Source organism: Peromyscus maniculatus, chromosome X, assembly GCF_049852395.1.
Source record: "Peromyscus maniculatus bairdii isolate BWxNUB_F1_BW_parent chromosome X, HU_Pman_BW_mat_3.1, whole genome shotgun sequence".
Taxonomy (NCBI): domain Eukaryota; kingdom Metazoa; phylum Chordata; class Mammalia; order Rodentia; family Cricetidae; genus Peromyscus; species Peromyscus maniculatus.
The window spans coordinates 31,148,753-31,220,841 of NC_134875.1; positions in this window are offsets into that span (position 1 = coordinate 31,148,753).

Here is a 72,089-nt window from a genome sequence, read left to right on the forward strand (position 1 = left end):
ATGTATTGCTTTATGATCTGAAGAACTTTACTGATATAGAAATGTAGGATATAGATAGGATAGGATAAAAGGGTAGATTATTGAATATAACTTTAAAGAGCAGCAACTTGTTTATTATGTTTTACATGGCTATGTATTTTGGTTTCTTGATACAAATTTAAGCTTAATTTTGTTATACTGTATGTATATTTCTACTCTTGTTTAAGGTATTATGTTTGTGCAGCTCATTTGAAATTGTGATGTATAATTAAGAAACACAGATTAATAATTAGTCCTCCATGATAATTAATCTTATAACCATGTTAGTTAAGTTTTCTAGGTATATATAGATATATTTCAATTAGGTATATTTCAATCTTCAAACACTTCAAAGACCTACAGAATATGGCATTTAAAATGTTTTAAGAACTTTGACTTTTCTGGACATTGAAACATATCTGTTCCTGGCAGCACCAATCTACTTCAGAGAAGATGATGGGCATCAAAGAAACTCTATATGGAGTTTGCTTTCCTAATAGCAAAAGTTAAGCATTTGGGAAAGATATATTTTTTGTCTGGACAGCTTGACAAAATGTTGTGTCAATTAGATATGCAGGACCCATGGAAAAATTACCACTAAATTTTGCCAAAGTTGAGCAAGATGGTCGTTCAGATTCCTGCTTCTCAGGAGAGACTGCCAGACATTCTACAACACACAGAGAGAAGCGACAGAAAAAATCTAGACCTATAGGCTGAAGATGAATGCCCCAACATTGCAGAGGAACTTTGGGTGACTGTTCAGGCAGCCAGTTGTCTCCGTCATTCTAGATTTTTGGAAATTGCTTACGATGCTCTTTCTATTTCCTCATCCTTCTGAAGTCTTTGATGTAGCTGAAGACTATTTAGTTATAATTATAATTTTCCTTGGTTATGATAAAAGATAAATTAGATATGAAAATTTAGACTCACAAATATAGGATAGATGATAAAATATTTTCTTTAATTTTGTCAAATATAAATAGACTAGATATTGTAACTGTAATTCTTGCTTAATAACTGTTATATATAATTTTACTATATTAAAGCTAAAACCTTCCTTTTTGATTAGATAGAAAAGAGGAAGTGCTGGGAGATATCTTTCTATATGCTGTGAAAATCTATTGTTCCCACTAGTTAATAAATAAGCTGCTTTGGCCTATGCCAAGACAGCTTAGAGTCAGGCAAGAAATCCATGGAGAGAGACAGGAAAGAGAAAGGCAGAGTTGAGAGAGATGCCAGCGGCTGCCAGGAGAAGCAAGATGTGAAAGTTCTGAAGATGAGAACCTCAGGTCTCTGAGGGAGTTGAAGATTAGATAGTTATACTTTTCCTTGTTAACAAATTCAGAAAAGAAACTCACTAAGAAGTGTAAATTGTATAAATTTGAAATACATAAAAAGATAATTTTTGGTAATACAAATTAGGATAGAAGGTAAATTAGGTACAATCCTTTGGATTCACAAAGAGAGGACAGATAATGAATTTTTTTCTGAATTTGTCAACTGCAAATGGACTAGACATTATTGATATATTTATTGCCTGTGTATATTATATATAATTATTGTACTTATTGTATATAGTTTTCTATATTAGTTATAATTTTTAATTTTAGACAAAAAGGAGGAAATGTGATATTTTATTTGTGTACCCTAATAAAGCCACTCATTATATTAAGTATAGCGGTCAGGCAGTGGTAGTACATGCCCTTAATCCTAGCATTTGGGAGGCAGAGATTCATCCAGATCTCTGTGAGTTCAAGGCCACACTGGGAACAGAGCCATGTGTGGTGTTACACACCTTTAATCCCAGCATTAGTTAGCCATAGAGGTTTGGAGGTCTGTACAGACAGACAGGAAATGATAGAGCTGGGCAGAAAGAGGAAGTGATGTAGCAGGGCAGAGAGAGAAAGTAAAATGGCAGGGCACAGAAAGCATATAGTCATAAGTATACAAGAAGTAGCTCTCTCTGGACGCTGAGGAGTTGGTAAGGTGAGGTTGGCTGTGGCCTGTTCTAGTCCTCTGATTTCTCAGTTTTCTGGCTCCAGGTTTTTTTATTCATAAGACAGTTTAGCAATTTGTCTTACAGGAGGATAGAACAAAACAGTGACTTCTAGACTTGATAGCACTGTTAAACTTGTAAACTCACAGCAGTTGTGGTTGTCTGCACAAAACCTGTATGTGATCAAGACAATAATCACTCCAACATTGAAGAAGTGAGAGGATCACAGCCCCTCACAGCTCACTGAAGAGTTAGTGACAATTAATGGTTTGTTGGGGAAAGTAATTTTTCCGTAGGTTGTGGCCTCTGGTTGTGGCCATCATGCTCCAGTAGATGCACCCATATCCATGAGTAACACAGATTGGATTCAGTGAGTTAGGGTTATTAATTTAAAAAAAATGAGTGGGACTGGTGAGATGGCTCAGTGGTTAAGAGCACTGATTGCTCTTCTAGACAACCCAGGTTTGATTCCCAAAAGCTACATAGTGGCGCACAAACAATGAGTAACTCCAATTCCACAGAATAGATGTCATCTTCTTATCTCCTTTGGCACTGTATACATGGTGTTCATAGACGTATATGCAAGCAAAGCACTCATACACAAAATTTTAAAATTTAAAATAAAAAATCTTTTACAAATTTTAAAAGGAGGACGCTGGGTTGGGAGGGACAATGGGAGATGCTTTGGTGTGGAGTTAGCAGAAGTAGGAGTGAATTTATTTTAAAAACATTGTTATGTTCTCTAATAATTAATAATAATATTATTAGATGAATCACAGAAAAGGGATTAACCTGGATGATCTCAGCAGACCATTAGCTAGATATGGCACGGTTAATTTTGAAGAGTGAAGAATAGACCATGTGCTCGGGAAAGTAAGTAGTCTCTAGAAGAAATTGTAAATGGAAAGGAAATTGATTGCCCCCAGAACTTTCAGGAAGGAATGTAAATATTACAGTAATTTTAAGTTTAGCACAGAATTACAGGATGACAATGAAGTGTTATGAAAGGATCTTATGTAGAAGATTTATTCCCCCAATGCAGAGTTCAAGGCTAAAGCTTTTGAGAAATAATTGGAAGTTAAGACCTCAAATCTTAATGAATTTAATAAGTGGTTGATACACTAGGGGAATGCCTTTTCACTTTTGAACAGCCTAGCTTGACCTGTAACTTAAAAATCATGGCAATCCTCATGCTTCAGCCTCCCAAGTACTGGTACTGTAGGAGCCACTATGGCCAGCTTTAGGTAGTTAGATTTGAACAGTATAATTTTTCCTGCTTGCCTGTCTCTTTGATTCCTGTCCACCATAAGGAGAGTACTTTTGTTCAATCTTATGCTTTTTCCGTGATATTCTTCTTCACCTGGGGCCCAAAGTGCCTAATCATTCTAGCCATAAGCCAAAATAGATATTTTCTTATTTTGTATACTGAGGCATTTTGTTAGCTCAGCAAAAAGCTACCTAACACATTTGTTTAAGATCTGTGTTTGACTTCTCTTCTACAAGTCTGTTTAAGTTTTTGTTGCTGTTGTTGTTCAAGCCATTGCCAAAATCTATTATAGCATCTGATATAGCAGCAATAGAAAACTAATTATGTTAATCTATTTCTAAATTGTTTATTTCTCTATTGTCTGATTTTTCACTCAAGGACTAAAGTGACACAGAAGCATACAAATGATAAAACAGAGAAATATTAACTAAATATAGATATACTAGGAGAAAAACAAATCAAGAATAGGAATAGATAATCAAATATAATGGTGAGAGTGATTCAAGCATGCATCCTGTTAGTGTATATGCTACAGTGTGTGTTTAGCTTTCAAGGCCCCAATAAGAAAAGGAAATCTCATCACTTATATAATCCATCTGATCATTACGTTCAATGTCTCACAATGCTTTACTTTCTTGGAAGAAATTAAATTTCACTTGAGACTCCCACAACTTGAGAATCGCTCAAAAAAAGTTTATATTATGGAATGATAACATCCACAGGAAAAATCCAAAGTGTACACTAAATTATATGATTTGTGCTATATTTCAATGAATGTAGCTTTGTTTATGACTCTCAAAATCAATATACCTGTGACCTAAGTTATAGACTTTCATAAGTACTTTTGAACCATAGGAAACCCACAGATCTTACGTTTGGCATTTTCAAAGCTGACAGTGTTAACTGCAGAATAAAATTTGTTCTTTTAGTAGATTTATGATCTTCCCATAAATAGCTAGATTCTTTTAGTCTCCACAGAATAAATTATTTTCTTCCTGTGTACTATTAGAGGTAGAAAATTCTTCATAGTGCTGTAAAGGAGATTCTAGGTAAGGGAAAATACAGGTGTGATTAAGATCAAAGAAATGTTATCTGCCCATTGCTCATAGACTCCTCCTCTATCTCTTCAATTAGACTCCTGAAGCTGGGACCGGTGCTTGGCTGTGGACCTCTGCATCTGCTCCCGTCAGTTACTGGACGAAGGCTCTGTGAGGACAGTTAGGGTATTCACCGATCTGATTTCTGGGGAACAAGGGGCATCAAGGTCATGATGGGGAAACCTACAGAGACAACCAAACCAAACTGGTGGGAACTCATGAACTTTAGACCAACAGCTGTGGAGCCTCCGTGGAACTGAACTAGGCCCTCTGCACACAGGAGACAGTTGTGTAGCTTGATCTGCTTAAGCGGACCCCTGGCAGTAGGATCAGGATCCATCCCTGGTGCATGAGCTGGCTATTTGGATCCCACTACCCATGGTGGGACACCTTGCATAGCCCTGATGCAGGGGGAAGGGCTTGGACCTGCCCCAACTGAATGTACCAGGCTCTGCTGACTTCCCATGGGAGGCCTTACTTTGTCTGAGGAAAAAATGGGAGGTGAGTTGGGGGAGGGGGAGGCTAAGGGGCAGGAGGAGGAAAGAGAGAGGGATCTGTGGTTGGTATGTAAAATGAATAAAAAAAATCCTTAAAGAAAATAAGAAAAAGAAATGTTGTCTGTTTACCATTTACTGGAAAAACTGTTTTTTAGGTCTGAAGAATCATACTGTGTTCTCAGTCAGGTACATAATTATATTTTAAAGTCTTCTCTTAAAAGAGTGACAGCAGATTTGATTCAACCAGAATTCAGAAAGATCTTTGATTCTGTCTCACATTTATCTCCCTTCTGAACATGCAAATCCTTACAAAAATAAGATATTAAAACACAGCAGAATAGAAATGCATGATAGTGCAACTGAAAATGATTTAAGTGTTTTCCTTTAATTTATATTACTGGATGTCATTCCTTTGTTTTGATTGTACTGTTTGATGGAAGAAAATGCATCAACTTTATTGAACACTTAAATTGTAGTGGTAGATTGTCTGTTTCAATACTGTAAACCATTGATATATTTAAATGCTGGAAACTGATAAATGAAAGTTATAAGTAAGTTATTATCTTTTAGAATGTGAAGTTAAAATTTCATACTTACGGAGTTTCTTTTCTCTCTAATTAAACAATATGTTCTATTGTTTAATATTCTGGATGAGAAATTGCTAGGCTTTACAATGAGCTTTTAAAAGAAAAATCAGTTACCAAAGAGCCAAAGGAATGAAGTCACACAGAAGTGACAAAAACTTGCCAGATAAAAATTGAAAGATTGCTAAAATAAAGCTGAACAACAGTAATAAAGCAATGTTCATCTTCAATCTTTTTTCAAGTCATATTTGTATTAATAGATAGTGACATGTTTTACTATATATATATATATCTTCAATTTCTAAGCACATTACATGCCAAGCAATATAGAGAAGTAGAGTTTCATATTGGTTAACCAAGTAAATCCATAGACAAGAAGGGTACTTTGAAAAATTTGAAGATGTCCCATCCACAGCGATGATTTTAGGGGAAAAATTGAAAGAAAAAGCACCATGCAGATTTTTGTAGCCCTGTAGCCTAAGTCTATGCCCTCCACCTTCTAAGGATGCCCTGGGTTGTTTCCACCAGATACAGCAGAATTATTCTACTTCTTTTTGTTTCTAGTCAGTGTTTTTATTCCTGCCTTAGTAGAATCACATTCTTTTGGTTTGTTTAATATATAAGGAAATCTATATGAGACCTGAAGATTGAAAGAATGCATGGTTTGTTTTAAAAGTATGATTCTTAAATTTCCTGAAATGCTCTATAAACATAGGTGACTCTACATTTCTTAGTTATTCTTCACAATTTTTTTATGAATGGATATTTTGTACAACAATAATATCCACCTCAGCTACACCCATAAAAGTTTTCCCAGGACACACAGCATATCTCTATCCCAACTTCATTATCTATCTATCTATCTATCTATCTATCTATCTATCTATCTATCTATCTATCTATCTATCTATCTATCTATCTATCATCTATCCATCTATATCTAATGGTTTAAATTAGTCATGACCATACATGCAAAGCATGTGTGGGGTCATTTACTGCAGAATATGCAACCTACCAGTGGCCATCTACCCCAAGAAAACTGATTCCCTCTCCCCCAGGAGCCCTTCCCTCATCTATACTGGATATTTGAACTGGCTTGATCATGTGCAAGGCTTAAGCCAGTGATCACAGCTACAATGAGTTCATGTGTGCAAAAGTAATGCCATGCCCAGGGTACAGCATTTCAATGCACTCCTCCCCATTCTCTGACTCCTACATTCTTTCTACCCTGCTTTCCCTGTGTTCACTGAGCCTTAGCTAGGAGATGGGGAGCAGGTTGATAAATATGTTACTTATAATGCTAATTACTCAGAGTCAGTTATTCTCAGAATTTTGAACAGTTACAAGTCTCTGTATTAACCACTACCAAATGCTTTAAGAAGTTTCTCTAACCAAGGTTGAGAGTAGTAAAAAATTATACATATAAACATAAATATTTAGAAAGCAGTATGACAACACAGCCATTTAGAATATCAACATTAAGTTCCTTCCCTAGCACCTAGGACCTCTGTAGCAATGGGTTTTAAACATGCTTACAGAAATGTGCATCCATTTATTTCTGTGGAACAAGCTGTAATCTAATCAAGATTGAAGTGATATTATTTTTACCCCCATAAAGAGTAGTGTCAGTATTGCCCCAGTGGGCACACCTCACTTATCAGGTCTATACTGTAGCATGTAGTTCCAGTGCTGAATCAAACAATTGGCCTTTTCTACCATCACATTCTGCATAACACCTTCTAGCACTATGAAAGCTGGCCAACAGGGAGAAAGTTTCTTGGTAAGTTCAAGATAGATTTCTCTATGTCCTGCAAGCAAAGTGTGTGATGCTTTCAGAAACAGCTACCATCTTCTTAAAATGAGCAACCCAGGGCAATGTCATTGTCAATGATTTGCTTCAGGTGCCTCAAATGCCTCCCTGACTGATAACAGGTAAGGAGGTTAAACCATTTCCAGCACTGAATTTTTCATTTAATACGTCATGTTTTCTGAGAGCAGCATCATTCATCCATGTGAGGTACCTTTGTTCAAACACCCTTCTTGAAAATGTATTTTAATTACCTTATAAACTAGTGCGTTTTTGTAGGGATTTTATATATCCATAGTTGTGATTAACCTGCTCCCCTCCTCTTTCTCCCATTCCCGGTCACTGTCTCTCCTAAAACCTTTTACAACCCAATATTCTTCCAGATTCTTTCATATTACAAGGGATCCACTACTCATATTATTTTGTCATTACTTGAGTAGTAAGATCAAAGGTTTCCACATGGCTTTTCAAACACATGTCAGAGTTCTCTCTTTTCACTTCTATATTCTTCATACCTCCCCTTCCTTAATGCACATCCTCAATGGTCCATTTCTGATTTTGATTAGCTTCTACATGTTACTCCAGATTAAATACACAAAACATTAAATTTTGAACCCACATACAAATGAGGGTATTTGGAATTTATATTTGGGGGCCTGGGTGACTTCACTGGGTATAATTTTTTAAGTTCCAGACATTCACCCAAAATTTTCATCGTGTTTCAACCCCATTCAAAGTACCAGGACTTTTCTTCAGAGTTAGCAAAAGCAATCTCAAATTTGGTTTTTATTTAAATTTTTTATTCATTTTACATACCAACCACAGATATTCCTCTCATCCCTCCTCCAGCTCCCCCTCCATATCTAACCCTGCTTCCTCCCCCGACCAACCCCTCATTTCCTCCTCCCAAAGGGTAAGTTCTCCCATGGGGGGACAGCAAAGCCTGGTATATTCAGTTGAGGCAGGACCCAGGCCCTCACCCCTGCCTCCCACTACCAGGTGCCCCTCAAACAGACCCAACTACACAATTGTCTCCCATATGCAGAGGGTCTAGTCTGGTCCCATGCAGGTTCCACAGCTGTTGGTCTAAAGTTCATGAGTTCCTTTGAGCTTGATTCTGTTGTCTCTGTAGATTTCCTAATCACAATCTTGACCCCTCTTGCTCATATAATCCCTCTTCACTTTCTTTGACTGAACTCCTGGAGCTTGGCCTGGTGCATGGTTGTGGATCTCTGCATCTGATTCCATCAGTTACTGGATGAAGGATCTATGATGATAGTTATGGTCTTCACCAATCTGATTACCAGGATAGGCCAGTTCAGGCACCCTCACCACTACTGTTGGTAGTCTAATCTGGGATCATCCTTGTGGATTCCTGGGAATTTTCCTAGCACCAGCTTTCTCCCTTACCCCATAATGTCTTTCTCTATCAAGATATCTCTTTCATTGCTCTCCTACTCTATCACTCCTCCAGCTGGACCATCCCGTTCCTTCATATTGGGTTCAAATGACCAAGGACAGCCTAAGCAACACTGAACAAAAAGAATGCTGAAGGAGATAACACCATAGAAAATTTTCAAAAGACACTATCATGATTTAGTAAAAATAACATAGTATGAGTTCAAAACAGACAAAGAGATTAGTGAAATAGAATAGAGGACCTAGATATAACTGTATAACTACATCTACCTAATCTTTGACAAGTATGCCAAGAGTATACATTGGAGAGAAGACAGCATCTTTCACAAATAGATCTTGGAGTTTCACAAACAGAAGCATGGAGTTCAGCATGCAGAAAAAAAAAACTGTGAAACTAGATCATTGTCTCTCACATAAGATCTAATAATCTCACACTGCTAGAGGAAAATCTAATGAGTACACTTCAATTTATACTTATGAATAAGTACTTTCTGAGTAAGATTCCAATAACACAGAAAATAGGACCAATAATCCACAAACAGGATCTCATAAAGCTAAAAGGCTTCTGTACACAAAGGAAACTGTCAATTGTATGAAGAGACAACTCAAAAAATTAAATATCTAGAAAACAGACCAATTTACAAAAATTGGGCTATGGAACTTAACAGAAAATTCTCAAAACAAAAAAATATATATAAATACGTAGTAAACACTTTAAAAAGTTCAATATTCTTAGCTATCAGGGAAATTCAAGTTGAAACAACTTTGAGATTTAACCTTATCTTTGTCAAAATGACAAGAGTCAAGAAAACAGCCAACAACACAAGCTGACAAGGATGTGGAGAAAAGGAAACCCTCATTCCCTGTTGATGGAATTGCAAGCTGGTTGAGGCACTCTAGAAATCAGTGTAGAAAATTCTGGAAAACCTAAAAATGATTCTGCCATATGACCCAGGAAACCTACTCCTTGATATGTGACCAAAGGATTCACTCTACATCCTACTCCACAGGTACTTGCTCAGCCATGTCTGTTACTACTCTTCTAATATTAACTAGGTAATGGGAACAACCTAAATGTCCGTCAGCTGAAGAACAGATAATGAAAATGTGACATATAGACAATGCAATATTACTCAACTGTCAAGAAATGTGGATACATTTCTAGAATTAAGAGACATACTTCTTTTTTATATTCCTGAAAGAATATGTTACTCTACAATCTTTAGTATTATTAAATACCATATATCCATGAATTTCATTTGGCTTTGACATAGAATGATTATGATTGTGGTACTGCCATCATTATATATATATGCATCTATCCTTGAAAAGTTTACAATTCTCTTGAGACCAAAATACATATAAAAATTATTTATTGAATATTAAGTTTCCACTAGATGAAATGCCTGTTCTACCTACTTGAAATACATAGTAAACAAAACAAGTATCTCTGCCTCCAAAGCTCATCTTACCAAAATGTCAAATGTGAGAACTGGAAAACCGTTTAAAGTTATATATGGTAAGAAGTAAACTGACTATAGGCTAGAAAGAAAAAGATTTTCATTTTTACCTTTATTTAAAATGTCAGTCTACACGTGGTGGCACACTCCTTTAATCACAACACTCTTGAGGCAGAGCAGGTAGAAGGCCGCCTGGTCTACAGAGTTCGTTCTGGGATTACCAGGGCTATATAGAGAGACCATGTCTCAAAAACAATGACAACAACAAACCATCATCATCACCAACAACAATAAACAAATAAATAATAATAATACTGGGGAGATGAATATGTGGGTAATACATGTTGTGCAATCCTTAGGGCCAGAGTTTGGATCCCCAGCACCCACATGAAAAGCTGGGCATAGCTTCATGTGCCTATAATCGCAACATTAGGAAGGGAAAATGAGTGGATGAAAGCATGATGGCCAAGCTTACATTTCAATGACAGACTTTGTCTCAAGAAAATAAGGAAGATGAGAATGGAGGAAGATGCCTAATGCCCTCCTTTGTCTTCTACTTATACATATAGAATATAATACAACACATACACACACACACACACACATTCACATACACACCTGCATACACACACACTCAGCACTTGACAGGCAGGCAAGAAAACCTTGAATTCTGTTCAACCTAAGCTACATAGCAAGAGATTGCATCAAAAACATTATATTAACTTTGATTTTAGTATGGACCCAGTGTCTTCCAAGTTCTTTCTTGGAATCCTTCTCAGCCTTTGCTTTTAGCACATCTCTATTCTTTTGATACATCACCTAACCTGCAGAAATACTCTCTAAAAAGTAAATCACAGCTTGAATAAGAATCACAGCATGCAACAGAAACCAAAGAATGGAACACCCACCCAACAAAAACAAAACAGTTATCTATGCCAAGAGACATAGCAAACATCCCAACTCCAGATGCCTGAATCCCATCACAAACCCCAAACTTGAACATCCAAGACAAGATGCCTCCTCCAGAAGTCAGAAACCCTGTTATAATAGATCTTGAAAAAATGAAGTTAGATGAAGCACAAGAAAAGGATTTCAAAACAGCAATTGTGAATATGCTTAAGGATTTTAATGCAGATATGAATAAATGCCTTAATGAAGACAAACAGTTGAATGAAATACTGCAAACAATCTAAGATGTGAAAGTAGAATTTAACAACAAAATAAAATCATTAAAGAAAATCCAAAGTGAAACAAAACTGAAAATAGAAAAACCAGGATGTAATGCAAAAACCCCAGAAGTAAACCTCTACAGTCAATTAAAAGACATGGAAGAAAAAAACATAGATCCTAAAAACTAGGTAGAAGAAATGGATAGCTCATTTTTTTCAAAGTTAAGTCTAATTTTTTTTAATCCAGGCAAAAAAAAATAGCCCAGAAAATATGGAACACTAAGAAAATATCAAACCTATGAAGAATAGAGTCAAAGGAAAGAGAAGAAACCCTTCGTATGCACAGATAATAATTTTAACAATATCATACAACAAAATTCCCCCAATCTAAAGAAAAAGATTTGTATCAAAGTACAAGAAGCGTACAGAACACCAAATAGAAAGGACTACAAAAGAAAGTCTCCATGTCACATACTATTCAAAATATCAAATGTACAGAACAAAAACATTAAAAAAAAACTGCAATGGAAAATGACCAAGTCACATATAAAAGCAGATCTTTAGAATAACACCTGTGTTTTCAATGAAGTCTCTAAAAGCCAGAATGGCCTAAGTGTATGTTCTACAAGAATCACAGATGCCAGCCCAGGTTACTATATATAGTAGAAACATCAATGACAATCGACAGAAAAAGAAAACTATTCCATGATAAAGCCAAATTTAAGCAATTTCTGTCTACCAATCCAACTCAGAAGAACACACTAGAAGCACAATTTCAGTCTGAAGAGTAGTTTAACACCCCTAAGTGGACACAAGGAATAAATAATCTCAGAAAAACACGTCCAAAGAGAGGAAAACCCACAGCATGACAGCAAAATAACAGCAATTAATAAACACTTGACATTAATAACTATTGAGGTTAATGGTCTCAATTTCCCCAGTAAAAAGATACAGTCTAACAGATTAGATGATGAGACAGGATCCACCTTTCTGCTGAATCTGAGAAACACACTTTACCATCGAGGACAGACATCACGCTAGGGTAAAAGAATAGATAAATGTATTCCAAGCAAATGGACCAAAGAAGCAAGCAGGTATAGCCATTTTTAATACCTGACAAAATAGACTTCAAACCAAAACTAATCAGAACAGATATGGAAAGGACACTATATACTCATCCAAGAAAAAAAAAGGACATCGCAATTCTAAATATTTATGCATCAAAGGCCATCCAAATTCATAAAAGAAACTGTTACAGCTAAAATTGCATATTGACCCTCACACAGTGATAATGGTGTAGTCAGTTGCCACAAAACAGACTTCACATTTTTAGTTTTCTGTGGGCTGTTTGTTTCATTTTGATATTTTCTGTAGTATTGTTTGTTTTGATTTTTCATTGCTTTGTTTTTGGAGAGAGAGTGTGAGGGGGAACATGAAGTTGAGTAGATAGGGAGATGGGATGGATCTTAGAGAATTTGTAAGAAGGGAAAAACAAGATCAAAATATACTGTTAAAAAAACTGAAATAAAGATTAGTCAATTCATTATTAATCTATAACTGCCTATATAGAAATATGCTTTTAACTTTCAAATAATGTTATAAAATGGTATTTGAAACTTGCCTGACCTTGAAAACAGGATTCTTTTTTTTTTAATTTTGTTTTTTTTCCTTTTATTTAATGTGTATGGGTGTTTTGCCTGAAGGTATATCTGTGAACCTATTACATCTTTTGTGTTGCAGAGGCCAGAAGAGAGTGTTGGGTCTCCTGGAACTGGAGCTACAGACAATTGTGAGCTGCCAAGTAGGTGCCAGGAATGGAACCCAGTCCACTGACTCATCTATCCAAATTCAAGGCATCGATTAGTCTTTTTTTACAAAAAAAAAAATTATCAAATAGAGGTCTTCCTCACTGTAGAAACAACTTGCTCTATTTCAACACGAAAACCTATAGGTTAAATTGATTGTTGACTTTTCTTACTCATCTTTTAAAATATTAGTAGTATAAATATGTCACATGTATGATGCCTACCCTTTCTGCTTTGATTTTATGAATTACTGGCAATGTGTTTCATATAATTAGAACACAACACACCATAATTTTACTTTCCAAATAAGAAAATAATAAAAATCCATTTTCAATAAAAGAAGCAAGAAATGAAATATGAAAATACATAGCAATTTATATTTAGGATATATATATATATATATATATATATATATATATATATATTCACATTTATTTGAGTTGTCAATAATACCAAGAAAAAAATCAACATCAAAACCTAAGAAATTTGGATGATGATATATATTAAGCAAAGTATATGTGATTTTAGTCAAACATGTTAAAGTATTTTAGAAAGGACAAAATTTGATAAATTTGATAAATTGAAATTTTATGATGATGTCTAATTATAATTATGTATAAATACATATTCTTTCTGACAGATAGTTAATATTTAAGTCTGGATTTTTTACTGCAACTTATGCAAAGTTTAAAACAAACTGCCAGTTTATATCTTTACCAGCCCATTGATAATCATAAAGAAAGTCTTTTGTCCCTTTGCTCAAGCAATACCAGTATGCAAACATAGGTACTTACCAGATTGTGGTGAGTTCAGAGCACAGTATCCTCTGTTTTAAGAGAGAAATAACAGTATGAATAATTAGCATGAGTGACATCATCACATTAAAAAGGCAGTACATATTGTCTTTGGATCATACTCACACCTTTGGGATTGGCAGAACTTTTCCAGTTTTATTCTTCCTGCCACCCCTCTTGTATATAGAAGATGTAACCATTTATCTCTTTATTCTTAATTCTTGATATCATGTAAGGTGTTAATCTTTTCTCAAGGGTCAGAATAGTTTCTGGTAAATCATAAAACTGATGTTCTGGGAAGAATTGCTGTAATTGCTGTTCTAACAGATTTCTTTGTGCCTTTGTATCTATGGAGTAAAGAAAGAGAAATTTCCCTTTACTAATTGTCTTTCTTTCTCCTTTGAGTGCCAATTTCATTTTGTGGAACTATTTAAAAACTATTCTTTAGAAAATGATTTCTGCCATTCTTTATAATATCTAATTCTAGTGGGATTCATTATACAGGATTTCTACTGCTGCCTTTTTTATTTGACACACAAATGTTTTCTTTTCCAATTTTTACATATTTGCAGTGTTTCTACTCTACTGCAGAATACATCTACTTATCTTTTAATTCTCAGTTCTTTATAAACTCACTTTAAATCCAATAAATAAAAACTAATTTTAAACATGCTCCATACTCAGAGAAATGCTATTACTGGGGAGTAGCTATTAGAACCCACCTAACATGACCTTGAGGCACCTCAGCCATCCTACACCAGAAGAGCTAGAGGTAAAAGCACTCCCCCCAACTCAGCACTTGAGATGAGATCACCATCATAATCAATTATGTCTTTGGCTCCTCTCCAACTGCTTAGGCTCATGGATTGCGGGCTTATAGTACTCCTTTCCACTGCCATAACAATATACCACAGACTGGATGGCTTCAGCATCTTACCTTTTTTTTTTTTTTTACATTTCTATAAACTGGAAGTTGAAGTTGAAGGTGCAAATTCTGCTTTGTGATGACAGATTTCTAACACACCAATGATTTTCCTTACATAGTGTCGTTACATAGCTATCCCTCAGCAAACAGAGAGAAAGAGAGAGAGAAAGAGAGAGAGAGAGAGAGAGAGAGAGAGAGATTGAGAGAAGAACAATAACAGTGGAAAGCTCTTATCAAAAAGACGCCAGTCAGCCAGTCAGGAGGAGTTGAGGGATGTGAAAAGCATGACCAGAATATTTTGTTATTAATATTTTCTATAAAAATAAATAGGAAAAAATGAAAACAACATCAATAATATCAGATTATAAGCTTACCCTTATGACCTCTTTTAACCTTTATAACATTGTTCATTGTAAGATTTATTTCTTTTTATTTATGTATATATGTAATATAGTGTGTGTGTGTGTGTGTGTGTGTGTGTGTGTGTGTGTGTGTGTGTGTGTGTGTGTGTGTGTTAGTATGGGATATGGATGTCCGCAGAGTCCAGAAAAGGGTACCAGATTTGGTGCTGGAGTTCCAGGGCTTGTTAGCTGCCACATATGCTGGACATTTGAACTCTGGTCCTTGCTGTAAGAGCAGCAAGTACTTTTAACTGCTGAGTCATCTCCCAAGCCACTTTAAAACTCCCTTAAAGCCCATATCTCCAAATTCATTCATTTTAGGGGTTAGAACTTCAACATATGAATTTGGGGAAAACTTCATTCAGTCCATAGTAAATAAGTACATTCTAATCCCCACTTCTCTCTACAACCTAATTTATTTATTATGGCTAATGATGGCTATTCATAATTGTCAACTTGATGAGATTTATAAACACCATGGTAACTGTGGTGGTCTAAATGAAAATGGCTCCCATGGGTTCAAAGGAAGTGGCACTATTAAGAAATATTGCCTTGTTGGAGGAAGTGTGTCACTTAAGGTGGGCTTTGAGGTTTCAAGAGCTTAAGCAAGGCCCTGTCTCTGTCTCTGTCTCTGTCTCTGTCTCTGTCTCTGTCTCTGTCTCTCTCTCTCTCTCTCTCTCTCTCTCTCTCTCTTCCTGTTTTCTGCCTATGCAGACATAGAACTCTCAGCTCTTTCTCCAGCACCATATCTGCATGGGGGCCACTGACAGGAAACTGCCATGACAAGGAACTAAACCTCTGAACCATTAATCCTCAATGAAATGTTTTCCTTTATAAGAGATACCATGGTCACAATCTCTTCACAGGGATAGGAACCCTAACTAAGACAGGAACAAGCTTGTAGACATACCTGTTAGAAATTTCATACTGAGTTGAGGTAGAAAGATCAATCCCAAAAATGAGTGTTACCATTCACAGTGACATGGGACCCTGAAGTGACAAAACAAAGAGGTGACAAGTTATTGTTACTTTTACATGTGAACTGCTCCCATAGGACCATATTTTGAGCACTTAATCTTGGCTACTAGTGCTTTATGGGGGAAGTAACGGAAACTTTGAGATGCATGACCTAACTAGAGGAAATTGAAAGTTATGCCCAGACTTTGGTCCCTTTATCTCTCTCTCTATTTCATGTCTGCCATTAAGTGACCAGTTACTACCACATGGGCACACTACCACAATGTATTGAGTTCACTACAGGCATAGAAAGATGAATTCAAGTAACCATGGACTGAACCTTCCCAAACCATGAGCTGACTAAATCCTCCCTCTGTTGAAATAATTCTATGAGTTATTATATACCACCACAATGAAAACAATGGCTAAACTTTTATCATTGAAAGTGGGTTAACATGAATTACTCACAAAATCATCACCAGATTTATAAAAATTAATTTTCATGACTCTCACTGTTTTAATACATTATTGTTCTAAAGCCATAGCTTAGATTACTTTTAAGGGAACCACATATGTCAGATGATACATCTTCATGCATTAAACTTTTGTGTAACAAAATAAGCATCTCCCTGGTTTTATGATATACTTTCTTCCATGCTAATATTTGAATTGCTTTAACTATAAAATTTTATGAAAATTCTAGATAAATGGCTTAGAATTTTTTTAAATTTTTTAATTCATTTTACATGCCAACCATAGATCCCCCATCATCCCTCCTCCCATCCCCTCCTCCAACAGGGTAAGTTCTCCAATGAGGCAACAGCTAAGCCTGATACATTCAGTTGAGGCTGGACCAAGCCCCTCCTTGCTGTATCAGGGGTGAGCAAGGTATCCCACCATAAGTAATGGGATCCAGAAAGCCAGCTCATGCACCAGGATTAGATCTTGATCCCACTGCCAGGGGCCCCTCAAACAGACCCAGCTACACAATTGTCTCCCATATGCAGAGGGTCTAGTCCGGTCCCATGCAGGTTCCACAGCTGTCGTTCTAAAGTTCGTGAGTTCCTTTGAGCTTGGTTCAGTTGTCTCTGGCTTAGACTTTTCGAGGGAGAGTGTGTATGTAGACTATGTAAAAAAGAGAATCTAGGGCCGGGCGGTGGTGGCACACGCCTTTAATCCCAGCACTCGGGAGGCAGAGCCAGGCGGATCTCTGTGAGTTCGAGGCCAGCCTGGGCTACCAAGTGAGCTCCAGGAAAGGCGCAAAGCTACGCAGAGAAACCCTGTCTCGAAAAACCAAAAAAAAAAAAAAAAAAGAGAGAATCTATTAGAAGTAGGGATGAAAGAACCCTCTAAAGAATGTTGTATACCAGTGAATCCCACAGAGAAATGAAATTGATATCTCTGGGGCAGAACAGCTCACATACCCATAGGCAAAATTCTGTGGATCTATCTGAGCAGATCTGTTTGATGAGAGTGATGTTGCCTGAGATTTGTCTTTACTTTCAATTGTGCCTAATTTAGATTTCCTTTGTGTTTTCAGTGGAAATTCTCCAGAAAGAATAGCAATGATTTAAAAATATATACTGGTCACATTCTGCTTTCCATATTTTGTGGCAATTTACTGTAATTAATAGAAGAACTCAAGTTCACAAGCATCCTACATTTATATTCAAAACAAACTAAAACCCTTTAGTTTTGTTAGTTTATAACTAATGCACACCTCTTGAAACCCAGAATTTTTTGTCTGTCACAAAATCCGAAGTGAAGTGTTATTGCTGGGTGCTGCAGTCAAATGGTTGTCTAGTACTGAAGGATGAAAAGCAATTAATTGCTTTCCAGATATTGTTTCTCATTCTTGACAATTTATTCTGAGACAGAGTCTCAAACATTCCAGACTAGCCCTAGAAACACTATGTAACAGATGATAACTTTAAACTTCTCATCTTTTTGTCTCCTCCCTCCTGGTTTTGGGCTGAGAACTATATGACATTTATACCCAGTTCATGTTGTACAGAAAATGGAACTCAAGGCCTTGTGCATACTAAGTGAGCTCTTAACCAACCAATCAAGCTAAATCTCCAGCCCCTGAATCCTTTATTTTATACCTCATTTTTGCATCAAATATATAATTTATATATGAGATATATATTATATGTCCATATGTAAAGACTATTATACCAAATGTTTAATATATAAGGTTTTTTCACTCTTTAATATTTTCAATATTTATTATAAAAATAATGTATATTATAATATTTGTAAAAATTGACAAAGTAGAAGAAATCATCCCTTCTTAATTCTAAAATTTTAAGATGATTGCTGTTAATATTTCAGGAATTACCTTTTCAAATATTTTGATAAAGTTTATGTAGTTGAAATTATATTTATATAACTTTTTATAATTTTATTTATATACTATAATCACTACTTGTGCTTTTTTAAATGTTTCAAAACAATATTAAATGTCTAAATAACATCTTATAAACATTATATAAGTTTTTAGTATAGCTTTAGAATTAACTTGGTGTTGGGTCTGTTTAATGTTGATGTGTGATATATAAAATTTTAAGAGAAATAAATAAATTTCAAAAACGAACACTGTTTTTAATTATTACTATAGATAACACTGTAATAATCATCTTACTTTGAAAAAATAGATTCTGTTGATTTTCATGTGTAGGAGTGTTTTCTCACATGTATGTAAGAACACCATATGTGTGCCTGGTTTTCTCGAGGTCAAAAAAGGATTTGTGAACCTCCTGAAATTGGAAATACAAATAGTTGTTGCTGTGGGATGGTCTGTATGTCAAATTGCTCTGATTGGTCAATAAATAAAACACTGGTTGGCCAGTGGCCAGGCAGGAAGTAGGTGGGACAAGGAGAGAGGAGAATTCTGGGAAGTGGAAGGCTGAGGCAGTGAGACACTGCCAGCCACCACCATGACCAGCAGCATGTGAAGACGCCTGTAAGCCACCAGCCACGTGGCAAGGTATAGATTTATGGAAATGGGTTAATTTAAGCTATAAGAACAGTTAGCAAGAAGCCTGCCATGGCCATACAGTTTGTATGCAATATAAGTCTCTGTGTTTACTTGGTTGGGTCTGAGCGGCTGTGGGACTGGCGGGTGACAAAGATTTGTCCTGACTGTGGGCAAGGCAGGAAAACTAAAGCTACAAGTTGTGAGCTATTATGTGGGTACTGGAAACCAAACCTGGGTACTCTGGAAAAGCAACAAGTACTCTGAACCAGTGAGTCATCTTTCCAGCCCCTGGACATCTTTATTTTTAAATTACTGAGCAAATTCCTCATCACTTTCATATACTAGGTTTATGTATGTATAATTTTAGGAGTAATAAATTATTTCCAAAAACAAGAAAACATCCTATGGCACTGGGCAGTGATCTACCATTGAGGTATATCCACAGCTTGCAAACAACAAATTTGTTGGTAAGGCTATTAAATCATCTTGGGTTTGAGAATTTGATACATATTTTCACTTTCAAAACTGGTAATTGTATTTGTCCCTAATATGAGTATAAGATAAAATGTTATTTTTTTAAATGCACTCAAATTGTGGAAATGTCTCCAGAAAGAGAAATTGCAAAAACGATGCACTTTTGAACACTTACAATTTTATATGGTCATGAAATCACATGACTTTTGATGGACACAAATCCAGAAAATGCTCTAAAAAATTGAATCTGCACTTGTATAGCTTTGTCAGATAAACTTGTGCCACAGACTTTTCCAAATTTCTTCCAACTGAAATCATGTCACAACATAAATAAAACTATTCTGTCTCAAAATTTCCAGTGCTTCCACTTCAAAATCATGTGAGCAAAAGGGATTCCTTAAAATAACCTAAGTTTCTCTCTGTACAAAAGTGAAATTTTATTTATACTTCTTTAGTAATCCGAGAAGTTTATCTAAATTTTGAAAAGTATATAGAGTTGTCATTCTTTATTCTCCTATTCCAAAAAATAAGGTGGGAAAATAACTTTAGTTATATGCCATACAAGCTTCCAACTGAGAGAAACTCCTACACATCCTAATGACTATGAACCACAACAAAGACCAGCATGGCATAATAGCTCTAAGGGTAGAGTACTGACACACATACCTTAGCAGCACTCTAATTGGATTGAAGATGATTCAACAAGAGGGAAAACATGACTGGGCCTGGAAACCAAGCCAAATACTCTGGTCTAGTAAAGTCATGGATCTTAGAGGAGAATCTACACATTACTAAACTAGTACAACTCCTAACAATGATCTAAACATGCACCCTTATATCCACAGATAAGTGGAGTCTACTCCTTATAGAAGAAATTTCATTTTGCAGCAGATGGAGACTGTTACAGAAAACTATAACCAAACAAAAGGAGGAGTTGTGGACCCCAGTCTCAATTGATGCATCTACAAAACACCCCTACACCTACAGCTCAGGGAAGGAACATTGCAGAAAAGGGGAAGGAAAGATTCAAGAGCCATAGGATGAAAGAAGTTTGCTCTGAGAATGTGTCTCCTATGAATATTGGAAACTATGCCCATAAAGTCACTAACGTGACTGTCTAAACATGACCTGAGCAAACTGGATGGAAAAAAGCCCATGAGGCCTCAGCCTTACACATAGAACTATGGGAAACTAATAAATGCTGGGAGTGGGAGAAATAGTCTTCTCCATGGAAGAGCAAGGCAACTGGTTATCCAATATCAAGTAGGCAACTCTGAAAACATACATAAAAGTAACATTACACAGACTGATCAGGTTATATTTTGGGATATATGTGAATGTACATATGTATACATATATATATATATACACATATGTATATATATATGGTACATCTTAAGTATTTCAGTGCATTACCTTTATTTCTATTACTTTCCAACTTATCCTTGAGTAGAAAAGTATAGAATATAACATTTTAAGCTATCTCTCATTTGAACCTGTTATATACTATATGAAAACTCATAGCATTGTGATATTACTCAATATTAATATTTTATTTTGCCCCACAGTTAATAAAAGAATTGGGATAAAATAGTTTATATTTATATTATTTTATATTTTATTTTGCAAAATTATCAAAATAAAGAGAAATACTGAGTATATATAATGTACATAAAGGTGTCCAAGCTTATATGTATCTACATTTATATTATACCACATTATATTTGATCATATTACTTAATATGTTTTCTATATTCAAAGTAGTAGGAAAATTTTTGAAGCATTGTATATATTGATATTTATGTATATGTAGACATGATATAAGTTTAATAATAATAATTAATAAATATTATATATTTTAATATAACCTATTAGCATGACTATAACAGGTAATATATCATGAGTTTTCATAATGGCAATGAGGACCTAGACTCATTACCAGAATCATAGTTACATTCACAGGATGACTCTATGAACCTATAAAGTCTGAGAATGAGTAATCATTATAAATGATTCCATCTAAAGGAAAGTAATTTTCAAAATGTACAGATCGGTTCCTCCAACTTCCATTAACAGGAACCCTGTCTCATTAAATGTGCCACAGTGTTCATATTAAGTCATGTGCAGTAGTGAAAGGAAATCAATGGATACTTAGACATTACCATGTTTTCTTTCTTTTGAAGTTTTGTAGCTTAACCTCATTCTTATTGTAAATAAAAGGCATTACCCATGGGAAAATGATAGATTTTTATAATATGACAATAAGGGTCACAAATGAAGGTAGAAACAGCCATGTCTTGTAGATGAAAACAATAGTTTTAATTTTAATGACAAAACATCTAATATATCTATCTCAAATCTGTAGAATATTTTCCTCTACATAATTAGATTTATGTCATACTTAGAGTAGATTCCTGCAACTGTCTCAATCATCTTAACACAGACTTACACATATGTCAAAGAAAGACATATGATATGAAGAATGTCATAAGTATTGTGGGCAGAGAAGATATAGACCATATCTGTTCAAACTTTTATTGAGAAAGAGATATGTGGCTCAACCTACATGTTAGGGAGACGAAAAGTATAATGTAACAGTCATAAATAAAAGGGAATTGCGGTTAATTAGAAACAGTATCTACTAAACCATCCTAAACTTAGGATGAAGCAATGCCTTAAAGTATTCAAAGAAAAGAGAAGAAAATTAAATTCACTAAGGGGTCAATTACTATATTTGTCAAGAGCTCTTGCTTACATTCTGAAAGTTATCTTTTGCTCAGCTGATTCTAGTAAGAAGAAGACAATGATTTAACATGAGTATTTTGTTCAGCCTTCAGCTCTTCCATTTGGTAATTTGGACTAGTGACTTAATCTCTTGGATATTTGAATGCCTCTTCCTTAGAAGAAAAAAAAATAATGCCAACTTCTATGGTAATATAAAAGAGTAAATTAAATGACCTAAAATTAAAAATACACTTATAAGATAATACCAACATTCATTTTTGGTCCTTAAATGTAGTCTAGACTGGTCTTCAACATGTAATTTTCTGCTTCAACTTGTTGAGATTTTGGCAATACCACAACGTCCAGTTCCACTAGTTTTTTAATAAATAATAGTTCCCTTATTGGTCTCTTCTTTGCTTTTCACACTTCCTTTTACCTTTCTAAGTACTGACACATTCCAGAGAAATTAAACAACAAACAAACAAACAAAAAAAATGTTTTGGAGATTGAGAGATTGAATTCATCCATGAGGGAGATTAATACTGAATTTGCAGATTAGTTCAGTCACTTGCAAGCATGTAATATTTGGAAAATTAATTAAATTGCCCTGAGCTTCAGTGTTCACATTTGCATAATGAGGGTCAAATCATGCCTACCCCATAGGATTTTTAGGAGAATTTGGTTGAATTGCATGTGTTTAATATAATTACCACATTTTTCAAAAAATGCTAACAATTACTGTTTTCAACAATTCATCTTGCTCATATTTTCAATAATACATCATGCTCATACTTTTATGTTAGAAGTTTGATCTGCTTAATATAAGCTTTGGAGAATATTTTAATAACTACTGAAAATATGGACCAGCATAATCTAGGAACACAATAGAAACAGAGACTCTTATGATGTTGTTTCAAATCTACATAAGTCAGAATCTCTATTTTAAAAAATGTATTTATTTATTTTTATCATACATATGTATATGGTGCTGAGTCCATTTAGTGTTGTTTGTATTCATATATTTGGGGGGGTTGTAAAACTTGATATTGAATAACCCAAGTAGTGGATTCATCCATGAGGGAGTCATCTTCCATAACTCTAGGGGTGAGGCCTTGTGAGATTTCCCCCATTGATGCTTGTATGTCAACTGCTCCAATCTTGTTTAGACAATCATATAGTTCAGCATTCACTTATGCAGCTTTCCTGTCATATCAAGAAGATAGAGACTCAAAGCAGACTTCTATGGTGATATTTTATTTGTGCTGAAATGTGATTTTATTTATATGTTAATAAATAAAGGTGCCTGGGAATCAGAGCTAATAGAAAGCCATTTAGCAGAATTTTGGCAGTGGTAGCACATGCCCTTAATCCTATCACATGGCAGGCAGAGTCTCTGTGTTCAAGGACACAGATAGCATGGTGACACGCCTTTAATCCCAGTAACAACTATAGAGACCTGGATGTCTGTATAGACAGGCAATGACGAGAAAGTCATGTGGTTGTGTATAGAGCCAATAAGAAGGCAGAACAGAAAGGCAATAAAAACACAGGACACAGGAAGAAGGTCTGTCTCTCAGGGGAAGGGCAGATAAGGTGGTCTTAGCTCTTGGCAACTGATCTGATCTCTGGACTTTTAACTCTTTATTTGGCTCTGTGTTTCTTATTTAAAAAGATCATTTAGAATTGAATCTACAGACTTCCTGGTCTTCCGATTCTTAAATAGTTCTTCCCCTGCTGTGGTGTTTCCTGAGTCTTATGTGTGTTGGATCTTTGTCATAGATGTATCTACTGGAGTTGGGCACCCCATGGTCAATTTTATTCTCCATTTTGACCACTTACAGTTTTCTGTAATGCTCTCTCTAGGTTGCAAAAAGAAGCTTCTTTTGTGACAGTTGGGAGCTTGTCTCAGTTATGGTTTCTATTGCTATGATAAAACACTATGACCATAATCATTTGGGAGAGGAAAGGATTTATTTTGCTTATAATTCCACATTATAGTGTGTGATCAAAGGACTCCATGGCAGGAAGTCAGAGGTGGGAGGCTTGGAGCAGGAACTGCTCCAGAAGCCATCAGACAATGTTGATTACAAGTTTGTCCCTCATGGCTTGATGGTTTTCTTTTCCCCAATATTACTTACCCAGCACTAGTACCACCTACAATGATTTTGATTCTCACACATTAATCACTAATTAAGAAAAGACCCCACAGTTTTGCCCACCGGTCAATCTTACAAATGCATTTCACAATTCTGGGTTTCTTGTCTTTAGTAACTCTAGCTTGTATTAAGTTGACCAAAAACAAACAAACACAACAACAACAACAAAAACATTAAAAACAAACAAAGTTATACCTGTCTGTGTATATAAGTCTATTTAGAATACAATTAGGAATTATGAAGGTTTAGAAAAGTTGCAATAATCGTTTCTCCACTCTTGTCATGCCAGCTAGGCATGATAGCACCCAAGGAGAAGGCCTGAGTACAATTAAGGAGCTATTGGTTACTACCAAGATATGAGAGCCTCCATTATAGTAGGACTTGATTCAAATTAGACACCTGTATATATGTAAGTACCATGATTGCACCTTTGGCAAAATATTTGTGTGCTGGTCATTAGTGTTTTGTGTATATTTTACAGCTGATAAGATTATTGATTAATTTTCTCCCTTGGAAACTTACATAGCACATTTCAGTGCCAAGAAAATTAGTCTTCAGGTAAGGGGCTTCCAGGTGACATTCAACTTGATTTCACCAAGTCCTGTGCTCAAAATGCCTGGTGTCTTCAGCAATAGGGATTTGCTTTAAACTACCAGGATGAAAACAAGGGCAAAAACAATAGCTTATATGGGTGGTACGGCTTAAAGAAAGCATTGGAGGAATCACACTTGTTAAACACAAGGGCCCACTTTTCTAAAAGGGTGGGAAAATGATGCCAGGTCACCAGGAAAGCTGGAGTGAAAGTGGTCAAATAACTTGGTGATGCTTTGCTATTCTATTAGGAGTCAGAATTGTTTAGGCCCTAATCCTTGGCTTTGTCTCTCAGTGAATAGAACTCATCCTTGTGAAAGAGGCCCCACAACTTTGTGTCCTCCATCAATAGAATCCATTCTTCTGCTCATTACAAATTCTTCCTCTCTAGGCCCCAGGCTAAGCTCTGTTTCCCAGTCAATAGAACCCTTTCTTATGATAAAGGCCTTAGGTACTTTGCTACAGTGATATATTTTGCCAGGAAATTTCAATAAAGCCTTCCCTGGAGCTTTGTTATAAGAATTGTCACTTGGAGATTTTTTTGTCCCCAAAGTTGTACTATGTTTATATGTGTAATAAAATTAAACATGGGATCATCCTTTCTAGAAGTTTTCATCCAGTCTGACTGGCCAAGTCCAGCTATATCCAGTTTTCACTCTCACATATTTGCAGTTTGTTTCCCTGCTGACTGTGATAACTGTAGGAATGCCCCCCACCCCCAACAAGATTAAAGAGCCACAGGAAATTATATTATTTTATGTTTACCTAAATTTAAATTAACCTATGATGGTTGAAGTGATACACCCCAAGAGCTATACACAATTTAACAAAACCCCAGTTTTTCTCATGTACCTCATTAAAACCATCCTTTTGAGACTATTTTTAAAAGTTCATAGATAATTCCCTATAACTATTAAAGCTTTTAAAATCTAAGAAGTTATAGCACATGGAGTGGTTGAGTGTTTTCACTTGATATGCTTACATTATCAAATGCTAAAAATTTAGATAACAATAAAATAGAACAATAATGTGAAAAGATATGGAGTCAATAAATCAGCATTGTGGTGGTATTGTGTTCCCCAAAATATTGTGTATCCTAATAAACTTATCTGGGGTCAAAGAACAGAACAGCCACTAGATACAGAGGCTAGAAAATGGTGGCACTCACACTTTTAATCCTAGCATTCCAGAGGCACAAATCCCTCTGGATCTCTGTGAGTTCAAGACCACATTGGAAACAGTCAGGCATGGTGATACAGGCCTTTAATCCCAAGTGAGCCTTTAATCCCAGGGAGTGATGTCAGAAAGCAGAAAAATATATAAGGCTTGAAGACAAGAAACTAGAAGCTTTTGGCTGGTTAAGCTTGGAAGCTTTTTTTTTTTTTCTTTTTTGAGTTGGAAAATTATTTTGTGTTTTTTTTTTAATTTTATAATTTAATTTAATTTTCATATATCAGCCACGGATTCCCTTATTCTTCTCCCTCCCTCCCTTCCCCCCTTTCCCCTCCCCCCAAGCCATCCTGCATTCCCATCTCCTCCAGGGCAAAGACTCCCCTGAGTATTGAGTTCAACCTGGTAGATTCAGTCCAGGCAGGTCCAGTCCCCTCCTCCCAGGCTGAGCCAAGTGTCCCTGTATAAGCCCCAGGTTCCAAACAGCCAGCTCATGCACTGAGGACAGGTCCCGGTCCCAGTGCCTGGATGCCTCCCAAGCAGATCAAGCTAATCAACTGTCTCACCTATTCAGAGGGCCAGATCCAGTTGGGGGCCCCTCAGCCTTTGGTTAATAGTTCATGTGTTTCCATTCTTTTGGCTATTTGTCCCTGTGGTTTTTCCAATCTTGGTCTCAACAATTCTCATTCATACAAACCCTCCTCTTTCTGGCCAATTGGACTCCTGGAGCTCTACCTGGGGCCTGGCCATGGAGCTCTGCATCTGTTTCCCTGGAAGCTTTTAGCAGCAATTCAGCTAAGATCCATTTGGATAAGGACTCAGAAGCTTTCAGTCTGAAGAAACAGCATCAGCTGAGGAATTGGCAAGGTGAGGTAGCTGTGGCTTGTTCTGCTTCTGTGATCTTCCAGAATTCACCCCAATAACTGGCCCCGGATTTGGTTTTTATTAATAAGTACCTTTAAGATTCCAGCAACACAGCATTTAAATTCTAATTTACCTCTGATAAGCTAGTGAAATATATATATATATATATATATATATATATATATATATATATAAACTTTCATTTCAATCCTTTTCCTCATGCACTGAACAAAATTTTCAAGGTCAATCCAATGAATTTTAGATGGGAAATACAAGTCAAAATGACTAGAGTGATGTTTTGGAAAACATCCTGTCCAGTTTGAGACCTACCCATGATGGCTCTTATTCACCAAGTTCTATGAGAATCAAAACAAGAGGTACTGCCATTTGAAAATCTTTACATGTGGGAGGAATGGTAACCTGGAGAATGGCCATCAGTAAGTTATCTTAAGAATCAAGCATAGAGTGGGCACAGATAATGACAACTGTTCTGGTGGACGGACCCAAATTCCTTGAAATGGCAGGCTACACAACTGCTATACTCAATACTACTCTGAAATAAATCTCATGTAAATGATCAAATTTTCTCATATTACTCCTTCAGAAAATGATTAAATTCAGAAGAATCTGTTATGAATTATGCACAAGTGGGGAACCCCCAGCTGGCTAAGCCAGGGTCTCCCTCACATGAGCGAAAATTTGCTGGCATGCTGGGCAGATGCAGTGGCAGGCTTCTGTATTCTTGATTTGGCTTGCTATTCCCCCAAGCTCCTGGAACATCACTGCTGCAACCTGCCTTCTTAGCTCCCTCAAGGAATGGATTTCCCGCTGTGTATGACCCCAACTCCTAACTTCCCCCTCCCCACTTCGCCCCTCATCAGTATGAAGCACTCTTAAGGATTCAGCATCCTCATCTCCCCCTCCACCACTATCAATAACTCACCTTTTTATAATAGTTAAAAGGGAGGAATGTTAGTATTCTGACCTGCCACTTGGAGACTCACCCAATGACCTGATGTAAAATCCCCTTTAAAAGAGAAAGCTCCTCCTCCCGCTTCTCTCTTTTTCTCTCTATTCCCATAAGGTGTTCTCTCTCTCTCTCTCTCTCTCTCTCTCTCTCTCTCTCTCTCTCTCTCTCTCTCTCTCTCTCTCTCTCTCTTTCCCTCCCTCCCTCCCTCCCTCCCTCCCTCCTTTTCCCTCCCTCCCTCTCCCTCTCTCTCTCTTTCTCCCTCCCTCCCTCCTTTTCCCTCCCTCCCTCTCCCTCTCTCCCTCTCTCTCTCTCTTCACCTCTTTCTATCTCTCTCCCCTCTCTCTTTCCCCAACCAAATAAAAGTTTTCACTGAGCGCTGTCTGCATGGCATCTCTGTCTCTCACCCTCTGCAGGGCACCTTGGCTCCACCTGCCAGAGCCTCTCATGTGCTGTATTATAACACTAACTGATCTCAAAGTGGCACATCATGCTACAATTCATTTAAATCCAACAAACTTGATGATTTTTAAAGGCAACAAAAGCCTCTGGTAACTAATCCACACACACACACACACCAAAAAAAAAAAATCCTAGTAAGTGCAATATATGTATTTCTCTTTGTGAAGAAATGGAGTTTTTACACTATAATATGAAGACTCCAGAGCAGAAGCATAATTTTCAGAACACCGTGAAAAAGAAAGCTATGTAGCCCCTTTTATTAAGGTTAAAATAAGAGCATATGATAGGACATTTCGTGAAAAAGGGGTACAAATGACAATCAAGTATGTGAAAACTTTAGAAGAGAGGTTACTAGAAGAAAGTATAAGGTGATGACAAATTCTGCAAGTAGGTATAAAGGGTATCAAAATGCAAACATAAGAAAGAATGCAATTCTAATATTTGATAGTACAAGTGGGGTAACTATGGTCTTCAACAGTTAATCACACTTTTCTAACAATTGGAGAAAGCATATGAAAGTTTTCCACACACAGGAAAAATATTTGAGTAAATAAAAATGTTATTTATCTTGATTTGTTCATTACACTTTATATTCATGCATTGTATTATCAGACTCTACCCCATCAATAAGTTTGCCTGTTAATTCAAATTAGAATTAAAATGTAGACTAAACTATCACATTTTGAAAGGGTGATAGTATAAGTACTTTCCCGGTATGAACTAGGATCTAGGTTCAATTTCCAGTATGAGAAAGAAAGGAGAGAGAGAGAGAGAGAGAGAGAGAGAGAGAGAGAGAGAGAGAGAGAGAGAGAGAGAGAGAGAGAGAGAGAGAGAAAGAGAGAGAGAGAAGCTATATGTAGATACACATATTCGCAGACACACACACACACACACAGAGGGGTGTAGCAGGAATCTCAAAAGTTCTTATTAATAACATCAAACCTGAGGCCAGTTATCGGGGTCAATGCTGGTAGATCAGAGAGACAGAACAAGCCACAGCTATTGGCTTGCCAATAGCTCAGCTGGTTCTGTCTCCTCAGACTGGAGGCCTCTGAGTCCTCATCCGGAATGAATCTCAGCTGAATTACTGCTCAAAAGCCTGAATGCTTAACCAGCCAAAATCTTAACCAACCAAAAGCTTCTAGTTTCTGGTCCTCACGCCTTATATATCTTTCTGCTTTCTACCACCACTCCCTGGGATTAAAGGCTGGCTTTCTGGGATTAAAGGCATGTGTCACCATGCTTGGCTATTTCCAATGTGGCCTTGAACTCACAGAGATCCAGAGGGATTTCTATCTCTGGAATGCTAGGATTAAAGGTGTGAGTGCCACCATTTTCTAGCCTTTGTATTTAGTGGCTGTCTGTTCTCTGACCCCAGATAAATTTATTAGAGTACACAATATTTTGGGGAACACAATACCACCACAGAGGGGTAGTTGCTTCAAGATAATAAAATCAAGGCATTAAAAAGAAGTATGTATCTCTTATGTGCACTGAATCCTATCTGAATGCTTTCACATGTCATGTAATGCTAAAGAAACACTAAACTGGAAACCTGAATGCGTAGATAATATGGCAACATACTAGATCTAAATTCAACCACCTGCCACCTATTTCTCTGTGTCTTAATTTCACAACTGAAAGAAAGAACACTGGCATTCTAAGATTGACCGGCAAATCTCTTAGTTTCTCTGGAACTATGGTGTTTAAATTTTCAAGTCAATGTCGTATTTTGCAGGACATTGATTCCATGAAACAAATTAATTCCGATTCTTGTTTCATAGTCTCACTTGCCTTTTTTCATGGTTACTATTCATCATAGAAGCAAGGAATGCAAAGCTAGTAAAACTAATAAAATTTTGAAGTATTTTGTAGAATATCTAAATTCAGAGAATCCAGATTTTCAGTTACACATGAGAACAGTCAGAGGTCTCAGGTCTCCACTTAGGGAAGGTGCACAGTTAGATGGAGAAACAGCACAAACACCGTGGTCTGATGATAACAGGTATACAGTTTGGGACTCTCCACAAAATATGACATATTTGTTCTCATTAACAGAAATAGCTTATTTCCCATTATATCCAATCCACCATCTATTACAACATGGGTCACTTCAAAGATACAAAGCGATGTGAATGTATCTCTTCTTCCTCATTGTTAAAGACCTCCACTCAACAAACTAATCAAAGAAGGAAGTTTGGAAAAGCACCATTGAGGCATAAGCTTAGCATGTATGGCCAAGATTTACTCAAAATTACTACCAGGGAGGCAGGAAAGAAGTAAATTAATCTGTACCCCCTGCAAGAGATAAAAAAAAATGAGCAAAAGGATTGATTACAAAAAGACTATTTGAACAAAAGCAGCACTTGAACAAGATGAAACAGAATACCCCAGGCAGAATAGAAATGCTGATGTTCCCCAAAGAAGGAAACTCCCAAGAAATGCAGAATGAAGATAAAGGCATAAAAAATCAAAGTGAACATTAAGAATATTAAATTCTACTAAATGAACAAAGTGTTTGATTCATAAACACGCACAATAAGAAAGCTCTCTATCAAGCAGAGTATTTTCCCTGAAAACACTGGCAATGAGTGCAGTCAAAGAAGCACACATGCCCACTCAGAACTCAATATTTTCCTGTTATGTTATTATTTGGCTATATGTCATGGGACTACATTGCATGCACACACACAATACTGGGATATAGTGGGATGTATTTGAATATTTGTATACAAATATATAATGTATTTTGCATTGGATACCACATACTCATGTCAATATATACATATCTGACTTTATGTCTCCTAAACTTCATTACCAATAAAAACCCCTACAAATAAATAAAAGCACTACATGCCAAAATTAATCAGATTAAAACTGTATACAATTCAAAGAATTTTTTTTTATTCAAGACAGGGTTTCTCTGTGTAGCTTTGTGAATTTCCTGGAACGCACTTTGTATCCTAGGCTGGCCTTGAACTCTGCCTCCCAAGTGCTGGGATTAAAGGTGTACACCACCACCGCCTGGCAAAAGAACTTCTTTCTATAAAGTTAAAATAGACATTCAGACTAGAAGCTGTGGAGTTTTTATAATTTTCCATGACTATAAAATCAGGCAAACACAAAGGGGATAAAAATATATTACATTGTCTTTCTGACATTGCTTTAATTCACTTGCTATGATTATCTCCATTTGTATTGATTTTATTGAAATGCCATAACTTTTTTCATTGAGGTAGAATATATATATAAAATTTTCTTCATTAATTTCTCTATTCCTCTGTTGTTGGACACCTAGAGTTTTTTATATGACTCAGCTACTACAAATAGTGATGTAATAAGCAGTGATATGCAAGTATCTTTGCCATATTTTGACATGGAGTTTTTGAAGGAAACATTCCAAAGTGGTAGAGCTAGACCTTGTGGAAGGTCCCTTGTGAATGTTTTAAAGAAACTCCACATTGATTTTCATAGTGACAGGGTAAATTTATATGCAATAAGTGATATATAAAGGCTACCTTTTCTATATATTCCCAAGCTTTTTGTTGTTGGTTTTGTAATGATGTCCAATCTGACCAGTGTGAGATGGAATGTCAATGTGATTTTAATTTGTGTTTCTTGCATGACTGGTAAAGTTGAACATTTTTTTTCACATTTTTTATTAATCACTTGTATTTCATTTTTTGAAACTGTCCATTTTATTAGCCCATTTAGTCATTGGATTGTTTTATTTTTTCAGTTTATGAGTTATCAATGCATCTATGTATGTATTCTCTACAGGATGTTTGATAAAATCTCCAAACAACCTGGGAATAGAAAGAACATATGTTCATATATTAAAAGGTATATTAAACAAACATTTCACCACCATTATATTATTAAATGGGAAATATGCAAAGCATTTTCACTAAAATCAGGAATAAGGGTGTTCACTAACTCCATTATTATTTGGTAAAGTACTTGGAGTTTTCACAAAAGCAATATAAGACAAGAGAAGGAAATAAAATGAATTTAAATACTGAATGAGAAATTAAAAGCATGCTTATTTTCTGATGATGTGGTCATATATACCATGTTACATTATGTAAAGCCTAACAGAAAATGCTTCGATTTGATGGATTTGATAAGTGTTTTGAGCAAAGTAGTAGAATACAAAATTAACATATAAACATTAGTAATTTTTTGTGTAAAAATAACAAAAATGTTGAAAAAGAAATTAGATAAACAATGCCACTCACAATTACCTAAAAAAAAAAGTACTTGGATTAAACCTAACAGTATGAAAGATCTTTAAAATAAAAATGTTAAGACACTGAAGAAGTATTGAAAAAGATATTTGAAGATGCAAAGAACTCCTATTCTCAAGAACTGGAGAATTAATATTGTGAAAATACCCATTTTCACCTGAGGAAAGATACATATTCGATGTAATTTCAATCAAAATCTTTGTATCATTATTATAAAATTGAATATATATATATATATATATATATATATATATATATATATATATATATATATTATTACTCAGATTCTCTAAGGGGACAAAACTGATTGAATATATATATGTATATAATTGGTTAGGAGAAGGAGATGTCAGCAGCAGGCAGATTGCAGAATATACTATCATGTATAAAATTTCCACAAGGAAAAATTCAATAAAACTTATTGTTTAAGATGTAAAATATGCACAAGACAAGCACATACACCAGTAAAATAGAGTAGCCAGATACAAACCTACACTAGTACAACCACCTGATAGCCAACCAAGATGCCAAAATTTGTGTTACAGAAAATAGCCTGTAGCTAGAGTTTTTCTGCCTTGCCCACAGTCAGGACAAATCTTTGTCACCCGCCAGTCCCACAGCCGCTCAGACCCGACCAAGTAAACACAGAGACTTATATTGCTTACAAACTGTATGGCCGTGGCAGGCTTCTTGCTAACTGTTCTTACAGCTTAAATTAATCCATTTCCATAAATCTATACCTTGCCACGTGGCTGGTGGCTTACCGGTGTCTTCACATGCTGCTGGTCATGGCAGCAGCTGGCAGTGTCTCTCTGCCTCAGCCTTCCATTTCCCAGAATTCTCCTCTCTCCTTGTCCCACCTACTTCCTGCCTAGCCACTGGCCAATCAGTGTTTTATTTATTGACCAATCAGTGCATTTGACATACAGACCATCTCACAGCAAGAGCCTCTTCTGCAAATGGTTTTGAGAGAACTGGATATTAGCACATAAAAGAACAAAATAAAAATTTGTATCTTTCACCCTGTATAAAATCAAATTAATGATCAAATACATTTATGTAAGACATGAAACTGAATTTGTTAAAGAACTAGTATGGGGAATCACTTCAAAGTATTAACATAAGAAAAGGATTCCTGAATAGGACTCCAGTGCCTCAAGAAATAATGCTACCAATTGGTAATTGTGATTTCACAAAATTTAAAAAGGTTATATACAACAATGTAAACATTTATTTGAATGATGAGACAAAAATGATTATTTATTATTCTCAGAAATAACATTTCTCCCGAAGCTGCTATAAAGATATATCTCCAAATTGTGAAGTATGTGTCATATGAGATTCATATATATTAATGAAAATATTCTTTGAAGACAAATACTCAAATATAATCATGACCATCTCTGGGACACTATGAATGGTTGTACTTTTCTAATTTTTGATTATCTTCATTTTTCAGCTTTTCTGCAGTGGATAGATTATTTAATACTTTTAATCATTTGTTCAAAATTCACATAAATCATATTTTTTAAGAATCATGCTTATGCTTTAAAAATAGATCTAACTTAAGGTAGACTTCTGTAATGTTGGCCTATACCCAAAGGACTCTAAATCTTACTACAGAGAGATTTGCTTACTCATGTTCATTGATACTCTATTTCCAACAGTCAGAAAACAGAAACAACCTAAGTGTTTATCAACAGATGAATAAATAATAAAAACATGGTACATTTCCACAATAGAATGTTATTCAGCTGCTGAAAAATGAAAATAAAAAATTTCAGGTAAATGAATGGAGCTAGCAACAATCACCCTAAGTCAGGTAACCCAGACCCCTTCCCCCAAAAAAGGCAAATATGTCGTGGTATTTGCTCTGCCCATGACCTTGAGCTGGTGCTTCCTGCCATTGTGACCTCTTATAAGTAGTTGCAGAAGCGTCACATGCCCCTTCTCCCTGCTCCTGCCTTCCAGGTAGATTAGCTCCTGGTCAGATCAGAGGATGACTTCTACTGTCTACTCTGTTCTGTATTCGTGAGTGTATTTCCTCAATTTATACCTTAATAAATTCTGTTACCCATTCAATAGACCCGTGGATTGATCATAATACAAACATTGCCTGTTTTGTTTTATATGTGGATTTTAGCTTTTAAGTTTTAGATATGTGTATTTTGATATACATAAACATAGAGGCTAAGTAGTTAGCAAGTGAACATACGAAAGGGACCCTCCAAGGAAGGGGAAATAGAAGATTGCATTGCAAAGAAAACATAAAGGGGACACTAGAATAGTAGGATTAAATGGGAAGGGGGTGGGGAGAACAGGGTAAAAGAGGGAATATGAGGAGGGACAACTAACACTAAGGCCTTTTGAAAGGAACATAAAAACCTAAGATATGTACATATTTGAAAAGATTTTAAATGGAGTTACCACATAAAGGGTGATACAATGTCCCATTTAGATATCTTTGCAACCAAGTAAAACTTCCAGTGCCATGAATGGGTTACATCTTGTTGAGTCATTAATCAGAAGGGTTCCAAGACACACACCCAATCATCATAGGCTATTACCAAGGCTATTTACTACTTTCCACAGCTGAAAACAAGGACATATTCCTGAAGAGAATATTGACTGATATCATCAAATATGGAGACATCAAATTGGTACTCAACCAGAGGCTTCACCCTTACTGACAAGCATTCATAGTGCTGAAGGTACTGGAAGAGAAAAGTAATCATCAATTATGCACAAGTACAAACTCTACAACCTGCAACAACATCCTGCCTACAAGATATACTGGTGTAATAGTGGCACAAATCTTTGGGAATAGTCAATTACTTTCTAATTCAATGAGATGGAACCCATACCTGACACTGCTAACATGGCCTATGGGCCCTAGGATAAACCTGTTTCTGTTATTCTCCTAAAAGTTTATAAAAAAATGACTCTTAATGACATATCACTATTCACATAGATCAGTATGATTCAAACTTCATCCAAGAAGATTCTTCTTACAGTAGGTAAGAATTAACACAGAGACTCCAAACTTGACAATGTACTGAGAGTGAAAGACTTTGGAGCACTCAGCCTCAAATTATATGTCTTTGTCCAACCCTTCTCCATAATGTTCAAGGAAATACACAGAAAAAGAGGTAGGAAGATTTTAAGAGCCAGAAGGTAATGACTCAAAGGAAAGAGTGTCTTTAAGACACAACAGTGGTGATGCACATATGAACTGACAGAAAATATAACATCATGTACAAGAATTACGAAAATTTAAGCAAACTCCCAGTACAGAGAACCAAAGTGGGCACAAGTTCCCACCCCTAACCAAAAAGTTATTTGCAGTTTATGCCTGCTTGAAAAGCTAAAATCAATTTTCTCCCGTGGAGTGGCAACCACACTCCAGGGCAGGCCTGAGGACAGGCGTAGTTAGACAACACTAGATACATGTTATGGTCTTTGTGAATTTGTTTTATTTTGGTATGGGAGGGTGCTTGTTTGGTGTGGTTTAGTTTTGTTATTTAGACCTTTGATGTTTTACATTTTTCTGGAGGGACGGGACAGATGGGAAGAGAGACAGGCAGAAATAGACAGACAGAGAGGCAGACAGACAGACAGACAGAGAACATGAAGTTGTATGGGTATGGAGATGGGGAGGAACTGGAAGCAGTTAGGTCTTGGAAAGAATATGACCTTTTTTTATTTTTTGAGATATTTTTATGTGTTCCGATTTTGGTTCTCCATATCCCAGATCCTCCCCAATTCCAAACCCACACAAGTCAACATTCTTTCTTGCTCCCTCTCATTAAAAAAAACAAGCAGACATCTTTAAAAAATAGAAAGAAGATTAAAATACAAACAATCAAAAAAAAGAGCAAAAGTAAAAGAACAAGAAACACTTAAAGACAGACAGACAGACAGACAGACAGACACACACACACAGAAATACTATAAAGACATAAAATCAGAAACCACAGTATACAAGCAAAAGACCTGTAGGGTTAAAAAAATGCCCAGACACAGCATTATGGAACCAAAAATAAAAGTTTGTATATCCAGTGAGACTATGTTGGAGAAAACTAAATTTTCATTTGCAAATGGTTATCAATTAGAGACAGTTATGGGTGAGGGATGGGGGTTTGTGCCCACTTGTCCTTTCAGAAGCCTATCTGGTGCAGACCCATGCAGGCCCTGTGTATGCTGACACAGTCTCTGTGAGTTCATATGTGCACCAGTCCTGCTATGTTCAGGACTTATTTCCTTCATGTTCTTCACCCCCTATGGCTCTTATAATCAATCTTTCCACCATCTTTCTGAGCCTAGAGGGCAGGGGATTAATAGAGAAATCCTATTTAGGACCAAGCATTCTAAGGTCTCTCACACTCTGCACATTGTCCAGTTTGGGTCTGTTGTGGGATATTTGTACACTGTATAAACACGTACTGCTGTGATTGGTGTAATGAAAAGCTGAACGGACAATAGCTAGGCAGGAGGGTATATGTGGGATTTCCAGGCAGAGAGAGAACTCTGCAAAGAAAAGTAGAGTTGCCAGCCAGACATGGAGGAAGCAGGATGAACAGTATGGAGATGAGGTAATGAGTCTCGTGGAAGAACATAGATTAAAAATTATGGATTAATTTAAATTATAAGAACTAGTTAGGAGCAAGCCTAAGCTAAGGGCAAGCTTTTATATTTAATAATAAATCTCCATGATGACATAATAATATTTTCAGGCTTGCAGTCCCAATGGGTAAGTACTGCTACGTATGTTGACCAATGTGGGGCTCAAATATCCAAACATAGGGCCTGGGAAAGCTATGAGAAGTTCTGGACAAGGAGCCAGATGTGGCGTACAAGTCCCACAGGAAATGAAAAGGAATAAATTCCTTCAAAACTAATACAGATCAGATTTGATGAGGGGAGATGTCCTGAAAATCTTAGCCACAAACAAGAAGAAAAACTAAAAGACAGATGATGTAAATGCTGATCCCTTTACTTGGGAACAGCTCTGAGAGTGGATGAGACTAGATGATAAATCTTGTTGGCTACAGAGTCCTCATGACAATTTGGTTATACAATCCAAACAGACTTATAAAGTTGACAGATGCCATTTATCTGCTCAAACATAAAATTATCTTTAACTGACTTGTGCACACTGCATGTTCCATACTTCTGTTAGCACACACACACACACACACACACACACACACACACACACACACACACTACTGTTAAAAGTTTGTGTGTTTTCAGAATGAAGAAAAAGGACCAAATGCCAAAGAAGACAAGGAGCCCAGGTGATCCAGCCTCTCAGAATGTCTGTTTCAGTTTCCTTAAAATTCTGCAACAGAACAACTTCAAAGGTGCTAGCTGAGATGGCCCAGTCTCACAGACTACTCCAGTCAAGACTTCAGATAAGCTCTACACTTTCCCATCACAAGAGACTAAACAAAAAATAACACAGCTAGCTCTCCCAGACTTGACTATTATCTCAAGGTCCCCTAAAAAATGTCATTTCCCCAAGACAACATGAAGCAGTCTAGAGAACACAATTCCCAAAAGGAAGATGAGTGGATTTTGGTCATTCAGTGAGTTATGAATATTTTCATCTTTTATGGGGGTTGTTTGCAAGTTGTAACTGGTCATGATCAGGGAAAAAACTAAGCAAAGGAGATTGGATTCAGCAATCTTGTTCAGAAAAGAAAAAAGGGGGGATATAGAAAGAATAAGCAAAGGTATAACATTGAACCTACTTTTAGACTAAAAAGCAACTACTAGTCTCAAATATTTTATATTGGTATGGATTTTTGTATATTGACACAAAAAATTAAGGTTATTTTTATTATGCATCCTGTATATATGTTTCTTCTCTTGTTTAAAGTATTATACCTATGTAGTTCATTATAAAATGTAGTATAAAATTTTAGTCCTTAAAAGCTTACAAACTGTTTAGGATAATGAAGAAATGTAGGTTTGTAGTCATCTATAACAATCAAACTTGTAGTCATGTTAGGTGTGTTTTCAAGGTGAATAGATATACTTTAGGTAGATATATGGTCTTCAAACACTTCAGCGAGCTACAGAATATGGTATTTAAGATGTTTTTAGTAACATAAGACTTTTCATGACAGCAAGCCACATCTGCTCCAGGCAATACCAATTTAATTGGTTTCAAAGAATCTCCATATGGAGTTTGCTTTCAATCTGGCAAAACTAGCCATCTAGGCAAGAAACTGCCCTTGCCTTGACTGCTGACAGTATGTTGTCCAAATTGGACTAGCAGGACATAAAAGAAAGCAACTGTTGAACTTTACCAAAACTAGGTAGAACAGTCCTTCAAAATTTTCTGCTTCACAAAATGTCTGTCAGATATTCTAGTCCTATAGGCCAAGATAGATGCCCCAGTGTTGCAGAGGAACCTTGGGGTGACTGTCAGACAGACAGATGTCTTTGTCATTTCCTTAGTTGTGGAAGTTGCTTGCTCTGCACTTTATGTTTACTCAGGTAATATATTCTTCTCAGGTCACTGATGAATGCTAAAAAATAGATAGTTATACCATTTTTTGTTTGAAAATTCAAAAAAGAAACTTACAAAAGAGATATAAAGTTTGTAAGGTTGTGAGACATAAAAGCTTAAGTTGTTTATCTAAGACAATGTTTTAGACATAAAAGATATTTTTAAGATAGTAATACAAGTTACAATAAAAAGTTGTTTAGGTATTTTAGATTCATCAAGATAGAATATATAATAGAGTATTTTCTCTGAATATGCCAAATACAAATGGACTGGATATTGTAAGTGTAATTCTTACCTCATAATTGTTCTTATCATATGTAGTTTTACTATGTTAGAATTAAAACCTTTCCTTTTTATTTAGACAAAAAAGGGGAAATGCTTGGGATATTTGTATACCATGAGAATATGTATTACTGTGATTGGTGTAATAAAAAGCTAAATGGCCAATAGCTAGACAGAACAGTGTATGCGGGACTTCTGGACATGTCTAGAAGTCCAACATTCTCTCAGGATCAGATTGGTGCTGCCAGGAGCAATTGTGTCTCATGTCAACAGAATTCTAAGTTATTAAAACATTTAAACACCATATTCTCTAGGCCTATGAAGTCACCAGCCAGATGTGGAAGAATCAGCATGAACAGTATGTCAATGAGCTCATGGAAGAAAGTAGATTAAAATATATGAGTTACATTATAAGAAGTAGTAAGGAACAAGCCTATGCTAAGCCAGAGCTTATGTAATTAATAATAAGTCTCTATGTCATTATTTGCAGGCTGGCAGTCCAAACAAGAAAGTACTACTACCCATCTACTGCTGAAAAATGCTTCTTTAATGATGGCTGAGCAAGACACTGATATATGAGTATAGCAGAATGTTGTTAGGAATCATTTTAATGCTTTGTTTAGCAGAATAGTAGTAGCTGGTTTTCCCATAGGTTCATGGCATGTCTAGTCTCAGGTTTGTGGTCACAAGAGCAGTGTCAGAAATGTGTTCCATTTCATGAAGTGGGCCTGAAGTTCAATCAGATACTAGTTGGTTATTCCCACATGCTTTGTGCCACTATTGCACTTACATATCTTGCATGCAAGTCAACATTGTAGATGCAAAGGATATGTAATTTGCTTGTTTATTTTTCACTTTTGGCAGTATACAGAGTATTCTTCAGTACCCTGAACACTAGTAAGTAGGGATAAAGGCTTGGGAGTTCATCAGCTTGACTTCTATGTTCAATGAGTTGTGTCGCTGTTATCTTTGGCAATAGGGCATTACCATCAGTGTGTAGAGAACAACCAATAGCCTTAGTGATTGCCTGGGTTGTTTAGGGGTTCCATGGGGATCCCTTTGGCCAACAGCTTGATTGGATGTAACACATTCACAGAACTGGAGTTTTCATTTGACAACTAAACTAGAGATGTCCAGGTAGGGCTCGTGTGTGTGTGTGTGTGTGTGTGTGTGTGTGTGTGTGTGTGTGTGTGTTATTTTAGGTTTCTATATCACCCCATGACCTTTAGTTTTAACTGTTTATTCCCATATTGTCTCCTTCATCCCTCTCTTTCATACCCCTTCATGTGTGATCATCCATTTCCAGTCCTCACCCACACACATCTGAAATGTCTATTCTATTTTCCCTTCCTAGGGAGAGCCAATCCTCCATCCATTCATTTAATCTATACCTAACCTCTCTGGTTATATAGATTGCAGCACACTTATTGAAGACTTAGTAGCTAACATCCACATAAAATTGAACACATAGCATACTTGTATTTTGTGGTCCAAGTTACCTATTCAGATGGGTGTATTCTAGCTCCATCCATTTGTGTGAAATTTTCATGATTTTGTGTTTTTAGCAGCAGAGTAATATTTCAATATGCAAATGTACCATATCTTCTTTATCCATGTATCTGCTGATGGGCATTTAGTCTTTTTTCAATTTCTGGCTATTGAAAATAGAGCATTAATGCACATCACTGAGCAAGTATCTCTGTAGTAGGTTGTAGAGTCTTTTTGGTATATGATCCAGAGTGGTATAGCTGTATCTTGACATAAATTTATTCTCAGCTTATTAAAAAACTAACACACTTATTTCCACTGTGGCTGTGTAAGTTTGCACTTCCACTGGCAATGGATGAATGTTCCCTTTACTCTACATTCTCATGAGTGTTAGATGTCATTTTTTTTGATAGCCAACACTAATATTCCTTTGAAAAACCCACACAGAAAAACTAATATAGAAGTGTCCTAAAATAAATAAATAAATAAAATAAAAAGATACATAATGTAAATACCCTATAATAATGCAGCTAAACAATTTATTCTATTAAATTAAATACCCAGTACCAGGAATGGATTGCCTCTTTTCATGTTTTGGCCATTGAGGTCAAATCGACACGCCAAGCATTAGAGGCTATTCCCAATTCTCTTTGCTGCAATCTAGAACCTTATTGTAGGATTCTATTTTTGAAGAAACTATATAGCTGAGTCATAGAACATGGAGAAATCAAGTTGGTACTCATTTGGAAATTTCCTCCTATTGGAAAGCTTTCATGGTGCTACAATGTGCTTTGAATGCTACCAGAGGAGAAAGGTAATCTACAATCTCACTAAGTTATGAGCCATGCAAGCTACAATAAAAATTTTACTACTGGTGTGTTGTGGGATATTTTTACACTGTGTGAAAATTCATTGCTGTGATTGATGTAATAAAAAGCTGGACATCCAACAGCTAGGCAGCAGGTATAGGTGGTTCTTCCTGGCATAGAGAGAACTCTAGGAAGAAGAAGAAGAAGAAGGAGGAGGAGGAGGAGGAGGAGGAGGAGGAGGAGGAGGAGGAGGAGGAGGAGGAGGAGGAGGAGGAGGAGAAGAAGAAGAAGAAGAAGAAGAAGAAGAAGAAGAAGAAGAAGAAGAAGAAGAAGAAGAAGAAGACAGAGTCACCAGCTGGATGAACAGGAAGCAGTATGAGTAGTATGGAGAAATGAGGTAATGACCCATAGTACAAAACTTAGATAAAAATAAGTGGGTTAGTTTAAATTAAAAGGTCTGGTGGGACAAGCCTAAGCTAAAACCAAGCTTTCATAATCAAAAATAAGTCTCTGTGTTTTTGTTTGGGGGCTGGAAGTACAGAGATAGGCTCATTACATTGGTGTGATATGAGCATGAATGTTATGTGACTAACAAACCACTTTCTGAGTTGATCTAAGTCCCCTTTCATGACACAGAATCCATTCCTGCCACTGTGAAAGGAACCAAGAATCTGTGATATGATAGGTTCTAGGTTCTAGGGATAAAGACAATCCTATTATTCTACTAAAAGGATTTAGTATTTTAAAGATTCCTAATGATTTATTGTTATACATATAGATCAGAACATTTATCAACCCTAATCAGAGAAGTTTCTTCTTATAGAAGATGGTAATTAACACAGAAACCCTTAGTAGTTCAATATTCATATAATAAGGGACTCAAGATTGCTTATCCTTAATGGGGACATGTATATCAAACATGTTCTCTCTCTCTCTCTCTCTCTCTCTCTCTCTCTCTCTCTCTCTCTCTCTCTCTCTCTCTCTCTCTTGTCTTTTGAGACAGGGTTTCTCTGTGTAGCTTTGCGTCTTTCCTGGAACTCACTCTGAAGCCCAGGCTGGCCTCAAACTCACAGAGATCCACCTGCCTCTGCCTCCCGAGTTCTGGAATTAAAGGCATGCACCATCACCACCCAGCCAAACCTGTTCTCTTAAGACTAGGAATCTTCAGAAAATATGGAGCAGGATGTAAGAGCTAGAAGTGGTCAATAACATCAAGTAAGCAGTGCCTTCTAGCTATTACACAGCAGTTACAAATATTAACTCACAGTGATTATGGCAACATATTCAAGATCTGTGTTAGCTATATCCAGATGAAATCCTAGCATGTGGGGCCAGGCACAAAATCTTACCATGTAGCAGAAATCTTAGATGGTCTTACTAATAAAATCAGTCGTGAGGCCAGTTATTGGGGGTGAAGCTGGAAGATCAGAGAACCAGAACAAGCCACAACTAGGTCACCTTACCAGATCCTCAGCTGGTCTTGTTTCCTCAGACTGGAAGCCTCATCCCATTGGCTCTCAGCTGAACTGCTGCTAGAAACCTGAAAGCTTAACCAGCCAAATGCTTAACCAGGCCAAATGCTGCTACTTTCTGGTCCTCACGCCTTATATAATTTTTCTGCTTTCTACCATCACTCTCTAGGATTAAAAGCCTGCTTCCTGGGATTAAAGGCCTGTATCCTTTAATCCCATCACCATGCCTGTCTGTATCCTTGAACACATGAATTTCTGCCTCTGAAATGCTAGGATTAAAGGCGTGTGCTACCACTGCCTATCCTTTATGTTTAATATTGTTGCTGCCTCTGTCTCTGACCCCAGATAAGTTTATTAGCATGCACAATATTTGGGGGAATACAATACCACACTACCACTCTCTGAGAAGCAATTAGCATTTGATAATTGGTGGGAGGAGAGTCCATTTTCTTTGACGATAATGACACTTAATAAGTTGATGACACATTGAGACAGTCCCTACTTGTGGTAGTATTCTAATTGTACTGAAATGTGATTTTGATTGTATGTTAATAAATAAAGTTGCCCGGGAGTCAGAGCTATTAGAGCCATAGACAGAGTGTGGCAGTGGTGGCACACGCCTTTAATCCCATAGATCTCTGTGTGTTCAGGGATACAGCCAGCATTGGAGACATATGCCTTTAAGACCTAGGGGGCTGTACATTCAGACAGTGACGAGGCAGTCACGTGTTTGGGTTTACAACCAATGAGAAGGCAGAATGACTGGAAAATCGACTTACACACAGGAAATAGCTCTCTTTTTTGGGAAGCTGGGACAGCAGGAGGAAGGGTGAGATTTTAGCTCTGAGCTGTGACCTCTCGGCTTTCTCTTTTACATTGTTTCTGTGTTTCTTATTTAAAAAGATGGTTGGTTACATCTACACCTACTCCAAAGACTAGCTTGACAACAAAAACTGGACTCAATGAAGAAAGAAAAAAATTAAATATAAAAAAGAAATATAAAGTATGGATGTGAAGGGATGGGAGAGGGGAGGGGATGGTTATTGCAGAAAGGGGAGAGGTGAATATGCTTAAATATATTTTATGTAATTCTCAAAGATGAATAAAAATATTGCCAAAATGAATAAATCACTCATCCTTATTTTTAAATACCTATAAAATTTATGTCCCTATGTCCATTTATATAATTTACATCATTTATGCATGTACATATATTGACCATCCCTGCATCTCTGGTAAAAGAAAATGCAAATAAATAAAGAACAAAAAATATATGGCAATAAAAATGAATAAATTAGACATGTCCCCATAAAGGAATTTAAAATCCAGTCAAGGAGGGTTTTGACAAAGAGCAACACTATTGCAATGCAGACATTATGACAGGTGCTTAATATGAGTAACTGAAGTATGAAGTCTAACCCCCCAGTTATTCAGATAAAACCTCTTCGTTTCTGTTAACAGTTTAAATCCTTTAATGTTGGTGATTGTCAGCCTTTCTATACCATGGCAAAATACCTAATAAGGCCAACTTAAAAGAGGAAAGATTTATTTTGGCACTGGATTCCAGATGATTCAATCTATGACTATTCAAGCTCATATCTTTGATTCTGATACAAGGACAAACATCACTATAAAAACTGAGTAACTGAGCAAAATGTTTTCCTTCATACCAGGTTGAATGGCTTCCTTATATACCAGCTGGGAAGCTGTGAGAGGAAGGAGCTGAAAACAAGACATGCATCCCCAGAAGACATACCCCCCAGTTACTTATTCCTTCTAATCACTTCCATTGGTGAATTTAGTACTTTCAAGAACAAATCACCTTCAATGATTGGCTCCACCAGCAAGGGACCAACCCTTTAATGCCTTGAGCTTTTGAGGGATTTACTTAATATTAAACAACAACTATCTTACCTATGCATAGCTTTTCCTCATGTACCAAGTTTATTCATTGAGTGAACCATCCTGTCTATGTAAACATGAGATAAAAATGTGTGTGTGTGTGTGTGTGTGTGTGTGTGTGTGTGTTTCCAAAACTGACAACCAAGAAAAGTTACTTGGTTGGTGAAGGTAATAAAATATTGACATTTTGATTAACAGATGGCTATTAATAGATAAGCTTGACGTCAGGTAATATTCCAAGCCAGTGAAATTTCCTTTAGCACCTTCTTTCTGTTTTCAGAATTTACCCTCTGAGGCTTCCAATGGACATTTGCAGAGCAAAATATTTCTCCAAGAGTAGCCATGTTTTCCTTACCCTGTACTTTTTATAAACAAATACTTTCAGGTGACTGGTGGAGTGATACTTCGAGCTGCTATTTACTGATCCATTAAATATGATTAGCATGCTTGACTTTTATATAGTATGTCACTTAATTTTCATACTCTTGAAAAATTGTATTTCCTTCCACCTTTTCAGATAAGGAATATAAAACTCAATGTGATGAACCTGACTGACATGCCTCAGCATGTAAAGGGGACAGTCTGAATCCAACTCACATTTATCAAATCTTAGATTATCGTAAACCTCAAAGATACTGAGTTCATAGAAAAAAGCATCTTGTCATTGTGTACTTAAGAGGGCTTTTGTCTTGTCTAATTCTATCTTGTTTTGTCATGTTTGGCTGTTGCCTCTTGGAGGCATACTCTTTTCAGAAGAGGAGATGGAGTGGTAGTGGACCTAGGGGACAGGACAGGGATGTTGTAGGGGAGCTGGGAGGAGTGGAAGAAGGGAAAACTGTGGTCAGGATATGTGAGAGAAGAATCTATTTTCAATAAAAAATAAAAAGAGTAAAGTGTTATAAAACATGTTGGCATTTACTTTTTATAGTGGATCACTGGAAAATGTGTACATTGATTCTATTTGTTGGATTGCTAACACTAAAGATGAGTAAGTAGATGCCATTTTCAGGAACATGGAACTTTTAAAAATTATTCTAAAATCACATTGAGTGGATGACTGTTGTCACTTTCTGTATGTATATAAAGGATGATGTCCAGATTTCTACTTGTCATAATTTTCACTACAATGTTCTGTTTCTTGTGGTGGTAATCTAATTATACTGAAATGTGATTTTGATTGTATGTTAATAAATAAAGTTGCCCGGGGGTCAGAGCTATTAGAGCCATAGCAAAAGTGTGGCGGTGGTGGCACATGCCTTTAATCCCAGAAAGCCAGCCTTTAATCCCAGGGAGTGGTGGTAGAAAGCAAAAAGATATATAAGGCGTGAGGACCAGAAACTAGAAGCATTTGGCTGGTTAAGCTTTCAGGCTTTGGAGCAACACAGTTCAGCTGAGAGCTATTGGGATGAGGACACAGAAGCTTCCAGTCTGAGGAAACAGGACCAGCTGAGGAACTGGTGAGGTGAGATAGCTGTGGCTTGTTCTGTCTCTTTAAATAGACTAACAGACAGGAAATAGAGCCCTCATTCGGGAAGCTGGGACACCGCAGGCGGAAGGGTGAGATTTTGGCTCTGAGCTCTGACCTCTCGGCTTTCTCTTTTGCATTATTTCTGTGTTTCTTATTTAATAAAACGGTTGGTTACATCTATAGTTTCTATTATGGTATAGTTGTTGATTGGCTAGTATATTTACTCATTCATATATATTCTTGGACTCAAGAAATATTAAAAGCCAAATTCTATGTAATACACTGGAATAAAATAGTCTAAAAAATATTTTTGACCTTAGTGTTAAAAGACATTTAGAAATGATTTCTCTCAGTCTGAGACAGTAACTGGAAAATACAGAAACAGCTATTCCTTTCACATATAATTATATACAAATCTAGTCATAGCATCTTGCTATAAAAATAATTTAAATCATGTGAGAATCATGCTTTGTTTTCATGAAGACAAATAAACTGATTATTTTAAAGTCTACAAAGACTGAATTAGAATGTATTCTTCTAGCCGGGCAGTGGTGGCGCACGCCTTTAATCCCAGCACTCGGGAGGCAGAGCCAGGCGGATCTCTGTGAGTTCAAGGCCAGCCTGGGCTACCAAGTGAGCTCCAGGAAAGGTGCAAAGCTATGCAGAGAAACTCTGTCTCGAAAAACCAAAAAAAAAAAAAAAAAAAAAAAAAAAGAACGTATTCTTCTGCAAAGACATGTATTTGGAACTGCAGAAAATGTTCATATCAATATGGTTTATTGGGTTCTGAGCATTTGGAAAGGAAAATTGACTAGACTGTATTAGCAAAATAAGGGAACAACTCCCTCACTTCTTCATAAACTCTAAAAGACACATCTCTTTATTTAAAGATGAGCAAAGAGGCAGGTATTTTCCAAGCCATTCACCCTTTAAACAAATCAGTCTCACTGAAAACCATTGAGACTCAAAAATATTGAATGTTAAAACAAAGATAACATTGAATACAGAGTTTACAGTAACAGATTTGCAGCAACACATTAAGACTATTCTTTTGACATATCACTTTTAGTAAATGCTCTTTTCAGATGATCACTTAACTCTGCCCATTTAGCAATCCATTCCTTGTCTTTGCATTTGAAAGGGCATTGACATCTGCCCTTCTTATTTCTGTAAGCGGTGTCATAAAGCTTCATTTCAATCACAAGGTTCAGCAGCTCAGAAAATTTGTACCCTTTCAATCCTGTAGTGATTAAAAGAAATTTATATATATATATATATATATATATATATATATATATATATATGAATATATTTCCTAACATAGAAAGGGGTGATGAGGTAAAGGTTTATGTACATAATTGTGATTGGTTTGCAAGGTTAATCATCTTTTAAAAATAAGTTGTTTTGGTTACATGTTGTAGGTATAATAGATGGCAAAAAACATTTTATATTTTATGTTAATTTTTTGATATATATAATCCTGTTATTAGACATTAGCAACATATAAGTTATATACATTCAAGCATAATTCACCTTTATTTCAAGAATAATTTGATATTTTGCTCTCTTTAAATATTATAGTGCTTTAATAGATCCTCAATATACACTCTCTAGACCTATAATTTATTTTTAAGTGTAAGCCAGAAAATTATCTTTCATTAACATGACACTCAACTGTGAATACTCTTTGTATTAGGTTGATATGGTGCTATAACAAAATACCACAAGTACATTGACATCAAACAATAAACTTTTATTTTCTTACAATTCTAGAGAATATTCTGAGATTATCTTCATGGAATTTAAATAAGATTGCTGGAAGATTTATAGCAGAGAATAAATTCCTTGCCTCTTACATCTTTTCCTGCACTCGAATCTTCATTACCCTGACCCCTGTCATTTGCATCTCTGTCTCCATGGTCACAATGGCTTCTGATGATCCATGTGTCAAGTTTTCTTCCTTAACTATCTTAACAACTATGCAGGATTATATTTGGTGCCTCCTCAGGTAAACTCCCATCTCAGGATTTTTTAAGGAAGATAGTCTTTTATTGCCATATTAGGTAATATTCACAGGCACCAGAGACTAGGGCATGAATATCTTTTGACTCCATCATTCAGCCTGACCTACCTTTAGAAGGCTAAATTATGACTTCTGTAAGCCATAAGCACTGTTGGTTTTGTGTCTCTTCCATAAAAATGAATTTACAATTATATTGTATGGGTTGTATAAAAGGTTCAGCAGTTAAGAGCATATATTGCTCTTTTTATTGAATTTTTACTTAAAATATATTCTGATTAGAGTTTCCCTCCTTCATCAGCTCTCACATCCTTCTCACCCCCACCCAATTCCAGTTTCTTTTTCTATTTCTTTATTAAACAAATAGGCTAACAAAACAAAAACAAAAAATTGAAATAAAATCCAAGAAACACACACACACACAACCATAAACACACACACACACACACACACACACACACACACACACACACACACACACACACACACCCATAAATACAAAAAAATTAGAAAACATAATATATAAGCCCAAGACCAATAAGATAAAAAATTGCCCAAACAAAGCATTATGAGGAAAATAATCTTCAAAAACTGTAAGATTAAGTTCGTTTTGTGTTGGCCATGTATTGCTGGACAAGGGACCTGCCCTTAAATGTGGTTTGCATACCCAATGAGACTCCACTGGAGAAAACTGATTTTTCCTTTGTGAGCAGCTGACAGTTGGAGATAACTTCTGAGTTAACATTAGGTGCTTATGTCTACTTCCCTTTTCAGTGCTGGGACCTGCATCTTGTTCAGGCCCTATGCATACTGCTACCTTCTCTGTGATTTAATATATGCTTCTTCAGTCCTGTTGTATCTAGAAGGCACACACACACACACACACACACACACACACACACACACACACACACACACACTTAGCTCTTTCAGAGGACATTAGTTCAATTCCCAGGACCTACATTTGTGGACTCAGAACTGCCTATTACTGCATGGCCAGAAGATCCATCATTTTCTTCTGGACTATACAGGTATCTGCATTCGTAATCAGTTATCCCTACACAGATCATGTGTTTTTCCCCACAAAGACACGCATGCATATGCATAACTCAAAAGATAAACCTTTGATTAGAGGTAGGAGCCCATATCCACTTCTCCTTTTCAGTGCTGGCATTTCATTTGGCTTTATCCTGTGCTGGTTTTGCATGTGACATAATAATCTCTATGAGTTCATATGTGTACAATTCCTTTTTTGTCAGGAAAACAGTTTCCTTGTAGTCATCTGTGGTAGTTTGGATGTAATTGGCCCCCATAGGTAGTGGTACTATTAGGAGCTGTAGCTTTGTTAGAGTGGGTATGTCCTTGTTGGAAAAAGTGTGTCACTGTGGAGGCAGGCTTTGCGGCTTCCTATGCTCAGGATATTACCCAATGTCACAGTCAACTTCCTATTGCCTGCAAGACATAGGACTCTTAGCTATTCCACTACCACCATGTCTGCCTTCATGCTCCCATTCTCCCTGCCTTGATGATAATGAACTGAACCTCTGAAACTGTAAGTGCCTCTCCCCTCCCCCAATTAAATGTTTTCATTTAGAAGAGTTGCCATGATCATGGTATCTTTTCACAGCAATAGAAACCTTCACTAAGACAAAAGCTGGTACTGTGATAGGCCTGTCCATGTTTTTGTTTGGAGTATTATGAATTTTAGGAGTTTGGGTTAGGAAAGCAGTGGAATGCTTTGAGTGCTGTTTAGTGGGCCATAAGAATGGAATGTGCATGGAAGACAGTGGTGCTGAATGTGATTTGATGAACTGTGGGACTCAACATGTTTCAGAGAAGAACATTAGTATGTGGCCTAGAGACTGGTCTGGTGATATTTTGGTGAAGAAAGTGGCTGCTTTTTTGCCTTTGTCAGAAGTCTCTGCCTGAGGCTAAAGTGAAGACTTTTGGACTAATTCCTTTGGAAGAAGACATCTCAAAACAGCCTAGTATAGATTCTGGTGTGTAATTATTAATGTTAACACTAATGAGGATTTATAAAGAAAAGGAGCAAGCTAAGAAACTAAAAACAATAAGCATATAATTTGAGGAGAAAAAGAGCATCAGGAAGTGGAATGGAACTAAGTCCTGTGTTCAAGGAGATAAACAGATTAAGAAATGAAATAAAGAGAGTGGTGATCTTAGGGCAAGATCCCACCCAGCTATGTTTCCAACTTGTGAAAAGGGACAAAAAGAAAGGTTAGAGCCGAGTGTGGTGGTGAATATTTTTAATTCCAGCACTAGGAAGGCAGAGGCCGAAAGGTCTTTGAGTTTGAGGCCAGCCTCGTCTAGAGATCTAGTTTCAGGACAGCCAAGCTTAGACAGTAAAGAACAGAAAGCTGGTGAAGATGTAATTGAATGAGTGGCCATGTTTCAGCCCCAGTTGGCAGCTTCAGCCACATGGTTCTGGCTTTAGAGTTAACAACAGAAGAAATGGTTTATGGAATGCCTCTGTACCTAAAGAAAGCCACTGAGGCCAGACATGTGTCAGAGGAGGCCTAGTAGAGAGGCCATTGAGTGAACCTGTAAAGCCTGGATTGCCTTGGAGAACTCAAAATGTTAGAGATGCCAAGGCTGTAGGATACCTTCCAAGGAAAGCCGCTAACAAGTAGAGGAAGCAGCCCAAGAGAAAGAAAAAATGCTGTAGTCAACAAAGCTGAACAGAGTTAGAGATCTGAAGACTGTTTTAACATCAGACATGGAGATGTAGAGTTTGGAGTTTGCCCAGCTAGTTTTAAGTCTTGATTTGTCCACTATTTCCTCACTATGCTTGCTTTCCTATGCTTTGGAATAGTAATGCATATCCTGTGCCACTATATGTTGGAAGTATGTGAGATATAAATATATAAGTTTTGAATTCACAGGGGATTACAGTTAAGACAATACATAAATCTCAGAAGAGATTTTGTATTTTGGACTTTTAACATTGTTGAGAGTGTTATAGACTACTTTTGAAGTTGGAGTAAATGCACTTTGGGTTATGATATTATTACAAGCTTATTGGGGCCAGATAGTGGAATGTGGTAGTTTGAATGTAATTTGCTCCCATAATCTTATAGGGAGTGGTACTATTAGGAAGTGTGGTTTTGTTGGAGTTGGTATGGCCTTGTTGAAGGAAGTATATCTCTGTGGGGGCAGGCTTTGAGGTTTCCTGTGCTCAGGATACTGCCCAGTATCTCAGTCGACTTCCTCTTGCTGGCAAAATACAGGACTCTCAGCTACTCCTCCACCACCATGTCTGTCTGTATACCACCATGCTCACTGCCATGATGATAATGGACTGAACCTCTGAAACTGTAAGTGAGTCCATCCCCCAATTAAATGTTTTCTTTAATGATGTCTTTGCACAGCAATAGAAACCCTAAGAGATCATTCATCACCTCTGGCTCTTACAATCTTTCTACCTCCTCTTCTACATAGATCCCCCTAAGCCTTGACGTAGGGATTTGATGAAAACACCCCATTTAGGACTGAGTGCTTCAAAAGTCTTTTTCTGCACATTGTCTAGTTGTGGATCTCTGTGTTAGTTCCATTCTACATCACGAAGTAGCTTCTCTGATGAGGTTTGAGAAAGATACTTATCTGTGAATAGGTGCGTACATCATTAGGAGCCATTTTATTGCTGTTATTTTAGCAGAATGGTAGTAATAGGTTTTTCCCTAGACCTATGTCCCATCTCGTGTTCTCAGCTCCATGAAGAGTATCAGGTATGAGTTCCATCTCACTGAATGAGCCTTAAATCTAATCTTTTAAAATGTAGTTGATTATACTTCCATAACATTTCTGCCACTATTTCACTCATATATATTTCAGGCAAGTTGCTGTTGTAGGCCAAAGAGTTTGTAGCTTGGTGATATTGATTACCTATCTTTCTACCCTGGCAGTGTGCAGATTACCTTCCAGGACCATGAATCAGTTCTCTCTAGTAGAATATCATTGGATTTATCAACCACACCCCATGGCAGGCCTCCTGCCCAAGAGTATTTGGCCAACACAAAACAAACCCAATGATATCTTTGTGGAGGTTTTGTTTTTTTACTTTATTTTGGCATATTTTGTCTTGTTGATATTTTCCCTATTTTAATTTTCATTTTTGAGGTTTTATGAGTTTTTTTGTTTCCTGTTTTGTTTGGTTTCTTCTTGTGAGAGAGCAAAGAGAAAGTGAAAGAGAGAACATGAAGTTGGGTAGGTAGGGAGGTGTGGAAGATATGAGAAGAATTGGGGGAATAGTCAAAATAAAGTATATGTAAAAAATGTTAAATAAAAATATAATAAAATTTATATAAAAATAATGAAATGTAAAAAATAAAATCTTAATAATGTGTATCTTTTACTTGCATTTTATATCAAATGAATTAGGATATATTCCTTATTATCTGGAATATTTATTCATTGTTATCACATTCATTATTCTTTTGGTTTTTAAATGAAAACACTTTCATGAACTGCAAATTATAGACAACAGCCATTGTGTTTAAGGGATAAGTTAGCCTGTAGCTGGAGAGTTTTCTCCCTGGGTCCCACCAAGACCCAGCAGTCTGACAGCCCATTTATAAAATAAACACACAGATGCTTATATTATTTAAACTGTTTGGCCTAATGGCTCAGGCTTCTAGCTATCTAGTTCTTACATCTTAAATTAATCCATTTCTATAAATCTATACCTTGCCACATGGCTCATGACTTACCGGCATCTTCACATGCTGCTTGTCATGGCGGGGGCTGTCAGTGTCTCCCTCTGCCTTGCTGTTTTCTCCATTCTCCTCTCTGTTAGTCCCGCCTATACATTCTGCCTAGCCACTGGCCAATCAGTGTTTTATTTATTGACCAATCAGAGCAACACATTTGACGTACAGACCATCCCACAGCATTAGTCCTACATACAAAAAAATGAATAAAGATTAGGATAAAAGCAGTGGATAAAATTTTGAAATTATACAAGCACAAGAGAGAATTTTAATTTCTACATGTATTTCTTAATTGCCCTTAGATTTTCAAAATTCTGGGCTTTATGTTTTCTTATACTGAGGCCTTTAAAATTGGAAAGACAAAAATATCTTAAAGATGGTTTATGTCTTCCAAACTTCCTAAAGGAGAAATAATTTGCAAGATCCTTTGAAACATTCTAAAATGGTTGCATTATGTCATTCCCCTGAAGATTCTGTGAGTAGTAATTCACAGTTCATTGTGCACATTTTCTTTTTACTTTTAAAGGTTGGGGCTAAGACATAAGTAACAGTAATAATGTTGAACTAAATCACACAGCTTCTGTGTGGCCTGGTTGGGCATCAATTTATGTGTTTCAAATTAAGTTTCTCAACAATAATGTAATTCTACTGTCAAACAGCTTATAATTGTTAGCACAGTCCATTTGTGGTTTACAGAACTATATTTCCGTTGGCAATAGGAGGAGATTGAGAAATCATACAAATTTTTATTGTCAGTGTTATGAAAGATTATAGTAATCGAAAATAAATCACAGCTAGGGTAGCTAAGTGCAAATCAAAGTTTGGTTTTTCTCCTTTAGTAAGAAAATTGTTTTATATTTGTTTACTGCTTTCCAACTAGGTTCTATAGCCATCCATTTTCTGACATGTAAACTTTGTTTCATAAACTCAATTTAATTGTTTTAATAATTTATATTATACAACAGACATTTTGTGTAGCATTTTATTAACTTCAGGACAGTTTTACATGTACATAGACTGAAACGTTTATTTTTATATCATTTTATTTATTTCTCTGAGAGATCAGAATGTGTAACTTTTGAAATGTATAATTAAACAAATGTATTTTAAAGTGTACATAAGATTATTAATATATTATTTTGAAAGTTGAATTAAATGATTCAGTGTTTTAAGATTCACATATTTATGAAACCACAACAGCAGTGGCTAAATTATTGAACTTAAATGCATTATTTCATTGATTGCTCATGACAAAACACTTACATAGGTATTTTTATTATTCCATATTACAGCTGAAGACACTGATACACACACCATTGGAAATTTTTCTCCATTATCACAGAGCTAATAATTAATAACCACAATTTAAATCTAAATTGGTTCTATCTAATCAGAGTCCATTTGTGTAATAAATATTATACAATCTACTCCTCTGTTCTTACATCTACTCTAAAAAGGTTATTTTGAAGGAAATACAAACAAAAGTACAATGCATTTGATGACTGAAATCTATTACTCGAATTCAATTCTTTTTTTTTTTGAGACAGGGTTTCTCTGTGCAGATTTGCTCCTTTCCTGGAACTCACTTTGGAGACCAGGCTGGCCTCGAACTCACAGAGATCCACCTGGCTCTGCCTCCTGAGTACTGGGACTAAAGGCGTGCACCACCACCGCCTGGCTTCAAATTCAATTCTTGACAGAAAGGTGGGACGTGAATTAAGAACGTACAGAAAACACTGGCCAAATTAACTAGTTTTCAGTGTGGGTTCATTTCAGTGGACTGAAGAACATGGTGTAAAATTGTCAATGTGTTGATATCTTTGTGGATAAATCCAGTAAGTAGTTTTACTTAGTATGAATCCATACACTTAGCCATTGACCTTAGTTACCTTAAAAATACATGAAGACATCAGGAGTAGTTGGGTAGAAAGAATGAATAACCTGTAGCAAAACCATTGTGTATACTATGAAGAGAACCAAACATTCTACCTCACCAAAGAGGGGAGAGTGGTGGCCCATTGTAGTCAAAGGATAATATTAACAGGCAAATGAGCTATAAGCATAATTGTAAGCAGCATGATTTGTGTTGTTTTAAAGAAGCAGATTTATGTTACTACATCCTGCCTGAACAGCAAATTACCACTGATATTATATCAAAATTAATAATATGTCCATGGATATTTGAAAAAAGTCAGACATTCATTGACTCACCCTCTTTCACTCTTGAACTGTGACCAAACTCACAAGTCATATCCATGCTGTAAAATCTAGGAATTTGGCTTTGTCCCATTCACAGAAAGAGATGGTTCAGAGAATGCAAGCTCAGGTCCTAGCACCAATGTTGGATGATTGATTGCCCTCTGTAACTGTAGGAGATTCTAAAGCCTCTGGCCTCCATGGCTTTGGCATGTTCACACACACAAACCACAAAATTAAAAATGAAATAAATCTTTAAAACAAAAAGAAAGTGGAAAGTGGGCTATTAAACGTGATGATGAAGCCTAAAGAGTGAGAGAAGAGCAATGAAGACAGAGAAATAAAGTACGATGATGAAAATTCCACAATAAAACCTATTGTTTTCTACACTGAGCAAAAATTAATACTGAAAATAATCTCAGAGTTGGAAGGGACCAAATACAGCATACAAAGAACCACAGAGGTTTCCTCTACATTAGGCCTGGCAGGAGAATAAATAGTATTTGTTTAATGCTCTAGTAACATGTAGCGTACACTACTGAATGAAAAGTAGTTATTTCTATTATTATAATATCTTTTACTTGGTTGTCCTTCCAAATTATATGTATACTTATTAGGTTGAGTAAAGAGAAAAATAAGCATAATCCTTTCAACTCATGAGAAAATTGTAAGGTAACAATTATGTGTTTTCTCCCTTTTTTAAGTGGATAATTTCAAGTTCTCCAAAGCAGTCAACATATAAAATTATGTTACTCAGCTTTCCATTAATATGATAGAATACCTGAGACAAGTGAGTTTAGGAGGAAAGGTTTCTTCTGTTGAAGTTTCAGTTCATTGTCAGTTGGTTCGTCTGTTTGGGGTCTCCTAACAAGGCAGTTTAACATAGTGAGGACATGTGGGAGAGAAAACTGCTTATCTAATCTTATCTAGCAGGCAAAGAATAAAGGCTTAGGAACCCAATAACCATTTCAAAGACATTGGCTCTGTGGCCCAATATTTTCCACTAGCCTCCATCTCCTGGTAGCTTCATCTCCTAGTAGATTTCAGACCAAGCCTGAATTTAACACACGATCTTTGAGGTACACTTAAAAATAATAGCATAAAAGTTTTGTGAAAAGAATAGAAAACCACTTGCTGGATGTCTTGATATGTGCCTCTGTAATTCTAGCAATCATGAAGCAGAGGCAGTTCATGAGCAGAGCAGTGAGTTCTGTGGTAATCTGGGATATATAGTAAAATTCTATTTAACAGAGACAGGGGTTGAGTGACAAGTCTGCAGTAAAGCAGTTGCAACAGAAGTTTGAGGACCAGAGCTCAGATAAACACTATGCAGAGAAAAGCTAGGTGGGCTTGCCATCTCATCCGGAATCCTACTGTACACTAGGTAGAAAAAGGGAATCAATGATCTACCTATTTATCCTATTATTTCTTTATCTTTTTTCTCAGAGTAGATTCAATCATCTATCTCATATCCTTTTTTCCTTACATACTCAAATGGAGGATATCTTTTTTATTATTATTTTATTTTACAATACTATTCAGTTCTACATAACAGCCACAGATTCCCTTGTTCTCCCCCTTCCTGCCCCCTCCCCGTCCCCCCAGTCCACCCCCCTTTCCCACCACCTCCAGATCAAGGTCTCCCCCGAGGACTGAGATCGACCTGATAGACTCAGTCCAGGCAGGTCCAGTCCCCTCCTCCCAGATTGAGCCAAGCGTCCCTGCATAAGTCCCAGGTTTCAAACAGCTAACTCATGCAATGAGCCCAGGACCTGGTACCACTGCCTAGATGCCTCCCAAATAGATCAAGCCAATCAACTGTCTCACCTATTCAGAGGGCCTGATCCAGTTGGGGCCCCTCAGCCTTTGGTTCATAGTTCATGTGTTTCCATTCATTTGGCTATTTGTCCTTGTGCTTTATCCAACCTTGGTTTCAACAATTCTTGCTCATATAAACCCTCCTCTTTCTCGCTAATTAGACTCCTGGTGCTCCACCCGGGGCCTAGCCATGGATGTCTGCATCCAGATTCCTCAGTCCTTGGATGGGGCTTCTGGCACAACTATTAGGGTGTTTGGCCATCCCATCACCAGAGTAGGTCAGTCCTGGCTGTCTCTCAACCATTGCCAGCAGTCTTTTGTCGGGGTATCTTTGTGGATTTCTGTGGGCCTCTTTAGCACTTTGTTTCTTCCTTTTCTCATGTGGTCTTCATTTACCATGGTCTCCTATTCCTTGTTCTCCCTCTCTGTTCTTGATCCAGGTGGGATCTCCAGCTCTCTTTCCCTCGACCCTCACCCTTCATTGCTCCTACACATGTCCAGGATGTTCATGTAGATCTCAGCCATTTCTCCATCATTGGGCTGAATCCACACTGAACAAAAAGGGGAAGATATAAAAATGACAAAAGGTGAACTACTGAATGTATTATGAAAAGAAAAAAGAGAGAATATGGTTCTGATAAGATAAAAAGGGAGATTATGGAATCTACTTTTACAAAGGAACTACTTGTTTTAAATAAGATAAGTAATAAAAATTTTTTTGTCTGAGTTTATCAGATGTTACTGGACTGGACATTGTTAATATATATAATAGAGTTTTTATCTGAATCTATCAAATGTTAATGGACTAGGCATCATTAATGTAATCTTGACTGTGTATATTGTATATACTTACTGGATATAACTTTTCTTGTATTAGTTATAAGCTTTTTTAAATTTTAGACAAAAAGAGAGTAAATGTAGTATTGGGTTCCCCCAAATACTGTGCATGCTAATAAACTTATCTGGGGTCAAAGACAGAGCAGCCACAATATTAAACATAAAGGATAGGCAGTGGTAGCACACGCCTTTAATCCCAGCATTCCAGAGGCAGAAATCCATGTATTCAAGGATACAGACAGGCATGGTGATTCATCATGCCTTTAATCCCAGAAAGCAAGCCTTTAATTCCAGGAAGTGGTGGTAGAAAGCAGAAAGGTATATAAGGCGTGAGGACCAGAAACTAGAAGCATTTGGCTGGTTAAGCTTTCAGGCTTCTAGCAGCAAGTTCAGGTGAGAGCCATTCGGATATGAGGACACAGAAGCAACCAGTCTGAGAAAATAGGACCAGCTGAGAAGTTGGCCAGGTGAGGTTAGCTGTGGCTCGTTCTGTCTCTCTGATCTTCCAGTATTCACCCCAATAACTGGCCCCGGGTTTGATCTTATTAATAAGAACTGTTAAGATTCATGCATGCTACAGGGAGACAAATAGATCACAGATAAAAGATAGTGTCCAAAGACACAGTCATAAGGACCCAGATCCTACAACTGGATTGTACTTCTTTAGCTCCTATCACTTCTAGTAATGTCTATGATATCAACCAATGAACAGTTTAGTACAATGATGAGATCAGAGATCTCATGAATTGATCTCTGAACACTGATGTACTGGGACTAAGCCTTCAACGCATGAACTTTTAGATGATGTGTAAGGTCTAGGCCATAACAGAAAAATAAAGTTAATAGTGAAAAATAAAAAAAAAAAGAAAAGAAAACGGGAATCAAAAAAGGGAAGAAGCTGGTTAGCTAGATTAGCCAAGAAGCTAGAATAGCCAATTTGACAACTGCCAGAAATAAGTGAGAGACCTTGCTTCTCCCATCCCCCCATCCTCAGTCTTATCAGAAAAATTTACTCTATTTCCCCTTCTCAGAGACATCCATACATACCCCCAAGAGCCCTCTTATTTAACTTCTCTGGATCTGTGGATTGTAGCTTAATTATCATTTACTTAATAGCTAATAACCACTTACAAGTGAATACATACCATATTTGTCTTTCTGGGTCTGGGTTACCTCACTGGTTTTTCTAATACTATTCATTTGCCTGAGAGTTTCATGGTGTCATTTTTTTTGTTTTATTTTTATTAATTAAATTGTTCCATTTATTTTACACCCTGAATGCAGTTTCCCTTCCCTCCTTTCCTAACATTCCCATCCCCCTCTCCCTACCCCCAATCCACTCCTCTGTTTCTGCTCAGAATGGGGCAGGCCTCCCATGGGTGTCAACAAAGCATGGCATATCGAGTTGAGGTAGGACTAAGCTCCTCCCTTTGTATTAAGTCTGAACAAGGCAACTGTATAAGGACTAGGTTCCTGGAAGCCAGCCAAAAGCATTAGGGGTAGGTCCTGCTTCCACCACTAAGAGTCCCACAAGAAGATAAAGTACACAAATGTGTAGAGGACCTAGGTTAGTCCCACGCAGGCTCCCTAGTTGTCCATCCCATGTTAGTTGCTTCTGTGGGTTCCCTTGTGATGACCTTAGCCCCCTGGCTCCTACAGTCCTTCCTCCCTCTCTTAAACAGGAATCCCTGAGCTCAGCTTGGTCAAGTGTTTGGCTGTGGCTCTCTTCATCTGCTTCCATCAGTCACTAGATGAACGCTCTCTGATGGGGTAGTTACCAATCTGATTACAGGAGATGGCCAGTTCAGACTACCAATCTTTGCTAGGAATCTTGGCTTTGGTCATCCTTGTATATTCTCAGGAGTTTCCCTTGCATAGGGTTTCTACCTGTCATAATGTCATTTTTTAAATAGATGATTAATACTCCATTCTGTAAATTTTTTCCCCACATTTTATTTATCCATTCTTCAGTTAAAAGACATCTAGATTATTTCCAGTTTCTGGCTATTATGAATAAAGACAAAATGAACATAGTTCAGAAACTGTCTTTGTGGTAAGATGGAATGTCTTTGGGGTATATGCATTTCCCAATTTTCTGAGGATCTGCCATATTGGTGTCCATAGTGGCTGTACAAGACTTCACTCTCACTAGCAATGGAGGAGTGTTCCCCTTTCCCCACATCCTCACCATCATGAGCTGTCACTTGTGTTGTTGATCTTAGCCATTTTGACAGCTGTAAGACAGAATTTCAGATTAGTTTTGATTTGCATTTCCCCAATGGCTAAGGATGTTGAACATTTCTGCAAGTGTTTCTCAGCCACTGGAATTTACTCTATTTAAAATTCTGTTTTGATCTGTACCCCATTTTTAATTGGATTATTGTAGAAGTAACCATCTTATTAAATAAGAAACACAGAGCCAATGTAAAGATAAAAGCTCAAGAGGTCAGAGCTAAGAGACTTACCCTTCCTGCTTCAGCGATCCTCTTCAGCCAAGAGAGACCTACTTCCTGTGTGTTTGTCTTTATATAGACTTTCTGTTCTGCCTTCTCATTGTTTGTAAACCCAACCACATGACTGCCTTCTCACTGCCTGTCTACACAGACCTCCAGGTCTTCTACGGTTGGTATTGAGATTAAAGGCATGTGTCTCCAATGCTGGCTGTATCCTTGACCACACAGAGATCTACCTAGCTCTGCCTACCAAATGCTGGGATTAAAGGTGTGCACCACGAACACCCAGCTCCACTATGGCTTACTATTAGCTCTGACCCCCAGGCAACTTTATTTATTAACATACAAATAAAATCACATTTCAGTACAAATAAAATATCACCATAGATTATTTTTTCTAATATTTAATTCCTTGAGTTCTTTATATATTTTTGATATTAGACCTCTATTGGATGTGAAGTTCTTAAAAATATTTTCCCATTCCAGAGGCTGTCATTTTGTGCAATTGACAGTGTCTTTTGCCTTACAGAAGCATTTCAGTTTCATAAGGTCCATTTATCAACTGTCTATCTTAGTGCCTATGCTACCAGTGTTCTGTTCAAATGCTGTGTCCTCTGATGTAGGAGGATTCTTAAAAGTTCTTATTAATAAAATCAAACCCGAGGCGAGTTATTGGGGTCCATGCTGGTAGATCAGAGAGACAGAACAAGCCACAGCTATCTCACCTCGCCAGATCCTCAGCTGGTCTTGTCTCCTCAGACTGGAGGCCTCTGAGTCCTCATCCGGAATGAATCTCAGCTGAACTATGTTGCTCCATAGCCTGAATGCTTAACCAGGCCAAATGCTTAACCAGCCAAATCTTCTAGTTTCTGGTCCTCACGCCTTATATATCTTTTTGCTTTCTACCACCACTCCCTGGGATTAAAGGCTGGCTTTCTGGGATTAAAGGCGAGTGTCACCATGCTTGGCTATTTCCAATGTGGCCTTGAACTCACAGAGATCCAGAGGGATTTCTATCTCTGGAATGCTAGGATTAAAGGTGTGAGTGCCACCATTTTCTAGCCTTTGTATCTAGTGGCTGTCTGTTCTCTGACCCCAGATAAATTTATTAGAGTACACAATATTTTGGGGAACAAATACCACCACACTGTATCAATACATTCAAGGTTGTTTCTCACTCTTCTATCAGGTTCAGTATGTCTGGTTTTATGTTTAGGTCTTTGATCCACTTGGACTTGAGTTTTGTGCAGGGTTTTAAACATGGATCTATTTGCATTCTTCTACGTTCTTCACACATTCATTTTGACAAGCATGATTTCTCAAAGATGATTTATTATTTTTCAGAGGGTATTTTTGACTTCTTTATCAAAAATCATATGTCCATAGGTGTGTGGATTTATGTGTGAGTCTTCAGTTAGATTCTTGATCAATGTGTCTGTTTCTATGCCAATACAATTCAGTTTTTATTACTATAGCTCTGCAGTATGACTTTAAATCAGGGATGGTGAGGCCTCCTTCAGTTCTTTTATTGTTCAGAATTGTTTTAGCCATCCTGTGTTTTTTGTTTGTTTGCTCATTTTTTTCCAGATGAAATTGAGTGTGATGCACCATATAAATAAACAGGAAGAAAAAAAGAACATGATCATCTTATTAGATGCTGAGAAAGCCTTTGACAAATTCCCACACCCCTTTATAATATATAAATATATAAAGTTTACAAACAACAACTCTATAATAATAATTCTGGAGAGACTGGGGATTCGAGGGACATACCTAAAAATAATAAAGATAATTTACGGTAAGCTGATTACCAACATCAAATTAAATGGAGAGAAGCTCAAAGCAATTCCACTAAGATCAGGAACAAGACAAGGTTGTCCACTCTCTCCATATCTATTCAATATAGTACTCAAAGTTTTACCTAGAGCAATAAGACAACAAAAGGAGATCAAAGGAATGCAAACTTGAAAGGGAGAAGTCAAAGTATTGTTATTTACAAATGATAAGATAATATACATAAGTGACCCCAAAAATTCTACCAAGTAACTCCTACAACTGATAAACAACTTCCATAATGTGGCAGGATACAAGATTAACTCGAACATATCAATAACCCTCCTATCTACAAATGACAAATGAATTGAAATAGTAATCAAGGAAATAATACTTTTCAAATGACATCAAATAATATAAACTATCTTGGATTAACTCTAATCAAAGAAGTGAAAGACTTGTATGATTAAAAACTTCAAGTCTTTGAAGAAAGAAATTGAGGAAGATATCAGAAGATGAAAAGATCTGCCATGCTCATGGATTGGTAGGGTTAACAGAAAAAGTGGCCATCTTACCAAAAGCAACCTACAGATTCAATACAATCTCCATCAAAATTCCAACACAATTCCTTACAGACCTTGAAAGGACAGATGGGATTTCATTAAATCAAATTTGCCCAACATAATAATTAGCCAACAGAACAAAAAGAAAAAAAATATTTGTCAACTGTTCATCTGACAGACAGGGGATCAATATCCATAGCATAAAATGTCAGATTATCTCAATTTTTCCTAAATCACAATAGTCAAATGGGCCTCAATTCCTTATATTTCATATGGAAAATTTCAGAATGAGTAGTGATTTTTCTATTATCCAATTCTATTAATAAAACATGATCTTCAGTACATCACCATATTTTAATAGCCTTCTCTGTGGACCTTTGTTGAGAGGGAGACTTTAGAATTGTGTGTCTGATTGAAGGAGCATGAATGAGTGGCTACTGATAAAAGCATGAATGACATAAAGGCAGCTACAGCACTGGAAAGTTAACCCTAGTCTGTGGCTGACATATGAACTTGCATCCCTGGAAGTTCTCTAACCTTGCAATTGGCTTAATAGGTGTGGGAGTCTCTTGTAGGCAAGTCAAGTGGGGTCTGGGAAAATCTTTTCTTCCCAGCAGTTGTTTATTGCTTATATAACCTTGATGAGAGATCTTATGAATTTTGTAAATTTCAGCTTTCTGGATTCCTACATAACTGCATTGATTTCTTAATAAAATATCAAAATTATAAAATAATTCATGGGAAAAATATTAAACTATCATGAAGTTAGTTTAAGTTTGTTTTAAAGGTAATTAATTTTAAATGGACATGTCATCTAGAAACTTTGTTTTAAAGTCACAAATATCTTCACTTTTTTCAATTCTAACTGTCCTGTGACATTTGCTGCCTCTGTAGCCTTGAGAGCTCTCCTTGAGTAAATCTGTAGTGATAGAAGCTGCTTACACCTGTCCTGATCTCTTCATCTTCAGGCCTTTTCCCTCCCCCACTTTCTTCCTTACTAATGTTTCAAGTTAATGAAATTGTAGGAGAGAATTCAGCTGAAGGTTTTGAAAAAATCAGTAAGGTAACATCTTTTTATATCAAAATTCTTATGGCTTAGAATCATGATATGGTTTATGATTAAAGTATTAAGAGCTGCAGAACCTCATGGGATGCATATACTTCTAAGGCATCGTTGACAGTAATCTGGGGAGTAGTCTAATCAAAATTATCATATTGAGGATTAAGAACAGTTTTAAAGTTCTACCCCTACTAAGGAATTCTTCAATGTTAGAGATTTTCCATTTTTAAAAACTTCCTCAATGCATGTAACCTTTACTTACTATATGATTATAGTCTATATTTATAGTTCATAAAAAGGAGCAACAAGTTATCCATCTGAGACTCGGGGACATTGTTATTGCTTGATTTGTGTTTCTATTCTTAGGAAAATAAAATAAACAGGACTAGGGCATCATATTTACAAGTGAGGAAAAAATAACGAAATGAAAACCCTTAACTCCAGTGAGGTGAACTTCAAACCTCAGGGTGTGCAGTAATATGTATGTCAATGTAATTATTGCAAATGTGAAACATGATCTAGTTTAAATCACATTTAATCAGAATGGGCAATGGTGCAAAAATGTAAAGTTTCCACTTTAACGATGTTAAAATTCATTACTATATTAGATTCCTGTTTTTAAAACTTTTTGGACATTGAGTTTAGGCCCAGAGGAATTTTGAAAATCAAAATTGACAGTACATATTTAACTATCATAACCACTCTGCAATTATGCTTAGCTGCTACATTCTCATCCAATAACTCCACAATCTAGGAACTTGTGTGCGTATTGAGATTCCTATGGAAGTTATAGCATTAATGAAATTGGTTTTTAAATTTCCCTAGGCTCAACCTAGACATTAAGAATATAAATGTAAATTAACAGAGAAGAACTAGCAGCTCTGAATGCTAACACTCAAATCACATCCATATTCATTTACATTTTACATAGACATCAGGGAAAGAATTTCTCTTCCTTTCCTCCAAAGAAATTATGTTGATAATTTTGGCATGCTCCCTGTGATGAAACAACATGGAATGCAGTATCCGTACATTACTTAGAGTACAAGTATATTGAAAGTTAATGCTTTATAGTTTGTTTGTTTACATGGCAATTTTATAAAATGAACGTAAATTGTGTATTTCTGAGTTTAAGAAGATTTGAAGATTTGTATATATGCATGAACAATCACTTGTTAGTGATACATATGTGCATATCATGTATAACAAAGGCTTCAGAAAGTATATAGTTAAAGTATTAACAGTAACTATACATAGCAATGTAGCTAGCAGAGCCCCTGCCATACCAGCACTATTCTAGGTTATTCTGCCATGACCAGAAAGAAGGGTTTTGCCCTGCATGGGACCAAACTAGACCCTCTACATACGGGAGACAGTTGTGTAGCTGGGTCTGTTTGAGGGGGCCCTGGCAGTGGGATCAGGATCTACCCCTGGTGCATGAGCTGGCTTTCTGGATCCCATTGCCTATGATGGTACACCTTGCTCATCCTTGATGCAGAGGGAGGGGCTTGGTCCATCTTCAGCTGAATGTACCAGGCTTTGCTGTCCTTCCATTGGAGGACTTACCCTTTTGGAGGAGGGGAAGGGGTGGTGGGTAGGAGGGAAGGTAGTGGGGGTCGGGGGACAGGAGGAGGGATGAGAGGGGGATCTGTGGTTGGTATGTAAAATGAACACATTTTTTAAAAAAATAATTGCATAGCCTTGATGCAGGAAGGAGGGGCTTGGACCTGCCTCTACTGAATGTACCAGACTTTGCTGACGCCCCATGGGAGGCCTTACCTTGTTCAAAGAGGGAATGGGGGATGGTTTAGGGGGGGAGGTTGGAGAGACGGGAGGAGGGAAGAGGGCGATATGTAATTGGTTTGTAATGAACAAAACAATTCTTAATAATAAAAAAAGAAAAAAGAGAGAAAAAAATAAAAACATTATAAAAAGAAACGTTATTCATTTCTTACGTGAGCTTACTGTTTTTCTTCCTTCCTTCCTTCCTTCCTTCCTTCCTTCCTTCCTTCCTTCCTTTATTTATTTCTTGTGAGTTTCAGAGAAGAAATAATAACAAACTGCCAACTATTTAGAGTTTGTTATACATACAAACTTTTAAACAATATATTCCACTTAACCCACCCACTACCCCCCCTTCTCCCTTATCTTCCTACCTCCATCTTTTCTAAACCCTGAAACTTTCATATTTTTCTTATTTTCCTTTCACTTGTGTTCTACTGTCCCTGAATTCTCTTTTTAAAGTTGGGGTGTTAGATAGTAGGTTTCCATACAATTTTTCATATTGCCTTTCTTTGGGTTAGCCTTCTCCATCCTCCCTGATTTTCCCCATATCCCCACACCCCTCCCTAATGAAGCACTTTTGCTCTGTGTATTCTGCTTCACTACTTTTATTTTACCTCTAATCTATTATTTCCTCCACCCTATTGTGTACTCCATCACCTTCTTTACTGTTTCCTAATTATGCTCCAAGTTAAATAACAAAACAATAATTTTGAAGCTAGAATCCAAATATGAGATAGAGAGAAAAAAATTGTTTTCTTATTTTAATATTAAAATAAGGGATGGAGTTATCTTAGGATCATTTTTCCCATTCCATCATATACCTGCAAATAAGTTTTTTCTTTCTTTACAGATAGCTAATATTCCATTTTGCATATGTACCATGTATTTTATCCATTTATTAACCGATGGGTATCTAGACTGATTACATTTCCTTGCTATATTGAGTAGAGTTACAACATGAATGAGCAAGTGTATTAGGATATAAATCCTGGTGGCTATGTGCCCATGTGAAAAAGCCTTATTAAAATCCACTAGTTGGTAAGCTAATACCAAAATTCAACCTTTACAAAACAGTTCTAATGTGATTACCCTGTATGGGTAGGCAATATGGCTCAAAGGAGACAAAAGTTGTTAAATGAAATTCACAATAAAAGGTATAGCTCCCAAAAGTTATTGGTCAGGGAAGTCTCTGAAGTTTACTGAACCACACGAAATACTGGTTTTGCCCTTGGCTAACCATCATGACTACACTGTAAGATCTTATTGTTGAAGATATCACTCAATTTGGCTGCAGAACATTGAAATATCAATCTCAAATCAACTGAGAAATTCCTTCCTGTTAGCTAGTGCTAGAAGGAACTATGTAGGATGGTAGAGGAGAAATGATATAAATTGTCTTACCCAGAACTGGACCATGCATACTTTAATCCTAACCTACCAGGCAGTAGTGGCATAACTGCTATAAGGTGATAGCTGTTTACTTATCAGATTTGGTACTTACTGCTGTGACCCTGATCAAAAGTCCATGGTTAAGGAGATTATAGGAACTAATGTGGAACCTGCTAGTGATTTTGGCTTTTGTTCTAAATGCTCATGCTGTAAAATTATGTTTATAGCCATAGACCTCGTTTGTTCTCAATCATGCTCAGAAAAGGTTTTTGCAGTGGATAGCAATCAGTAGAGAAATTCATAACTTGTCAAAATGCTGAGACATGGTGTTCAGCCCTAAATGAAACTAATACATTAACTTCCACACTACCAATGTTTGGGGAACATCAAGGAAGAAAAGGTGGAGAACCTGAGAGTTGGAGGATGGGTAGGACTGCTGTTGAATGTTGTCTTCTGGACATGTCTTGGCTAATGAAATCATAAACTCACAGCAGCTCTGGTTATTTGCACAAAACCTACACAAGACCAAACCAGTCAAATCCTGGCAGAGATGATGTATATGATCTCCAGGCCCTAGCCCATACCGAGGAGATATTTAGAGTTGATATATGGGGACGGAGAATCATCCTTATTGAGGATGTGGCAGGCAATTGGTTTCCAGTGGATGGCCCCACACCTATGCACACATAAGTAGCAATAACTTGAGTTAGTAGTTATCAAAAAAAAGACTGGAAGTTGGGAGTACTTGGAGGATAAATTACAGCTTGATATGACCATGCCTCATTATATATATATGGAATCCCCCAAAATAAGTAAAATTTTTCTATAAAGTGGAAATATCAACCAGAGTACTTTGGGGCTCTTTGGTCAAGAAGAAGGTAATCTGTAGTTGTTTTTTTTTCCCTATTTGCTCTTTAGGGGCCCACCACCCAGCTCCCAAATAAATACACAGAGACTTATTCTTACTTAAGAATGCCTGGCCTTTGCTTGGCTTGTTTCTAGTCAGCTTTTCTTAAATTATCCTATCTACCTTTTGCCTCTGGGCTTTTACCTTTCTTTATTCTATATACCTTTCTTCCCTTCTTACTGTATGTGACTGAGTGGCTTACCCCTGGTGTCCTCTTCTCTGTCTCTTTTTCTTCCTCCTCTCTCTTTCTTCTCTCCTTTGTTCTCTCTGCGTACTAGTCCCATCTATTTCTGTCTCCTGTCCCATTATTGGCTGTGCAGCTCTTTATGAGACCAATCAGGTGTTTTAGGCAGGCACAGTAACACAGCCTCACAGAGTTAAACAAACGCAACATAAAAGAATGCAACACATTTTTGCATCATTAAACAAATATCCATACCATAAACAAATATAACACATTTTAAACTAATATTCCAAAACAGTAATCATTGTATAACTCTAGTGAAAATGAAAGTAAAATTTATCTAGCAATTTATTCATTTGGAGAAGGTTGTGTATGGCAATGAGGAGTAGCATATCACATTTGTCTTAGTTTGTGTTCCTTCACTCAAAATAAGGATATTATTTCCTCATTTACCACATAAAAGTTTCCTACCTAATTTTGCTGTGACATTCCCTTATAGACTCTCTTGCTGCACATAAATTTTAACCCCTGGTATCACACACACACACACACACACACACACACACACACACACACATCACTTTACTCCGTGAAATGCAAGTGCATTCCCAAATTTTAATTCTCTCATAAAAACAGCCTAAATTCATAAATCATTTTTCTATAGCAGTTCTGAAAGCAAAGCAGGGGCCATTATAAACACTCTAAATGCTACAACAATTTCATATAAGGTTCATATAGGTAAAAGAATAGCAAAAATATCCTTTTCGATTTTTTTTTAAATAGGAGTGAGAGAAAGATATCATAACTGAGAAATACAAAAAAAAACTTTATGAATTCTGGTGTTTTATCTTACATCTGCAATCCTAGCACATGAGAAAAGAGGACTTCTGAGAGTCCGTGACCAACCTGGGTTACATACCATCTCAAAAAGTAACAGGGGTAGGACAATGGGAATCAAATCATGAAACAATATTATATGGTTTTGTATTACTTCAGAGAAACTCATCCAAAAGAATATAACAGAACTGAGAATATTCTGAACAACAAGATGCATAAGATTATGCTAACTTGGTTCATGAAAATGTGCATGTAACAGAGGAAAGTATGGACTTATCAAAAAATAAAATAAGCCAATCAAATGTAGGAAAAAGTAGTCTGAACAGGAAATTGATACAATGAAGAGAAATAAACATTTCCAATATTATTAAAGACAATGGAAGAAACTTAATAATGTAAAGAAATTATGGGATAGGGAATTATCACTATACAAATTACCAAACCTGTTTTCCATGAAGGAGAACATGGACAAATTTGGCAATAGTAATTCATTGACTGAGAAAATACCTGCAGCACAAAAGAAGGAGTAATATACCAAACATCAAACTTTTGTGAAATCCATGAAAAAATGATACAATAGATCCTTAAGTAAAGAAATACTTTAACTATATGAAACATTTCAAAATTATTGGCAATCAAGCAAATGTATACTAAGGCACAAATGAGATTTTTGTCAGTTCAATTTAGAATGTCTGATGTACTATGTTGTATACAGAGTAAGTAGACAGTTGGATAGCCTCTTAATAAAGTTTATTTGAAGGAATATTTAATAATATGTAGTGGATATTATTTAATCTATGAAATCAAATCTGAAAATGTATTATAAATCTATTCAAACAAATTCAAAAAGATTTATATTGAACATTTTTTTTACTATTTCAAGGTTATTTATGTCACCATTATCTTCAATAGAAATTAAATGAAAATAACCTTCATCTGAAAATACAGTAATTTTAATACAGCCATAGAGTGAATTACTATGCAGCTATAAAGTAGGGAAGATCTAAAGTTATTGGTATATTATTTTTGTATATATTTAAGTAGAAAGGTAGGGTTTTGAAGTCATATATATATATATATATATATATATATATATATCATGATCCATTTTAAACAAGTTCATTTGTGAGACTACAACATACAATAAGTGCATAAAACTGAATTTAAAGAAACATATACTACACTGTTATAAGGACAAAAAACTGAGAATTGTGCCACTATAGGAAAGAGCATGACTTAACTACTCTGTTTCCTTTTTTGTCTGAAAAAATAGAGGTGATATTACTCCTTTCAAAAACTTATTGTGAGGAATTAATAAAGTAATGAGTGTAAAACACTTAGAATGTAACCTGCCAGGAAGTCTGAGATTATTATGTAACAACTTATTTATTGTTATTTCTTTAAATACTTTAATAAGAATGTATTCATTGAATTTCTGTGTAGTAAACAAGAAAAGGATGAGAAATAAGTGGGGAACAAACATGCATCAAAATACAAAATGATCACAAATTGTGGCCTTGGTAGAAAGGAAAACAACACTGTATTCTTTTGCTGTCCTTCTTACCAAGTATTAAAATAATTTTCTCTTTCTTTTAAATCAGAGTAAGTCTTGTAATTATCTTTCACCAATAAAATGTGGCAGAAGAAACACTGTATTATGAAGCTTAGGCCCTCGGAGGCCTTGCAGCTTCTGTATTTGCTCCTTTGTTATGATACCCTGGTGACTCCACATAGGGCAATTTTATGTAACTTACAAAAGAATAAGGGACTATGTGGAGGATAACTCCAAACAAAGAAAACTAATAACTAAAACCTACTTCCAGGCATGACTGCAAGGACACCATGTACCTTTCAATCAGGCTAACCATATAGCATGAATAACTGTATCAAGGAAATAGTGGAATAAATGCTAGGGTGACCCACACAGGCATGAAAACTAATAAACTGCCATTGTATAAGTCAGGAATTTTCAGAGTTGTTTTATATGTAACGATCAATAACTGATGCAGAGGATATGCAACCTTATGGATAAAGACCACAAGGAGAGAACAGTCTAAGACCTCAGTGTTACAACCACTGCATTTGACACATTGGATACTGTGAGGCTCTGGCAGGGGAGAGAATGCAGATCTGCTTGACCAATAAGCTGAATGTAACTACTTTTGTGAGCCCAGCCAAGAGTCATAGAACGTATTTCCATGTAACCCATAATAATTTGAGAAATGGCAGAATGCTGGTTGAAGCTGCTCACTCACGGAGAAATGTGTTGAGTAGCAGCACATAAATGGTACCACATAAAACAATCCTAGAGACATAAATAAAATCTTGTATGTAGTTTGTACTTCAAAGGTTCATGAATTGTAATCTTGATCTGCAGGGTAGTACTGTTGGGAAGTAATTAGGAACCTTTGTCCAGTAAAATTTAATACATGTATTTAGGTCATTGAGTATATTGCTTTTGGAAGGAAATGCTGCAGTCATCTTGGAACGCTGGTTAGTTCTCAAGCAAGAATGTAATAAAAGAGCAACCCTACTCTGTGAATGGAATTCAGTTCTCCTGTATTGCCGTTAGATCTCTCCTCTCTTGTATGCACTTCCATTATGATACCATGAGGTTTTCAATGCATATGTTTTTAATGTCCAAAACTGTAGGTCAAGCAAACTTCTTTTCTAAGTAATATATTCAACTTTGGGTACTATATTGTTTTTGTAACAATGGTAAAACCGAATGATATAGAGTCTTTTTTAAAATTCAGTCTTAACTATTACAT